The sequence below is a fragment of the Vidua chalybeata genome, chromosome 5, assembly GCF_026979565.1.
Source record: "Vidua chalybeata isolate OUT-0048 chromosome 5, bVidCha1 merged haplotype, whole genome shotgun sequence".
Taxonomy (NCBI): Eukaryota; Metazoa; Chordata; class Aves; order Passeriformes; family Viduidae; genus Vidua; species Vidua chalybeata.
In genome coordinates, this window is record NC_071534.1 from 38,629,330 (window position 1) to 38,690,277 (window position 60,948).

The 60,948-nt window shown below is 41.2% G+C and overlaps 1 protein-coding gene across 2 annotated transcripts; it reads right to left on the reverse strand.

The window, feature by feature from the left end:
- Positions 1-40,676: 40,676 nt before the first annotated feature.
- DYRK2 (dual specificity tyrosine phosphorylation regulated kinase 2) lies at positions 40,677-52,087 on the reverse strand. Of its 2 annotated transcripts, XM_053943186.1 has the most exons (4): positions 52,003-52,087; positions 51,510-51,569; positions 50,631-50,767; positions 40,677-42,393 (listed from the first exon to the last, which is right to left on the reverse strand). In XM_053943186.1, the coding sequence occupies exons 2-4, from the start codon at positions 51,562-51,564 to the stop codon at positions 40,792-40,794; spliced, it is 1,794 nt and encodes a 597-aa protein (XP_053799161.1). In that variant the 5' UTR covers positions 51,565-51,569; positions 52,003-52,087; the 3' UTR covers positions 40,677-40,791. The 2 variants fall into 2 exon arrangements, with proteins under 2 accessions (XP_053799161.1, XP_053799162.1); XM_053943187.1 differs by lacking the exons at positions 50,631-50,767; positions 52,003-52,087 and having other exon boundaries at positions 51,510-51,769.
- Positions 52,088-60,948: the final 8,861 nt, after the last annotated feature.

Below are 60,948 nucleotides of genomic sequence, written 5' to 3' on the forward strand. Positions count from 1 at the left end.
CAGGGAGATCCAGAATCCCCAGATTCCCTGTGTCAGGCAATGCTGTTTGTATCCCAGACAGAGACACACTGATTTGGCAACAGTGTGAAAAATTTCAGGACACTCTCTGGATGTATATTGCATATTTACAAACTGTACCAATCATTGTTTATCTGTACACACAATATGCATCCTGTTATTCACAGAGTGCTGTGTGATTTGGGGAAAAAAAACTAATTAATGGAAAAAAGCGTAATTTTCTGTGCTGTATTCCTCAGCAGCAGCTCAGACAGAAAGTGGATGACTTCTCATAAGGAAAATGAAACATTAATGAAACTCCTTAGATACTGACTTATGCCGAGTCAAAGGCCAGCAATTGAGGTAACTCCCTTTGAAGCTGTGGTGTCTCCTCATTGTTTTGCTGTATTTATGTTCTGGTTTTTAGAAAAACTCCATGCTGATATAGCAGTATGTACATGAAATGTCCGTCAAGTAGTGGAGGAAACCAGAGAAAGGAATTTACATTAGAACAAAACTAGTTTTCCATCATAAAGCCGGAGCATCTGTTATAAATAGATGGACAAAGAGAGTCCAATAAAAAAGCAGGAACTTCTCCTGTAGTGGTTCTGGACCCCGGAGTTAATCATTGCACTTCCAAGAGTGGATGGGAAGTACCATAATTTCCAGTCATTTCCAAATGACTGTAATTCTGTATGCCTCAGGAGGCAGGTTTTCATGCATTACCTAAGCTGTGCTGTACATTTCTGCCTGCAGGAGGCTGAGCTGGAATGCTTCTTGGCATTGCAGGTTTGGGTCACAGTGTCATCATGGAAATACCGCTCAGACAATACTGTTATCAAATCATATGCTCATTAAGAGGTGGGGTTTTTTAATGAAGAATGAACAAAACACAAAAATAGGCAAATCTTATCAAAGATCACTAGTGGCTATAAAGCAAGTACATATGTGGATGTGTGTGCATACCTTCAAAAGATAAAAACATATAAATCTCTATGGATTCATCAAGTATCTTGCACAGAGTAGCTCAATAGCACTAGATAATGCTAAACAAGGGCAGATAGGTTGTTTGTTTTTTTTTTTTGGAGAAAGAGTGTTCAGTCATATTCCTGTGTAGAGAGAAACTGACCAGCCCCAGAAGAAAAACAAGGAATAGTATCTGCCTTGAGCTGCATCAGGTTTTCCAGGCTCTGCCATGCTCACTGCCTACAGGGCTGGAGAGTGAAGGTGTGGCAAAGTGGGTGTAACACTACAGTGCTGCAGAGAGCCAGGGCAATTGGTTCAGCCATTCAAAACACACAGCTTGATCATAGAGCTCTGACACTCTCCTTTTTTCCTAGTTCAGACAAAAAAAACCAAAAAACCCCAACCAAACAAAAAAACTTACAAAACAAAACAAAACAAAAAACCCAAAACAAACAAACAAAAAAACAAACAAAAAACAACAAAAAAAAATCAACCCCTCCATGAGTCATTTAGTGCTAAATCTCTACCTTTCTCTGGATGCACTAAGGAAATAAATTTCTGCAAGGAGATTTAATGGAATTCCCTTCCTCAGCCTTCCTGATGGTGACTTGGCCCCACAAGCTCTTCCTGGAGATTATGTAGATGAGTGACTTGTAGATGAGTGGGAAGTAGGGGAATCCTGGTTCCATGTTTAGCTATTGACTCAGTATCTGACTGTAGAGGAGTCACTTGACCTTCACAAGACAGCACTCAGCCTATGTAGACACTGGAAAGAAAACCACAAAACATTGCTCTTTGCTGAAAACACAGAAACCTGCTTTTCTGGGTGAAGAATAGCTGTACATTTCTGTTAAAGTGTGGTTCATCAGATGCATCAGACTGCTACCACAGGAAATCCTTTATAAATTTAATAATTTAGGAGGGTATCTCTTTTTCTGTGGTCACTACATACAAGGTGGGGGTCATTTGTTTACAGCGAGGAAAGTGCACTAATTGCAAATGAAAATCTTCCTGCTCCTAACAGTACCATCTCACTTTCCTATTTGGGCATTTCAAACACAAGGTGCATCTTTTGCTCACCTTCATGGTTACATGAAAATAAGGAAAAAGAAAAAATAACCACCACAACTAAGTTGTTCACATTATAATGGCTGCCATAATTGCATTTAAATGCAATACACTTTTGCTGATTAGTTTGCGTGTGACTGAAACAAGAGGGTAAATAAACATTTAACAAGGGCTTTATTTTGCTCTGCTGTAATTGGTGTTCATCAGAACTATTGTGGTGGAGGTATACAGCAGCTAAATTGCTTTTCTTTTTACTGAAAAAAAATAGAGATATGTAATTTATTTCTGCGCAAGACCCTCTAAAGATAGCACAGTCTGAGAGTTTCCACCAAGAGTCAAGTGGATTCAAACACATTTGGGCATTCCAGCAGCCCCCTCCCACATTTAAGCTGCTATTCCCATGTGCCTGTTACTAAATATAGCAGCAGCTATTCAGATTGACAGGAGAGGTGCTGATCCAGGCTCTTGGGCCTTGCTCCATACACTCCTAATATGGTTGAGTGCTGCAGCCAAGCAAATGCTCAGGAAGGACTCCAGAGGGTAAACTGGGACCACAGGATCATCCCTCCCCATGCCATGGGAAACTGAACAGCAGCAGCAGGCACAGAGAAGCTGTGACTTAACCTTTTGGTGTCTTGGCTCCAGATCAGCTGTCAGCGAAGCCGACTGACTCCTCACAAAAGGGCACGGCTGTGCAATAACGAGTGACGCCAACCTCCAGTTGACACCAGCACTCAGAATTCCCACTTGGCCCCTCCATCTCTCACAGCAGCCAACCAGGTTACAGAAACATCTGGCTAGGGCAAGAAGGGACAAAATGCAGACAATGTGCGTTGTGAATATGTTCTAGGCTCATAAATGGACATGTAAAGCAACATGGGGGTAATTTTAGTCACGCTTCCCCCTCTAGTTTTATGAGCAAGATAAAGCTTGTATGCAGTGCTGGCATGTACATCTCTGCAGGGTATTGTGCTATGGAGGCCATGGGGATAGAACACAAGAGATTATTACAGAGAGCAATAGTTGATTTCATCTACAACTATTTGCCAATGTTTGTATTTCTAATTTAAAAACCTTTCCTGTGTGATTCTGTGAGTTTTGCAGGAGTCCCTGAAAACAGAGATCCTGTAAATCAACCAGCAGAGCAACATGGAAAAATGTGCCTCCCTGCAGAATGTCAACAGCTTTGCATGAAAAGAAGCTACAAATATGGCACACGCCTTTTTATGCCCCTCAACCTCACAATGACTATTTTTGTTCCAAAGTCTCAAGCATCTCTATTAAACACCTCTGCTCCTTTCACCATCATTCTGTAAACACCATGATACTTTAAGAATACATCATTTGGGACTTTGAGCGGCAGGCTGCGGTTTTCCAAACCATAAAAGCACCCTCTGGGCATGAAACAGAAGTGTTCATTTAGACACTTCCAGCTCTTTGGAGGTTTATAAGGACATATACATTATAAATCAGTGCTGCACAAGGGCCAGATGAAACAGAATTCATTATGGAAAAGGCATGGTGAAGGAAACTTGAAAGCAGCAACAAAGTGTAACCAGTGTAACCAGTACAAAAGTGCAGAAGAGAAGAAGGAAAATGTAAATGTACTGTTTAGAAGTGTATAATTTACAGTACATTGCATCCATTCTTAAATGGTCATGAAAACCACTCCTTGCTTTTTACTAGTGGGAGGAAGAGGAAACAATGCACAGAAAATCAAACTAATTTATTAAGATTGCAAGGTAGGAGACCAAACATCCCAAATTCTAAAATCTTAGGATAAAGGTCATCTCTAGAAGGATCTAATGCTCAGGGAAGCTTTTACATTTTGAAAACATTTCTTTGTGGCTGCTGTGGGTGGACAAGCTCCTGTAACCCCAGTAGGTAAAGGCAGATGGAAAATCCCTGCAGGAACTTCTTGCAATATGTTAAAGCTCCACTGAAGCTTATAGGAGAGGTTTCATATTTTTTTTTTTCTTTTGTCTGTGTTTCATTTCCATTTTCAGTGATGCATGAAGGAAGCTAAAACTGTAAATAAATTGAGGTTCCTGCTCCTCAGGTTCCCTCAGTACTGAAAGTGACAACCACATATTATTTATAGTCAGAACAAGCCAGTAGCTACTGTGTGTTTCTAGCACTATAAATTGAATAAACAGATTGTCCTACACCACCTTGTTAAGCCCCAATGCAGCAAACTCCTCTTTATACATTGATCTAACCTACCAGTTCATCTACAATAAATCAAAAGTGTAATCTAAAATACCTGTCTTCATAAGGCAAACAGTAGTGGGCCACCAGAAAAAAGGTACAGATTGGAGGTATTCCTCTGAAATACTGTACCAGTGGCTCTTGAAAATGCTCATTGAGGGAAGATAATAATCTCATCTTCTTCAACCTACTTTAGGTATGCATTTAGCAATTCAGAGCTCAAGAGTATGAACATCCCCTCACACCGGAGGTGTTTGTTAATCCCCATCTCAGCTGACTTGTGCTGTACATCATTAATCTTTTGATTCAAATGCCTATTTACTCAGGAAAACCTTAATTATGTGTATCTATCAAAACTGTACATATAATACATAATTTAATCTCAAAAAATCTTCATTCTGGTTTTTGAATGTTTGTCTTCTTCAGATAAGATCTCCACAAATACAAAAAATCAATTCAACCTTTTGGAATGTTTAAGCAGAAACTCTGAGTTTCCAAGAATTTCTCTTCATTCTTTCTTCCCCAAAACAAAAGTTAGGCAATTATACTACGAAAGAAAAAAATAAAAGAACAAAAAAAAAAAAAAAAAAAACAACAACAAAAAAAAAAAAAACCCAAAAAAAAAAGAAAAAAAAGAAAAGGTGGAAATCAGGGACAAAAAGTCCTCAAACCTAAACAAACAAAAATGAGGAAATAAAGTGGTGGTGCCAAATCCAAGCTTTCTCTAGAAAGGTAGAAAGGTAAAAAGTCTGCTATAAATGTTTCCATGTCCCAGACTTAGGTTGGTAAGTGCTTCAAATCGTAACTGGGACCTGCCTAAATGCCATAACAAAGTTAATGAGGTAGACTAGGTGGAATGGATTCCAGAAGCAGCTAGAAAAAAAAGAGATATTGATGATGCCCTCATCATGGCCAGGCAGCCCCTAGATTCTCTCCTAGAGGAAGCCTCACCCGGCTTGTCACAGGCAGCCACCAGGGCAGTACCTTGCAATACTCTAACCTGAAAATGAGACCAAGAAAAATCGGGGTCCCTCCTGTTGCTTGAGGTGTTGTGTAGGAAAATACTGCCTGGAATGTTCATTAGCTGGGAATCTGAAAGCCAGCAGGTTCTGGTAAATACTAAAACATGGCCAAACTCATTGGCAAAGGTGGTCGCAGTCGGGCTGTGACAGTGCACTCACAATTTGCAACTGCATCTGGGGTTGGCCCATCTCCTCACACCTTGCACCTCACACCTCCTCTTGCCAGGTTGTCTGCCAGCTGATTCTCATCCAGACATCTGTCTTGACCAGGTTCAGGGAAAAAAGGGAAATGATACCATCTGGATCTGCTTAAAAAAAGCCACAGAGCAGAATGTCACCAGCCTACTGATGGCACAGCAGCCAAACCACAGCTGCCATGTGAGCACTCAGCAGGAGCTGTGACAGAGTGGGTCTGCTGGGATGCACCTCCAAGTTTACTGACAAGGGAAAAACTGAGCTAATGATCAATTCTTGCCAGATCCTGTCAGTAGAGGAATCGTGACTCTCTGATCAGCCTCATTCAAAGTTGTTGGCAGATGAAGCAAAGTTAGCAATGCCATTTTGACTTAATCTATCACTTGTAGCAAGATGACCTGCTCAGAGAGCTGTAACACCTCTAAGTCCTTAATGTGATTGGGGGAGCACAGAAGCAGCAGCTGAGCCCTAAGCAGTGCTCTGGTTTCACAGCCTCTCTCAAGCAGGAAGCCTTGTGCTGAGGCAAGAGAGCAATTAGGGACTGATCAAGACATTTTAAGTAGATGTCAAGAGAGGGGTTGCTTAAGCATATTTCTGTAGACATCTGCAGTTCTCACCCACAGCAGACCAAGGTGTTCACAGTTATCTCTTTCTCCCTAAAGTACTCATGTACAGCCCCCAGCTCCCCTCACACCTCCATATCCAACATAAAGCAGATCTTGGCCCCAGCGTAGGCAGAGAAGCACACAGCTTGACACAACCTAAGCACCTGATGTTTCACCCACCTTCCCAAGCTCTTCAGCCTGCTACATCAGGGTCGGTTGGGTTGGGAACCTCTCCATGAGGCCATTGCAAGAAAGATGAGCACTGGGCTATTGTTAGTGAAATGGATGAATATTTTGACCTTTTAATTCCATTTCATCTCTACATCTGAGACATAAAAGGCATCCTGCAGAGGGGTTCCTGGTGGAGAGAAGACTACACAAACTCCTACATTCATACATTTGAATGTCCTGGATAGCTTTTTCCACACCAGAGACATGCTGTCCTTGAAAATTACAGTGATTTATCTCAATTCAATCTACACACAGACATTTTAAACCCACTCATTTGCCCTCCATCATACTTATACTTGCAATCACATTATAATTCTTCAAAACATAGAGTGCTCGGTTCTTTCTAGCCTCTTTGCTTACCTCCTAGAAATTTTATGTTCTCTGTATGTCCCTTTCCCTTTTAAATCTTGAAGTTCAATTACAGCAATATAATCTAAATTTAAAAAAAAAGGATTCGTATGGACTTTCTTACACTGACACAGTTTGTATGGACTTTCTTACACTGACAGACTTACACTGTCTTGATCAGTCTTGGATGTAAGCAAGGGTCCTGCCACACGGATGTGGAGCTTGGCAAATAACTTTTATACATCAGGGACTTACAGAGGGCAAATGAGCCACATTGGATATAAAGCCATCTGTTGTTCCAGACAAGAAGGATTTGACCATTATCAACCTGTGTAATCTCCCAGGGATATATGTTTAGGATGCCTTAGTCCCTCAGTTATCCTGAGTCTGGAAGATTTTTAGTTTAAAAAAAAAATGCTTCTCCTACCCCTTCATATTACCTGAGACTTCTTGCAACCATAAAAAAGCATATCAATACTGGGATAAAATTCCTCAGTTTATCCATGAGGCAGGATACTGTGATCTTCATCATCTCAGCTCTGTGCTGTCTGGAGGACCACGGAGCACAAGGAAGGCTGTGGAACTTGCCCAAGGTGATGGCCAAGCTCCTTCTGTGGCAGCCCTTGCAGGACACTTCCTCTCAGGGCATGTGGCACATCTGGACATACTCGATGAGACCCCACACCAGTGCTGGCAATGCGGTGAAGAGGGAAGGGTGCTTGGAGGGTCACTGGGAAGGTGGCACTAAGGCATTGCTGCTCTCACAAGGAAAACGTTTCTTATTAGGCAGAGATGACATCTTGTTCTCTCTAGAGCTGCCTCCCAAGATTTGCCTTCCTGAAATATATATATTAGGCATATTTTTTAACAAAGAGGAGAATTACACCAACTAAAGGAAATGCACACGCTGTCAGATGGCTCAAACATTGTGCAAACAAAGAGTGAAGCTTATCAATGCATTATTTATAATCTGCAGACTGTAATGAGGGGTTGCTCAGTCTGACCAGTGAAAGGCATGGAGAAATCCAGTTAGAGTCCTGAAAAGATGAGTTCAGGTGAAGATTCGTGAGGCAGCAAGAGAAGAGAAAGGAAATAGCATGGTGGCTAAGGAGGCTTTAGGCTGCAGGTTCAGTTATGTGATGGTTGAGAGAGGAAAGGAAGTGCTTTAACACAATAGTTCTCAGCACTATTCCAACACAGGTTTTAGTTCCTTCCCCAAGACTATGTGGACCAAAATTAACTTTCTATTAACTACAACATCTGTTGCTTCTTCCACTCTCAAATCCCTGAAGTTCATTGACAGCCATGAATGTCACTTTGATTATACCTGCATTTCTGAGCAATGCCTACCCTTGAATATGTGTGTTCTAGTGACTTTAGTTTCTCCACTATGTATCTGCCCTCCCTGTAGTATCTGGTTTCACATCCTGCACAAGCAGATCAGGTTCCTTTGTTTTGTTTCCAAGGTGCCTGGTGTTTATGTGTGCAAATATTTCCGTTGGTTCTTTGTGATCAGCACTGAATTTGGGCAACGAAAACTCAGTTGACATGGAAAACTGTTAATTTAATTTTCAAGTATGAGATGTGATTGATGAGGATAGATAATCCTACTTGAAAAAAAAGGTGCCAGTTTGTCTTGTTACCATCTTAGGGATAAGTAGTTTCCTACCCTTACACCTGGCAGTCTCGCTTCTGGAATTCACAAATGTACAGAAATCCAATGTATTTACTTCAAGGCTCAGCTGGGGGAGGCCAGGCTGAAAATTATATCAGATTACTCCAATTTCAGGCTTCAGGGTCCATGAAGAGAGTTGTTCAGGGAGTTGTATATAAAGTACATGTATGAGGAACTGACCTGTGAGTGCATGTCTGTGGGCAGTGCTGTATCTTCACTCTTCTAACAACTTGCAAGCCTTTCAGAGGTTGAAGTCTGCCAATTTACACCTAGCTAAACAGAAATGGAAGCCTAAGCAGGTCCATTCTGGTCTGTCTTTATAGATAGTGACAAAATGAAACCTTTCCCTCTTTTACTATCACTAGTAAAACACTACAATCATCAGGGTATTTTTTATGCATGTGCTCATTTTACAGCTGTATGACATTTTTATGAGGGGACTCAGGGACACCCACACGTTGATCCAGGGTAGGGAAAGCGTGGCACCAAGCAGTGCACATTTTCTTTCCCATGCCTGCCAACAGGCTTCATTTTTGTAATAGAAAAAACAGCCATGGAGATCAGGAAGCAACAACCTGACCTGCTCAGACTTTCACCCTCTGGACTCCAGCCCAAACTGTAAGACATTCATTACTGAGCTGGGGCAGGTCCCCTTCCCCCACACCCACAGTGCCATCCATTCAAAGCCTTCCTGCTGGTGAAGCTTATCACAGCAGCTGGCTGGACAAGGCACCTTCCACATTGGAGTGACTTATAATGTTATTTTTTGACAAAAAGCAGCAGATCAGGTTTGTCTCTCTCATGGATTTTGAAGCACATTGTCTTCTAACGGACCCTGCTTTTTTATTAAAAGTAGTGCAGAAGTGTATTCTTTTTGCTGTAAGAACTCCTTTCTGCATTCCTGTGGTTAGAGGGAACACAGGTAGCAGCTGTTATGTATGGCTGATATGATGCATGGTTATATGTATGAGGAGCTGAGACTCAGGGAATTTACTTACTGTTTGTTTGAGGATAGGAAAGGTGATTTAAAGTTGTTTCCCTTTTGTAATCAAGCCAGTCACCTTTGACATCCAAAATTATAACAGGAGCCTGCTGCAAAAGTTTGGATTTGCATACATACATTTCTTAAATCCAATACCAGTGAAAACCTGTCATCTTGGTACGTTTACACATTAACTTAAAGACTTAACCAGTTTGCCTCAGACCCACAAGCAAAAAGCTCCCCCCTCTCAGCAGGTTTAATACGTTCTTTACAACCAAGATAACAAAGGACTCCTCCAGCAAAGCCCACATGGGCTGGCCCTGGCAGGGGAGCAAGGATGCTCTTCCTGGCAGAGAGGCTGGAAAGGCAGCTCAGCACTGGGAGCTCTGCAATTGGCTCTCTGATTTCCTCTGAAAAGCTAAGGGCTGCTCCTCAAATCCAGTATCAAACATGTACAAAGCCTTGTGCAAACAGCGCTCGAAGGGCAGTTATGTGCATCACTGAGGGCTGGCTCCGAGGACAGCAAGGACAAGCTGGCCTGGCTCAGCTGCCGTCACGACTGTGAGCCCGGGTGACTCCACTCCCTCTTGGCACTGGCAAAGGCCCAGGAAACTAGCACCACACGTGCTCCTGCTGGGGCTGTCGGAAAAGCAAAGAAACCACTGTCCTTGGCAGTGCTGGGAAAACCTGGAAACGTGCACCCTGGGGACTCAGACCTGACACCAAAAACCCTCCAGTCATCTGTAGAGTATTGCTGCATTGCATTGGTAGTAGTGCAGCAGAGGGAAAAAAGAGTTGGAAGAGGAAAAAAGCTGGAAAGATTTTTCTGACAAAGAAAGACAAGGACAAATGTTTTTCTTACTTATGGCAAGCTTTTCTGTGTGAAATTTAATTTTCAGACTTTTTTAAGTCCCCATCAAAAGTAAACCTTATCATGGCTGTTGATATATATAAAAAAGATAAATATATAAAATTTTGGCTTATGCTCCCAGACCTATACAACTTTCATGACCGTCACAACAAACTTTTGCTTCAGAAGGAAAGGAAATAATACAACTGACATTTATTAGGGTGAGCTTGAAAGTGACTTTAATAAAAATGACTTTGAGATAAGCTTGAGGCGTTGGTATAAATGCCAGTGATGCAACTGAATGAAAAATAAAGCAGTTTGGGATTTTTGCTTATTTTATTCTTCTTCTTGATAAGAACTTGAATACAGAGCTCTTCAATACCAAGATAGAGACACGATATTTATCAGATGCAATAATTACCTCTTACCGTAAGTAAAAATATCAAGGCAACTAAGGCTATAAGAACATTATTTTTAACCTGTGTTTTAATAGATGAATTAGTATAAGTACATGGTAACCAGGGTGAATTATTTCTTTAAGCAGCAAAGGTTAATTGTTTCTTAAACCAGAAGTTTTAGCTTTCTTTTGTTCCATTTTAAATGTACATCCTTGTGTGCTTTTCACAAACCTATTAAAACTGTCCAGACTACAGTTTGTTAGATATAAACCTATTCAAATTGTTCTCCATAGACCACGTAACTTGTCCATTTTACATAAAAAAAGGCAAAAACAACTTATATTGCTACTACATCCACTAGCTGCCAGAACAAAAACAAAAAACAAAAAACAAAAAACAAAAAAACAAAAAAAAAAAACAAAAAAAAAAAAAAATTTGAGTTATTCAATGAAGATTGCCTCAGGAGGTGACAGGTGAAGTGGAAAAACTGTACTGCAGAAGGCATCTTCTAGATGGTAAAAGGTCAAACTTAAATTAAAACTTAGTTAAACATAAACCAGAGTCCAGGATCAAGTAGGAGAAGAAAAAGGAGAGCATTAGTCTAGAAGGTTTTAACTATATATTAGCCAGACCAAGATGACGTGAAGGTGAAAATGCAAGGGCTGATTGAAGAGATGGATAACTGTGATAACTGTGGATATGTGATGGTATAAAACTAGGAATAGTCAGTGAAGGATAACAATATTCAAATATCCTTGAGAATGTCCCACAGCCAGCTGGAACACATGTGTCATACCTTAGGCCAGGACATCTGATGGGTCCCCACCAATCACGCAGTCCCAGACTTCATGTGGACTCCAGGCTCCTCAAGCCAGTGAGTCACACAGGTCTTTGGGGAAGGAAGATATGGACTCACATGTGCAAACAGGATTTTTCTATAAGTACAATTACCTTCCACATTTCATAAAGAGCATTTAAGATGCTGATAAATATTGCTGAGACCCTAGCAAAGTGAGCGCATAGACACAGTGCTTTGAACCAGTCCTTTTTCTTGGATACCCAGTTTCCCTAAAATAATGCAGGGAAATAACCTTTCCTTTCCTATTTTGCAGGGTTGTCCTTTCAACAAACTGTTTTGGGACACAAGATTTCAGATACAGCAGCATGTATTGAAGATGTGCACACACACACCCACCCACCAGCACTTTAAACCCAAACTTTTAAGGTTTGGGTTTCCTTCTGATAGCAACAGCCCAGAAAAAAACCAGTGCTTTGTTTGGTAAGTAGCAAATACTAGCACAAGGGTAGAGAGCTCTAGGGAAAAACTCCCAAACAATCCCATTTTTTAATATTATTATAGAACATTTTGAACATGCAGTAATTTTGAAGCATGATTTTCCTCTTTGTGAGAACGAACTCTAACACATAGAGTCTTGTGCAGACAATCCTTGAAATTTTTTGGCTGTCTAGATGCTTTTGCATCAGAGTAAAGAGAAAACAGTGAAGAGAAGCTTCTGAATACCTAAGGACATACAGGCACTCAGAGACAGGTTCCTCCTACTTGGCTTCCTCCATGCAACAGGCATTGCCAGCATGGCTAACCTATTTTACCTACAGGGTTGTACATAGCAATTAAAATGATCTCTCCCTGCACACGATCTGGAAACCTGCTTGCCCTGCAGATATGTTATGTCCACAGCCATCTTCTCCCAGTGCCCCTCCACAATCCCCTGCCACAAGAAGGGCAGATAAATTTGGTGCATAAAGAGGGGCTCACTGAGCAGGAAGGCAAAAGGATGCTCCTGAGCACAGTGGCACAGCTGGCACTGCAGAGTGCCCATAAAGCAAAAGTCAGGTCACCTGCAGTGCTCAGGGCTTGGATTCTCATCATATTGGTTTTTAAATCTCAGGGCAAAACTTGTGACTCCTGTCCCTTGCTAATGGGTACATTACACTGGAACATGGTATTCTGTCTTCCTGCTTCTTTGCATCATGCTGCCATTCTCTGGGTGGAAAGAAAAGCTAGTCCTTTTTACACAAACAAAGCACATTTAAAACAATTTAAAAGGGAATCACAATTATAAAACAAGAAAGAACTTATCTGTTCCTCTATACATCCGGGGTTATGACTGAAAGAACATGGACACAGGTCTGGGAACCTTTTTAGCAGAAATACTTGGTAGGACGTCAAAAAAGAATAGCCCAAAATGGCAAGTGTTTGGTAGTTTTTGTTTTACTTCGTTTTATTTTTCCAAAGGGCTCCCCTTACAAAGAAAATTATTTGAAGAAAATCTCCACTTCTCCCACTCAACCTTTCAATTCTTGCCAGCTTTCTCACATACAACACAATTCTTTTTGTTGTTCATGTTCAGTAATTTTGGCTAACAAAGGTAGGCTCTAAAGTGAAGCAAGCTCAGATCAAGCTACCTGCAGACAGCACAATCCAGTCTTCAGCGATCTCAACCGTGACATGGATTTTCAGGCTTAAGTACTCACTTCAGCATTATTTCACTCAGCCTTTAGCAAGGTGCAGTTTTTAGCTGGTGTAGTACTTACTTTCCAAAGCATCCAAAGTTGTAAAAGACTGAGTATGACTGAGCTGGTAGTTTTTGCTCCCTAGAAACTGAACATCTCTTTTTGTGGCAGCATGCAAGTCACTTCAGTAATATTCAAAGCAGAAAAAAAATCAGCAGAAAATTCGAGCTTCTGTTTCTCTCATCATTGATTCTCAGCACCTAAACTGGCCCCCGACTCATTTTTTTTACCACCATTTCTACTCTGTTGCAGGCTAGTGCATTTGAGGACTTCTCATCATGGCCCACATATGTGCTTCCTTTCTTTCTCCTGTCTCCATAGTCTTTGGGTAATCCTGATGGCCTGTATCAGAAATGGTGATGTCCCCTTCACAATCCCATTTTCCCCTTCCCTTTGTTCTCTTTGATGCCCCTCTGAAGCATGTTGTACTCACAACTGACAGGACTGGGAGATGTTAAGACACATGATCTTTCGTAGAATCATTGACTCGTAGAGTGGCTTGGATTGAAAGTCTCCTTAAAGATTATTTAATTCCAGTTTCCCTGTCATGGAAACCCATGGTGGGGTGTCCTCCTGCAACATCCCAAAAAGAAAGGCTGCAGAGATAGGAATAATTCCCATTTCTTCCTCTCACACTTTCCTGCAAAGAAGCATCATGAAAGAATAGAGAACAAGCCACTAGCACTTCCATGCATGCACTGGTGTAGCTTGTTTGGTGGCTGGCTTCTATGCTAGTATCTGCACTTCACTGAGCTCACGTGCATTCAGTGATTTATGGCAAACCTCAAGTAAAGAATATAAACATGAGATGAGACAGCAATCACCCTTTTAATGGGTAGCAGATCACACAGTATTCATTTTTTGTGCCTTTATCCCTTAACCCAAGATTAGGAGTAAAACAACACTCAGAAAGGCATTTAATTGGGTGGCTTTATTTAACAGCTCACAGGAGATGAACAACCACTAAACAAAAAGTTTGTGGCACTGTTCAGTGACAGCTGTCAGAAAGAAGGGGAAAACCCTTGAGACTCTTCCCCTGCAAGTTGCTATTTGTAGCTCACTCTCTGTTTGGTCTTGCAAGCCTGTGATTAAATGTTGTGAAAGACAGGCAGTGCTAAGCAACAGAGAGGACAACACAGGGAGCCAGCCCCAGGTTGGGACAGACTTTGAGCTGTGAACTCAATATTTCCAGCTTTCGAGGAGCTTTGAATTTTCTCACACAAAGATTAGTAACCAAGCATGCTTCTTAAAATGGCTTAAAGCTAGCAAGGCTGAATCATGAAGATCTTTGATGCCTAAACAGAACCTTCCTTCCCATCCACAGCTGTGCACGTAAAAGTGATAAATTAAATTAGCTATTGTTTCTCCAACTGTTTGCCCTGACTAAGAGTATGGTTTTGGGAAAAAAACCAAACCAAAACAACTCTGGAATTTAACAATTCAACAAAACCAGTCCAATTTTTATATTTGTATACATAATCTGAAAAGAAGAATTCCCTTCCATTTGTTCATTGTTCCCTCCCTACTCCCATAACAATTAATGAATATAGCTGAATGATCAACTAGCTGAATTATCTGTTCTCCAAGATTTTTGATTTTTGGCTTAGTGCTGATATACTTGGCATGAATCTCACTAATTTAGAAGTTATTTGGATATTCTAGCTTGCCATTATTCCATTATTTTTTAAAGTGAAATCCTGAAAAATTATTACTGCTCCAAGGAGAGGCTCGGTTGCAAACAGTGAGACTGTCACATTCTGGAAAGAATAGCTCACAATGCTCTTGCCCAGAAAAAAACATGCAGATTGAAGCTGGATGGTTCATTCCTCCTTGCCAGATTCCTGGGCTGACACTGAAAGTACAAAGAAGGAAGCATCAGCTTTGCTATTTCAGAAGGAAGCATCAACTTTGCATTTCAGGGGCTCATAAGTAGCCCCTGAGTCCCAGTAAATTACTACTATAAGTCAAAGGGCTCTCCTGGGAAACAGAGGTAGAGCAGGAAAATCAAAATGCAAAGGTTCTTTAGTGAGCACAAACAGCAAGGCAGCTAAAGGCTGCAGAAGAAAGGTGCTGATGGGTTCAGTGTTCACCATTTCAGCAACAACCCTCTGCAGAAGAAGGGCTGCAAAGCAGATGACAGCTTCTCTGAATTGTGAGAGGGTGGAGGACAGTCCTTTCCCCACGGGGCTGGCCACAGAGCTACAATCCCCCACCCTTCTCCAGGAGGATTCCACACCTGTCACAAACCTTAGATACATCTCCCAGTTCAGTTTTCTTTTGCTGGGACACAAGCAGTCCTTCACTTATATTCTTGGCAGGAAGGCTTGCTTCATTAACAAGTGTTTAAAAAGAAGCAGCAGATGCTCTCCTCCTTCAGCATGTAACAACAGCAAATAGCATAATGAGGGGCTGATTACAAGACTGATTTCCACTGTCTAATTTAAGACATGGAGCAGGTAATGGCATGTACTGCAAAACATTTGCCATAGTTTGTGTGCTGATCATTCCATGCCATAAACTCCTGCAAGGCAATGCCTTTTCAACAGCATTTCTCATTTCTGAAAGGCTGTGAGAGCCAAAGTAATGTCCTTATTTTGCCTGCAACAAAATCCAAGTTCTGAACACATAATCCACAGTCCACAGGCTGAGAAGATCAGAAAAGCAAGAGGACTAGTCAAACTTGCAGGATCCATTGTGAAAATGGCAACACAACAAACAGGGTATTTAAACATAGCTCAAACAGGGTATTTAAACATAGTGATTTTATCACCCGAATGATAACCCTTATTATGCTGTGCAAACTGTGTCACAAGTTAAACTATGGCAGGAACAGAAAGGGTATCACAAAAGGAAGACAACCAAAGCTGTCCTTTAAACACTGTTCTGAGTGAAGAAATGTGAAAGACAAGGAGCAGTTTCAATGGGAAGCATCTGATGTTTCTGAATAGAAATGGACAATGAAATAATACACAAAATAAAACCTGAGCATAAGACATTTCTGGTGCAATGAATCAAACAGGGGCAAGGAGGCACATCATTTCTGAAGCTTGTCAAGCCACACTGAACAGCCATCTCATCCCTGGATTGCCACCAGCATGCCCAGCACCATCTAGCAGAGGGACCTGCAAGAAATGCATGTGATCTGCTGCAAGAAGCAGAAATTCGTTGCTTGCAACCTAGCATAGAAGCTGAGGGATGGTAACTTCACTGTGGAAGTTGAAAGGTATGGAAAAATAAATAAATGCTACTTAGAAAGAAAAGCTTTGAGGTCTTGTTATATTCTTAAACAATACAGAATTTCAATAGTTTGGGGTCCATTCCTCTGAACTTCAGCTTAATTTCACCTTCTACCACATCAAACATTTTGTCTTACCTCTCAAACCCCCTTGGGATACAATTCCTGTCTTGTTGTCATATTTAAAGGTTACTGTCACTCCATCACCAGGGGCATCCTCAGTCACCTGAATCTCCACTTCTCCCATGAGCCCATGGTTGTCCTCTCTACTTCTCTCCTTACCATCAGTAAAACCTGTTCCATCATTCATGAAAGAAACTTTCACTCACCCACCTCAAAGCGTGCTTTCCCCACGAGCCACCCAGAATGAACAATCTGAGGAAGGATGGTCATGCAGCAAGAATGTGCTTCCACTCCTACAAGAGGAAAAGAGGGCTCACACTGACCCTCTTCCTGTCTCCTTTTGTTTTGCACATCACATGTCCTGGAAGACCGAGATTATGACTTTCTACATGTGACACTGCATGGGACTCTGCCATGAGTGGCTTAACTAAGTGTCATTGAATGAAAACACTAGTAGCAGTACATTTCTAATAATGACACTTATGAAAAAACTCCCCTTGCCTTTTACAATCACTTTACTACTGGGATCTAAATTATATTAACAATTTATATTTTCTTTCACTAGAGTTTGTGAAAAACTTCAGAATTTGGAATCGCAATGAACTATGTGCCCATGACATGTGTGTATGCCCCTATACATACACACAAAGACCCTCAATGTTTAGGCTTGAAGATCCTCTTATTAAAAATTAAGATCAGTAATAAAGATTTCTCATCAGAATTCACCAATATCACGCATCAATTTTAATATTTATTTAGAACAACTGTGACCTTTCAGAGGCTCACTCAAGAGCTTATTATATTTTTCTAACCAAAATGAAATTGCTTTAATTTTAAGGCTTTATTGTTGTTACAAAGATGGGGAATGGCAGGGTACAGTCAACTATAATATGGCAGAATGCAATAAATATGGCTTAGTGTAGAGGCTGACTGAAGTGACCAACAATGCACAGCACTGAATGAAAGCAAGCATTTTCAAATGGAAAGAATAACTAGCAAAGGTCTTCCAGCAAGTGAAAGAACCAGGGAAGGTGCACTCTGAGTACTGAACTTGCCTCTATCACCTTCCAAAAGCTAAGAAAGGAGAGGAAGGGCAAAAGCTTTCATCTGAGGATCTAGTGTGGAAGCAGTACAAGAGGATGCACATGCAACCAGTTTGAGCAAGCTTTATGGTATCACCCTGGTATCAGCATGTCCCAGGTAGGTTTGTGTCAGCACTACCTAATTAGTGTATGCAATGAGGTGTTTCATTTGATGTTTTTTAAAAATTCAATTTGATTTCCTCTTTCTTTCAAAATGCAATATCCTAGGAGATCTGAGGCAGCCTGGCAGAAAGGCTGCCAGCTCTCTGGCTCTGTTTTGGCAGAGGTTTGCTGACACATTTATTCCAAACCTTTTCGTTTTCCTGCAACATTGCTGGGTGGGTCTAACAAAGAAATCCAGCTTCTTACTTTCCTTGCTACTATCCAGTGATATGCAGATCTCTATGGAAATACAGAGGGAACATACACTTATTTGAGAGAAGAGACTGAGATTATTTTTTCTGAATACTTTTTAAGGAATCTTTTCTGGAAAAAAGGCTTTTGTCCCTGGAGAAGTCTTTGTTGTTGTGGGAAGCAGGGTGGCCCTAAGCTATACCTTGACCTCACCTCTGGCTCATTTTGTCAGTGCAGCAGCTGGAGCCTCCTTCAGCCAGAGGGAACTGCTTCACTCCTGGCCTGGGGAACTGCAAGCATATTTATTTACTGAATACGAATAATCTCCATGTGTTATGCAGCTTGACTATCTAATGTCAGTACTCACTCAGCACAGAAGGTAATAACTTGAAGAGACCCATCCCTGCCAAATCTAACAATCAAAAATTCACTTCTTCTTCCATATTACAAACTAAATCCTGTATTTCAAAAAGCTCATTTGTCTATCAGGATATTTACCACATTCTGTATTCATCCTAATGGCCGCTGGGCAGTTACTTATCAAAGCATTTTTTTGTAAAGTGGTAAAGAAATATCCATTTAATTTTGACTTTTAAAGAAAGGGGGAAATGCTTAAGTGGCAGACTGGATTGCAAAAAGGACAGAGAGCCTTCCCCCTTTGGACTGCCTTCTAAAATGAGTAGCTTGTGGAGGTCTTGGGTGAGCTGAATCAAATCTGCAGCAGACAGCTGTCTGGACTGCACCAGGCAGATTGCTATGAGGGCTGTGAGAGGGTTGCAATCCATCTCTCCCTGGCTCCTTCCTGGGGATGGACTGCTCCAAACTGAGACGAGGCTGTTTGGCTTAGCTGGGCTGCACTTCTACTGCGAGGGGCAGTATCAGCCTCTGAAAAATGCAGAGTTGGGGCTACTGCACTTACTTTCCAGGGCTCAGCCTAGGGGTCAAGAAAGATCACAAAGAGAGCCTATGTGAAGGGACATAGTGAGAAGTTACTGTCAGAATTGTTATTGCTTTCTTTCATTTCAAAGCATGAGACTTAATTTCCTCCTTACACCTCTGATACAATTTTTCAGTGTTCAGCACTCTGTGGAGACTGTTGATATATAAATAACTAATTAGATAAGGTTCCATTTATCCAAGAAAGCCACAGCCTTCTGAAGGCAGGCTCACATCAGAGCAGAGACTGCAAGAGTTGTATAATGCACTCCTGGCTTTTGAAAGAAAGCCAGGCCAAGCCCTGCATCACTTTGTTGACCAAAGGCATACTTTTCCAAAAAAAAATCAAAGCTGAAGTTGGATTCCTGAGCCTGTGTTTGAGCTTCAGAAGTGCAGCTGGATTTTCAGCCTACTAATACCCTTGAAGTTAGCGTGTGTTCCAAGTACGCTGGAAATCAGAGGAGTTATGTAGGAGCCAAGGTCTGGCACCATGGCCAAGATGTCCAGAATGCTCTTCAGTGTTTCAGAGGTATGCAGGAAGCCTTAGCTAAAAATCCTAGCCAAGACATGAGCAAGCATGGTGTTTTTCTTGCCTCCCCTAATACATGAAGGATTTTGGTGAAAACAGTCCTCAGACTTTCTTGCGCCCTTGCTGCCCTGAGAATTGTCCACTGCTGGTGAATCTCATATAGGGATTGGTCTCTGTTTCAGGCTTGGTTATGTTTCAGACTCAGCCCTGGGACTTGAGGCACAGAGGGTGGGAAAGGAGAGAAATGGAAAGCATTAGCTAAAGTAAAGAATTAGAAGAAAACTCTGGCAGCTACCAAGCTAGATTTGCCTTATATTTCTCTGTCAGAGAAGGGATTAAAAAAATAAAAAACAACAAAAATCTACAAGATCAGACTTGAGAAAGCCTGTCTCCAATTATATGCCCTCTCTGTTGCCAGAAAACATTACAGTGAGTAAGAGGAGAAAATTCCCTACCCCTAAAAAGCTATTTCTTACTGAAAAAAAAAAAAAAGCTCTGATAATTTTTGAGGATTGAAGGTTGACAAGCAAGCAGCAGTCTCTTTCTTAGATCTTTGAGACAGGTCTATGACGCAGGAATGTCTGAAATCAAGGACAATTTCTGTCTCTGTCTCAGTCCTCAGCAACGAACACAAATCAAAGGGTATTAGTCTCAAACAATGTCTGCCCAGAGTGGTTTTTTAAAGGATCTGGAGGTGGGAGAGTGTCCCCAGACAACCTACAAAGACCACCTTTCAGAGAAGTTTTGAGAAAGAAGGGACATGCTTTGGTTTGCAGAAGGCCCAACAGCAAAGAGACATCCTGTGCCTTCAGTACAGAAAAGCCTGTGCTTACCTGAATCAGCTGCCCAGAATCAGGGCTTATGGGTGAGAACTTTATAGATGAGCAGATAAAGGTCCTTCTGCTGACTCTCAATTTATTCTGGTTAAGAAGGTTGTGTCTGTTAGATACACTCTTTTCTGTATAGGCACCGAACATTTACTCAGCTATGGTGACCCCCATGCCTAATGTACTGCAGTGGCTCTTGGCACACTGCTTCTCATATCCCTTGAATATCTTCTACACATTTTTTTAATTTACTTTATAATGGTATGCTACCATAATGAGGATGTTTCCTGTTTTGTATCACTTATCATTGAGAGAAAGAGTAAGGAAGTTAAAGGCCAAAGAAATGTAAACCAACACTGTCATAGCAAAATAAAAATAAAATGTGTCTAGAGCTGGACACAGCTGGACTGCAGACTCTGCACTGGTAGCTGTCACAGGGGAATCTGTAGGGATCCCATACCTCCACTTGGTCGAGGTAAAAATACTGAAATAAAGTCTGCACGAAGAAGGCAGGTCCACTCTCCAGCGATCTGCAAGATGAAGTGTGGGCAATAGTTAAAATGGGCCAAGATCTCACAGTATGTTCTTCCTGACACTCCTCAGAAGAGCAGATGAGAATATCCATTATTTGCTGCAGGTGGGCTGGTGGGCAGACAGGTTTCACACCAGCACTGCAACTGTTTTGTTCCCTTCCCCGCACAGAGGTGTGTGATGGGGTGGGGAGTGTATGGCCAACGTGGTGCTAGCTTAGGGCTAGCACCGGGCCTGATGCAAGAGACAGATGGGCTGGGAGAACGAGCCATGTCACAGAGCACCCGTTTGGCAGCAGTCACTGGAGCTTGATGAGTACAGAGAGTTATCTTCTGGTGCTCACAGGGAGTGCTGCAATGACTGCCCTGGCAAAAGGCAGCCCTCTCCTTAGCAAGACATGAAACTTGGGGCAGACTTGGATCAGCAAAGCACCAGTAGCTGCTGGCAAGTGTCCTTTAAGCCCTTCTGAAAAGAGCACATTGGGCACAAAAAGGATGGTTTTATCTGTCCTTTCAGCCCTTATCTTCTTCATTCAGTCTGCTAGAAAAGTTGACAAGTTGTTCAAATGGACTTGGCAGCTCTGTGACACAGGTGACATTACTGGACTGAGACCAACAGCTAATTTTCAAATAGTCCAAGTTACCCTGCTGTGTAAGAACTTCCAACTCCACCAGTACAGAAGCAGCTGATGGAGCCTAGTGTCACATTGCGTGGAAGTCTTACATCCAGCATGTTTGTCCAAACAGTGGATATGAGTTGCAACAAAAGAAATTCTAACTAGACATTAGGGGAAAAAAATCACTACAGGATGAACAAACACTAGACTGGGTATCCAGAGGGGCTGTAGAGCTTCCATCCTTGAAGATATTCAAAATCCAACAAAATAAATGAGCAATGTGATCTAAGTTAAACAAGGTCTGAGCAGGGGATTGGCACAGACAATCTCCCAAGGTCCATCCAACACAAATTACTGTCATTCTTCTATAATTTTTTGAAGACTCATGATAAAATTACCTAGGCCTAAAGTAAACAGCTTGGAGATATTGGGACTTCCCTACAAGAAAGCATCTCTTGAGAGTCACAGCACTGGAGAGCACTTATCCAGTCCAAAGGCACACAACAAGAAGGTCCTAGAAAGCTATTTTCTCCTGAAAGTCTGAAAGATTATGTCAGATAGAGTGCATTTTGGCACTTTTACATGAAACTTTTGCACAGACATGGCTGTTGTCAGAATCTATCCAGACAGGTTACCCCCTGTACAAAACAAGGACAAATCAGAGCCTGCAAGATGCACCACGAGTGATGCCAAACCAGTATGGCAAGTATAACAAAGCATGTAAAATTATATACAGGACTACTCACAGAATTACAGTTACTAAATGCCTTAATTACAAAACACAGCATGAACAGCCCCTAGATGATGAAATCCATTCCAGCAGATCTGTGCCAGGAGGCTGACTGGGACCTTGATCTGAGCTGTTAAAAGCAAATCACAACAGTGTTTTATTGCTCTCACCACCCTCAAAAGATCCAGCTCAGCTGCTGAAATGACTGCAGTGCTCAAAGGGTGAGAGAATTTTCTTTTCTTTTGCAATTAAGGAGTATAAAAACCAAAAGATGCTGTGTGCAATTGTCTCATTGCTACTGACACTGGATGTACTGGTCTACAGTGTATCCACCGATAAGAAGGCCTAAGTTAGGTGAAAAACAACTTTGTCAGATATATTCTGGCATAAAAATTCTGTACTTCTATACGTGTCAATAAATCAGAGAGGGTTATTGTTTTATTGGTGCTGGCTGTCTAATATTTTAAAGCACTCATGCAAAAATGTAAAGGCAGGTTGCAAGAGGGTAGTTATATAGACTGTACAAGTTATGGAAATAATTGTGCTGCATTTTACATTTGATAGCAATGAGCAACTAGATATCAGAATGATAGAAAGGTCTCTCTTGCCGTTAGACAATTATATTCCATATGATTTTTTGTACTAGCCTTACCGTCACGGTATCTTTAAAAAGTGGTTAACATCTTCCATAATGTTGCTTTCCCTTTCCTTATCCTCTCCTAAGTGAGGATTGTGTTCTCTGCCTACTGCTATGTCCAAAGGATCATTACTTCTGCTGTTGTTTTACATTTTACATTTATATTAGAGAAGCCAGTGACCTGCAACCAGGTCACCCAATTGGGTTTGGAAGGACTCAGGGAAGCTGAAGGGAAATGCTTGGGCTTGGAGAGGTGCAAGTGGAGCAAGTGGAGCCTGTGCAAGCTCCTGTGCTGTCACCCTGGGGCATTGAACACCACGACTCCAATGCTGGTGGCAGTAATACAGAGATGAAGAAGTAGGTAAGACTAATTGGATGTTACCCACTTAAAGCTTCACATGAAGCACTGTCTTTTGACATTGAAAAGGATCACATGCTGAGCATGATATCTGTGGAGGAGTCTGATTTAACAGATAAATGCTTAAAAACAGTTCAATATAAGACACAAGAGTAATGCTTTTATTACTCTGAAACATAATCCAAACCCTAAACCCTAATCAATTGCTTTGCAGAATGACATGCAAAGCCTCTCAAGTACATATCAAGCCAGCCTTGAAGAGAAGAAAAATGTAATGAAATGATGCTATTGAGGATGTGTGTGTGTATGCATGCCACAAAAGCCAGTGAGCTAGCACTCTTCATGGCACTTCAAGAACCCAGTTTCTTCAAGGCACTTCAAGAACACCATTCCAGATAAAATGTTGCACCACATTGCAATGTGGATTTTTATTGTAACAGCTTTCAGGAGCAGCAGAAAGTACTGAGAGAATCTGCAGTACAGTTAAAACTGCTCAGTATCTATTAGAGCACTTTATTAGAGCCTTTCTTAAAGGAGTATTCTGTTAAACATTTGGAATATAATGTATTGCCTTAGATAAATACGTAATACAAACTGGGAGTTACTAATGCATCATCAAAAATCTATTCCAGCAAGAGTGGTTACCTTATTAATTAGAACTAGCAATCCTGAAGACTCTGTCATTTATATGATTTTAATTTAACTCCGATTATAAACAAAAGTTTAAATATAGTTGCACCTAATTCATCCAGAGAATGAAAGGGCCCATTTAACAAAGGACATTCTGCCTTCATTAAATGATTACAAAGGGAACTAAGAATTGATGATATTTTATTATATTGTTCTAAATCACAGGGGACTTGCATCAGATATGCTCCGTAGCATTTAAGGAAACCAATTCTGGAACCCCAGTAAATGAATCCATAAATTACACTTTAATATCTCAAAGTGCTGCCTTCCTCAGATGGAATTTGTCACTCCCAGGATCAATATGGAGAGTACAAGGTTAGACAAGCTTTATGGAGAGCAATTCATGAAATTGCATCATTATACTTATCAGCATGTCACGTTGCCAATGTATTCATATCCAAGTGAGCAGACAACCCATTCTTGGAGCGAGGTCTAACTATAAAAATTTGCTACAGGTTACTCCTGTTTTTCAGCGGAAATAATGGAAATTATTTTTTTAAAAAACTTAACAAATGTGTGGAGAAAAGCCACACCCATAAAAATGATTGAAGCACTTAACACTGTAGATTGGCTGTTGTGGTCTCAGTGCAGAAAAATCAAAATGAACACCCCTATTTAGCACCAACTTAGTGAACAAATATCTGGAGAATTTGACTAGCAAAATTGCCCTCCAGTAATTTCCAGATAACATCAGCAAATGAACAGCTTATTTAAACCGCACAGAGGGAAAGGATTTGTGCCATCCCTTTGTTTTACTACCCCAGCAGCAGGAGCAGAGTGCCGTGAGGGATTTATTCATGGGGAGTATCAGGTTTGTGACAGGCGCTCTCAAACTGGGGCTCGGACACCTCAAAGGCATTCTGTGGGGGTAGTGCCATGGTAGCTTTGATGAGGACACTGGGACCTGCTGCACTGACACCGAAAGTCAGAGAGCTGAGAGCAAGGGAGACTTATATAGAAATATAAGTTAATCCTATGCTGCAGCTAGGAAGTGCCAGTATGTACCATGTGTCTGGCCCTGAAAAAGAAGAGCAGCATTTTATTTTCCCCCTACAAGTAAAGGAAAGGAGAGAGTATCAAGGTATGGAGAGGGGAAATGAGAAAAATCCTTGTTTCCCCTATTATCATTTTGTAGTGGAATTCTCCCCGTCAACAAGAGCTGTGGTCCAGCACTGAATCCTTTGCGGCTGCTGGGAATCCTTTGCTTGCATTGTAAGCATTTGGGAATTTTTACTGTGGAGTGGACATAGTCCATGTCCTCCAGGATTCCCAGCATGGGTTGGGAGATCCTGGTTGGAGGACACCTGCCTCACACTGATAATAAGGGGCATCTTTCTGCCTGCCATTTCTCACTTTAGAGGCTCTCACACTGAGGCCAGCCCATTTTCTCCTCCAACTCATGTTCCTGGCTTATTTCTGCTTGTTTTGGTTTGAGTTATTTGCAAGCAATGATTCAGTGCCTGCTTGCCTGAGGGCTCCCTGGCCAAGCTGAGGAGCAGGAGAGCAGTGTAGGTTGTGGTCAGTCTTATGGAATGGAGCTGCTAGGGGGGACCTTTACCCCTGCCCCCTCCAATGCAGGATCCTGCCACCACCCTGTGTTCCACCAGGACTGCGCTAAGCCTCATCCCTTGCTCTTCAAAGGGAGTGTGAATTAATGGGGCAGACAGCAACAGGCAGCACTGGGCGTCGCAGATGAGCAAAAGCTGGCACTGTGCTCCCCCATGGTATAAGGGCTGAAAGTTCCTATTCTTTGTCTGCATATACACCTGCAAAATTGTCAATCAGTGCTGGGTTTATTGCACAAAAAGCCTTGAGAAAAGCTCACAGGTAGGTTTCCCAGCAAGCAACTTTGTATACGCACTCTGCTACTTGCTCATCAGGAAAACATGCTCCTCTTCTTCAGCAGGTGACATTACACAGGCCTCAGCTGCTTCTTACTTTCTGAAGTAAAAAAATGGTGCAGCAGCTTTTCCTCCTTCTTTATTTTCTAGGCTATATTGCCAGGGAAGTGATGCTTACTTTACCTAGTGGATTGAATGGAGTGATCTTGAAGAATTCAGAGTAAAAATGGTGGCCTGGTTGCTCTCACTGTAGAAACAGCTTGGACACAGCTTTTAGCCATAGGCTGGTCCTATCATGTGCCACAGGCATTTATTTGTCACGTCATTGCTTCTCATCTGGCTCTGGAAATTGCATGTAACTGACAGGAGAGGCAGGATTTTTTGTCTTAAAGAGGAAAAAAAAAAAGCCTTAGAGAGTCCCTTGTGGTTTTTCAGCCTCTTTTAATGCTACCTGCACCCAGCATGAATCCAGTAATAAGAGCATTAATCCTGTGATCAGCACAATTCACCATAGTATTCTTCTGTTTATTTTTGGAAACTGGTACTTTACCACATGCACACCCTTTTCCTCTAAATCACAGCAAAATCTCTGCACACAAGAATCATATTTTAACTTGTTATCAGATCAGAAAAGAGAAATGCCTCCCTGTGAAAAGGTGCAAGCACACAAGGGGAAAAAGAGAAAGCAGCAAACTCCCTGCCTTTGACAAAGTTAGCATACAAAAAAGTAACATTTTAAGTGGTTTATTTTCTGATTCTCCTCCCCCATTTTGCTGAAAGGCAATTTTGTCTGAGTTACTCAGCTAAATAATTGAAGTAGTTAAAGCATTTCTTCTTTTACTCTCAAAGTTGCAATTTACATGTGATTATGAAGGAAAAGAAAAGTTTTTTGGTTTTTTTTCTGGGTCTGCATAGGAAGGAAACCTCTGATCTAAGACAATATTAAAGTTTACAGAAAGTAAAGTTTCACAGATTTAGACAACACAAAACTTACAGTGTGGATAACATTTTATATGTTGCAGACAGCAGTTCTCAGACAACAAAAAAATATGAATCCAGAATAGCACAAAACATGGGCTGCAATGAAGCAGATTCGCCTGGAGAAGCTATTCTGGGGACTGTGAAGTATACACACTCAAACTTGGGGGCAGGCAAGACCTCTGAAAGCCAGCCTCTGGGAGACTAAATTTGGATACACGAAATTAGAGACCATTTTTGAAAATGTAAGACTGGGTGGAAAATTCTGTACTGTACATAACAACATGCCATTTTCACAGTCTTATAACAACTCATTTCTAAGCCTGTGTTTATTCAAATATCAAGTTTGGTCTGGATGAAGTTATTTGACTAGTCAGAGTTCACAAAGTAAGGCAAACATAAAACCCAAACACATATAGTTGCAGAATTATAACCTGGTATGTGGAAAAACAGTCACCTTGTGCTAGGCAAGCTCAAAAAGAGCTTCACCAAGAAATGCTTTTAAAAGCAGTCGCAGAGAAACAGACATTACATTTGCTTAGATGAAGCACCACTGTTTTTCCTTTGGGAACTCTGAGCTGCATGGGCCATGATGGCTTTCCTCCTCCTGGAACACCAGCCTCCGAGATGCAGCTGCAGAGAGGCACCAGGTGATGCAGGGTGACTTAGCCCAGTCAGCAGGGAATGGTTTTAGCCACCCTATGGGTTAGTCCCTGGCACCTGTGGGAGCCAGAATGATGTCCCGTATCAGCACTTCTGTCCTTCCCTCACAGACAGACGTGTCCTGACTCAGACACATGGAATATTTTGGGGAGATGAATCAACTCCTAACTGTGGGCAAGTGACTGAGCTGATTACTAAGAAGATATTCTTCTACTGTGATTATATGATACATTGTACAACCATATGGACCTGTGATAACTCACTCTCCTTTGCTGTTACCCAGCACCTCTCTGGCACTGTTATCCACCACCTGTTTCAGTTATTGACTTCCTTAATATGAGACTTTTTTTACTTTCTTGTATCTCTCTTACTTTGGTTACAGGTAGTAGGAACAATGTTGTATTCTCCATTTACATTTAATTTGCCTGTATTTCCCCCCTGCATAGTTTGTCCAAAAACAATCTGTCAGTTTCTCCCTCAGAGAGTTAATACTCAGGCTGTCTTCAATTTCTTTTGACCCCTGCTATAAAATTCATTTTGATGAATTATTTATCTGTGGAGCTCCCCAAAGAATTATCATTTGTATCTTCTATAGTTTCTGCCTGTCACTGGCTATTACTGAATGACATCAGCTGGACAGCAGCTGTCAGTAACCAAACCATGTTCCTTCTCCACCCTGACTTTTTGCATCACCCAATGTACACAAACCAGCCCGCTCCTAGAAGCAGGTTGCTTTACGAGCCTGGTCCTTGCCCATTTTGAAGGCTAAAGTCAAGCTGATTTTTTTCCGATTAATCTTGGTATGAAAGGCAGCGAAAAAGAAAAAAATATATATTAAGTGGACAAATAATGTGAAAAACAAAATCTATTCTAACCTTGGACCAGAATTTAGTTGCACCTAGCTCCTAGCTATGCTCATTGTCAAGTAGAAACACATTTATTCTCCTAAACTGATTTAATCTAAACACTATCTTTGGGAAGCAAATGCACCTGCAAGCTCCCTAAGCCCTCCGTGAAAAATAAAGCAAACTCTTGGGTGTGAATATTGACTTATTCAGCAGTGGGCCTTGGTTGCCATCTCCTCTGTAATTTATGAAGCCAGACCAAATATTATCATGTTTTCCTGTCACCACACAAAGGGAATTCTTTTGGGCTTAAGGTCCTTATTGTGACATCTCAAAGCAATTAGAAACTTTAAAGAAGCCCTTTGAATGTGATTTCCAATCTATCCTGGCAATAAGAAATGTTTATGTGTATTAAGCTAAACAGACAATAAAAACCTAGTAGTATTTCAGTTTTAGTCAGATAAAACCTCTCTGTACAGAAAATCCAAATGTAGATATGCTTCATTTGTTTAACTGATTTCTTCTAGCAAATTTTCACTTTTAATCTGTTTTCTTCATTCTCCAGGTTCCTGTGGCAAAAAAAAAAAAAAAAAAAAAAAAAAAAGCAGCAAGTGCTGAAAAGGAATGAGAAAAATTGTGAAGTTGTAAAGTGCAGGAATAAAACCAAAAGAAAACTTACGATTTAAAAATTCCTGCTTTTGATAATATTTCAAAATAAATATCTAAAATGTGCTTGAAATTATTTTCCAACTTTAATTCAGTCATCCATATACTGTCTTATGCTTGCATTCACTGCATTCTCTTAGCTTGTCCAGGAAAGTTTGTATTAAAGGAAAGAGCAGAAAAAATCCCAAGCAGAAGCCTTTCTTTGCAAGAAAACTCCATTCCTAGTTCACTGTTAAACAGTATAAAGAGGACAGGCAGTGAACACCTACACTGAAGCTTCCTCCTGGTCATCAATGCGTCTTTGCTTTTTTTAGAGAAATCCCTACATTTGATGAGATGAGATGAACATAGTACAGCACAGACAGCAGTAAGGGTCAACACCATCTAAACATACCACCTGTGAAGACAAGCCTTCAAATCCTGTCTTAAACTCATTTATGAATCCTACTCAAGCCTGAAACTTGGCACAGCCAACCCATGTCACCAGCTGCAACCCTTTCTTGAATGCCATAGGAGTGGGAATTGGCAGAGGCAGGGGCCAGCCCATATGTGGCTTTCTCATGACCCATGATAGGAGCATGCATTGCAAAATTCAGCCTCATTATCAGTTCCTCACAGGCACTAAACTCACCCCAGCAACCTTAAATATTTCCTGCTTTCCATGGCTGCTTTCTTCTTCCTTCCCTGTGTCTTTCCATGGCATCTTCCTTCCCTGTGTCTTTTTAGAGTAGAAGAGTGTACCTGTGCCCTCAGCCTAAGATAATTTAATGCAAGACAGCCAGGTATGGCTCAGCAAGTCCCACCACTTCTGACTCGATGTCTCTCCATGAAGCAACTTTCAATTAGATGTGTAGAAAAACAGGATTTTTAGGTCAAATCGTACTATTTCAGATCTTCAGGTACAGCACTGAAGATTCTAAATGCTCCGAAAACCTTAGCACTATTGCTACATGCCCTGCAAATTCAGTAATCTTGGAGTTAAACCTGCTTTCTTTTTGCAATCTGTCCCTTTTAAGTTCATAGGAATTGTTCTCTGGATTTGGCATTTACAACATTCTTCTTTCTGAAACTACAAACATATCTCAGTAAAAGTTAGAAAATATAACTTGTAATAACAATTCTAGGACAGAACATTTGAGGAAAAACACCAATTGAAGTCATGAGACTTGGCAACATAATTTTTTTTTTCTGGTGTAATGACAACACCTTGATGTACCAATGTTGCTTAAAGCCAACTGCATCACATCTGAAACATATCTCTGAAAAATGAATGCTGAATATGATTATTTTTTCTTTACAGTCACATAATTTCCAATGTTTTCCTAAAAGTTCCGCTGCTCAAATTACATATACTCATGAGAATCATGAGGTTTCATTTCTCACAATAAGGCAATGAAAATCTAATTGAACAAAGCCAAGTAGATACCAGCCAAGAGAAATTTTACTGTAACTTGCATCTCATAATCTGTGTGCAGCATAAGAAAGGAGAGGCAGGGGAGCAGCCAAATAACTGAAGAATGGCCTGAATGGAGCTGCTGGCACGACACAGAGAAGAAAAATCCTGGGATGCTCTGGGTGAAGTACGGCAGTGGGCAGGGAGGGGTGTTTTTCATACTGTGCATATCCCTGGTGGGACTACCAGCAGGATGCCAACCACGGCTCTAAGAAAGCTGAACTGAAGCTAGAACAGGTGCAGACATCTAGTAAGACAAGCATGGGGAGTTAGTTTTACTGATGAGACAAATATAGCTTAATAGCACTAGCCTAGCAAAGGAAAGGCTGAGGGGGATACAATTACACTTTATAAATATATGTCCAAATACCAGCATGGTAGAAGAATCACTCAAGCCCTAAGACAATGTTGGCACAAAAACAAATAGCATGAAAAAAAATCATCAACTATTTTAAGCCAAAAGCACATTTCTAAACATCAGAGAAACAGTCTCTCAACAGAAGCAGTAGGTGCTAGTAAGCTATTACTTTTGTAGTAAACAGTACATTTAGATAAAGGATTTTATCAAATTATATCTGCTGTGACAGCAGATGCCCTTTAGGCCCTATGCTCCCAGAAAAGTTCTGCTTATCTTGGTTGGAAGATAGAAAAGAAATATACAAATGTAAAACTTTGAAAGCTGAGATCCATGAGGGAAATGAAATAGTATTCCACAGGTAATTGTGTGGAGTACTATTTTTAATCTCCTGAGTTTATGTGGCTTGTATCAGATTTTTTTTATACATAGGGCACTCATGGCTCAAGCAGGTGATTATGTTCTGGTACCAAAGTCCAATGCAATAGAGAGTTGGATGAAATCACCAAGAGGAAGAAAAGTGATCCCTTGTTTATTACTTACTGTAAATTTTTTGCAACCACCATGCTCCCTGTCTCTCCAATTTGCCCATCTACAGACAAGGTAGCTCACAAGAATTTCCTCAGCTTTGTCCAAAAGAGGGATTTGTCTGCCCAGCAGATACCTCACAGATCCACCTCAGCCAGGGGAAAACCAAACCACAAGCAACAAGGAGTTCCTGCTGCAGCTGAGGTGTGCCCAACACCTTCCTGGCTAGAATATTCCAGGTACCTGTTATGCCATAATTTCATCAGAGGAGGGGAAAAAAAACCCAACCAACCAAACAAACAAACAAACAAAAAACCCAAAACAAAACAAAACAAAAAAAAAAAAAAACCAAAACCAAAAAACAAACAAAACATTTGTATCTCCTCAAAGGAGATACAGCCATTTTTTTTCTGTTTCTAATCTTGCCCACTCCAGAACTAGATGATTTTTGGCAACCAGATCAAGTGTCTTCTACCAGGTGAGGAAAGGCTTCTGCTTTGCATCTTTCAAAGGTTGAGGCACACTTGCCTTCAGCTTCTTTTCACACAGAGTTTATTCAGGGGATCTAGCAGGTCTGCCTGCACCACTATTCCCACATCATAGACCATTAATAACTGCATAGGTAAGTAAGTATTCTGCTAATGGCCTTTGGAACAAAAACCTATAACTCCTGTAGTCATTGGCCATAAAGATAATTTGTCTGAGTCACTGTGAAGAAGGAGGAAAATTGGGGTGGCAAGGTATTTGCTTCAAGAAGGCATCAGTGCACTTTTCTGTCAGCTCTGCTGGCATTGATTTGCTGCAGGCAATTCTCATTCAACATACAAAGAGCGCTGACAGGAGCTACCTCCTAATTATAAATTGTTTAGTCAATCAAAATATAGCTCCCAAGCTACATAAAGATCTTAATTCTTCTCAGGAGCTTTATATGGACAAAACATGGAAATGCTGTAGCAGGAGGAGGGAAAAAGCTTTATTTAAAAGTGTCAAAAATGAAAGCTTCAGGATCTTGTTGTGGTGTAACTTAAAGTAACTTAGGTACTTGTCAAAGCTAATTAAGACAGGCCATCTGCAAATGCTTGTGATTTGAAGCATTCCCCCCCTGTGCCAATGGAACAGTGTGTTACAGCTTCTTCACATCCCACCCTGACAGGCGCTAAGCTGCTCTGCCTGATGCTATCAGTCCCAGGGTAGGGAGAACTTTCCTCCTCCTCCTGCAGCATGAGAGCACTCACCTAAGCATCACACTTTGGCTCTGCTATGCACCAAAGGACAGGGAAAATGCCCCTGCCTCCACACACTATTAGGGACAGGAGCACCCTAGAGGGAGCAGGGCCAGTGCCACCTCTTTACAGGTGCACAGCTGGGCCCACACTGGTGGGCTGCAGCACCCTGCCAAGTACCCTATGGCAGCAACTTCACCTTGGAAGCACCAGACCAGCTGTTCACTGCCTTTGGCAAGAAAGTTGCACACAGAGCTGTAGACAGTGATGGGCTAACTCAGGAGGAATGAGACCTGCTCATTCCCACTCCAACAGGGCACAGAGATGGGTGCTAGCAGGACTGGGAGGTATCTGTGGAGGAGCAGGTCCAGTGGGAAAGAGCAGCTCACAGGACTGAAACCCAGGCAAGGAGAGTGAGGTCTCTTGTGCAGTGTGCACGGCCCTTGAGACACAAATGTTTAGTTTCTCCTTAGCAACACTGCTCAGTGGTTTTGTCTGTGAAGTTTTCTTCGTACCTTGAGGAAGCCAGAAGTGCTGGAGGAGTGCCAGCCTCCCAGGGTAGCCAAAAGCAAAGCCATCTGTGAGTAATGTAGACAGGGCCATCAGTCAAGGGTTGTCTTGGGCAAAGCACTCTCTGCACAGACCTTCAGAAATGTCTTTTATATCTTAAAGGCCACTTTATAAGTGTCACAGTTGGATGAGAGAAGTACTAGGATGCTTAGAAACCCATTTTTAATTCCAGCTGTGGACTTTACAAAATCAGGATTTCTTTCTCAACTGAAGTTTACGAACTCAAGTCTAAGCACATGGACTCCAGCTTTAACCACAAAGGAATTATTTCAGTTGCCAAGCAGGGTAAGCTACAAACCAGCTCTCTAATTGATGAAGGTCCACTTCAGAAAATGTGACAGGACCACCTGTCATGGGGGTGACACCTGACTGCTGCTCACTGAGCACCCTCTGCTTCCAGCAGGAAAGCTGAGGTTCACTGTGTGCACCCCCATGGTGAAACAAGAACAGCAGTGAGAAATGGCTTTGATGTGTGTGTAATGCAAAAATGTTTGGCTTACACTGAAACTTCAAAGAGGCAAAGGGAAAACAAAGCTACATCTTCTTTTTTTTTTTTTGTAAAGCACTACAAAGAATGCCTGCAGAATTTTGGGGTTTGTTTTTCAAAGAGTCATATATGTGTACACACATGCATACCTATACATATACTTTGTATATACACACACATTCCTTAATTTTGGGTCCTGCTTATCCATCAGGAGCTGATATTAGAGTAGATGTCTGTACCTAGATGGTTTGAGGAAAGCATATTTGTAGTCTCTGCAAGAACCCACAGTTGGGGGAAAAATAATTAAATGTGAAATTTTTACTGCCGCATTGAAGCTGAAATAAAAAATATTATTATTAAGTCTTTATTCAGACCACTTATATTAAATTAAAGAGGTAGTCTTACATTAACCAGTAGGATGCTTGAAACCTGGTCAAAAGTCTTTATAAAACAATTGTCAATTGCTTTTCTGCTTTGTGGACATTTCTCTCCCATTCTGTGTTGAATCACGGTTTAACAGTTCACAGCAATGCTTTGCATTTAGACAAACGGATTTTGCATTTAGTCTTAAATGGACTTTGAATACTACAACGTCAGGTCAGACAATCTCGTCTCTGAATGAGAATCTTTGGATTTCCTAGTGTCCATGTTAGTGATAATATAATATTTCACTGTTCACAGCTGCTCCAGACAATATATTTAGGTACCTAAGGTATGCATAGCTACATGCAGCTTGCAGATAACCAAACCACAGTAAAGAAAACAGTCTGCAAAACAGAGGAAACAGTTTCCACTCTTTTAGCAGGAACACTGTATTGCCACTTCCCATGGTGTTATGCAGAGCTTCCAGTACAAGAATTTCTTAACAAAACCTTCCCTAGCTCCATCCCTATCCTGAATATTCTCAAAAAAGATGTCATGACCTTCCATTGTAGTCTCATTTTCCCCCTTAAAGTGATGGACACAAGCCATTTCATTCTGCAGCACCTGGCATTTTCACCAAACTTCATGTAGAAACTAAACAAGAAGATTAACAGTCAGTGTGGATCCAGCAGCTGGAGGTGAACGTGCTTTCCCTGTCTTAAGAGTTTGGTACTGAGCTAGACTTTCTGTTTATTGTTGGGAAATAGCTAAAGAACTGTTATTTTTGCAGTATTCCCTAACCTAATGCGTTTGATAATTGGCAAGACTCTCCACAGCCAGAGGCTGGAAAGCACTTCTTAAGAACAAACAAATGAACAAGCAAGTAAACAGCAGACAAAATCAAAGAGGGAAAACGACACAGTGAAACTCCAGTTCCAGGAGTGGCAGATTTCTGCCAAGGAACAGAAACCAGTTCTACCAATGCCACTTTTGCTCTGATACAGCGTATCTGATGGCTGAGAGATTTCTAGTATCATGCACTCAAGAAAAAGACAAGGAATCTTCTTCCTCTCAAGAACAATAAAATACAAAACATAAGATTATGCTAGCAGCATAACAGGACTATAAATTACATTTCGAAAATAAATTTATAATAATGTTTATAAAGTTCTAGCTACAGAAAAGATTATTTAATGCTATCCTTTAATTATTAGCATAGAGTTTAAATAACAGGCTTTCAAAATAATGTTTTTCCACTGAATTAATAGTTTATCAATTGTTTAAGATATTGAGAAGCATTTAAGACTTCCCCATTCTCAGCCTGATACTGCTCATATTCTTAAACTTCCACGGAACCCCGGAAGGATCATGCTTACCCAAAACTTGGCTTATTTGTCTTACCAGTGCCTTTTTTCCCTCTCCATACCAACTCCTGAACACAGGCAGACCTATACAGACACATTCCATAGTACCTTTTTCATTTCTTAAGTTTTGAGCAAGAGTAAAATTCCTGCTGGATCTTTCAATAAGCAGATTTTTAAAAACTGTCACAAGATAGCATTTTGAAGAGAAGCAACAGCATCTGTAAGTGAACAACACAGTACCTGATGATTATTATGCTTCTTGCATTCTTTACTGAGTTTTCTGTAAAAACAAGAGATGCACAGCTGATATCCAAAGGGAAACAGGTTTTTCATAAAAGGAAGCACTGTGGAGATAATAGCAACTACAGACTGTCATTCAGGGTGGTATTCCAAGGGTTCCATTTTAGGGAGAGATCTGAGCTCTTAAAGACTAGAAAGGAAGTGCTGGCAGAGGGCAACACAAATTCCCCACCAGCTATTGGGAGCCTCAGCAAATGGCACAGGCCAAAAGCCAACCTCCAGACAACTGAAAAGAAGCAAGATGGCCCTGACCCTTCTTCAAAGGAAAAAACAAAGGTGATAAAAGAGTGCAAAAGCTAGCAAGAGGATTAGATAGCTGGAGTTAGTTAAACTTTTTTCAACAAAACAGTTTAACTAAAACCAAAGAAAGGCCTTTGTCCTCAGAAGAACATAATTACAAACAAATAGGCCACAAAGATGTAATTTCTGGCTCACTGCTTTTTGGGGCTGTAAACTGTATTTATCTATATTTAATATTGATGGGGTTTGTGCTCTAAAATCTCCCTACGATGCTGAATAGGAAACACTAAAAAAGTCCAATTAAAATCCTTTGATTTCAGCCTGGGCTCACCTGAACCAGAAAGCTTTTCAGAGAAACTGCTCTGGGTGCAGGTGCACATGGACATTACCAAGCAGAGAATGTGGCCAATCACCTACGAGGCAGCTCTGCGCTAAATGGTGAAATTACTCTGAATGTATTCATGGACAGATCTTAGCTCAGTCTACCCTGTTTAATATGTTTTCATTATCCTGGGACTTTACAAAGTCTGACAAGCTCTGAAAACTCAGTCTGACACGAACATTAGTGCAGAAATCTGGGTCTTTTTAAAGCAGATTTAAGAAAAAGAATACACACTGTACTTGTCTCAATCAAGTATTTCTTATAAAATCAGACCTCCTGTTATCTAAAAAAATCTTTCAAAAGCAGCTATAAAAACTTAGAACAGCCATGTCCACAAAATTCTTGCCAAAGATCTTTTCTCTAGAATAGGGGGCAAATAAAAATACAAAACATATTGCTTTCTAAGTCCTGACAAGAACTTTAGAAACCACAGGGCAAAAGCAGCCTTTGGGCAATATCCAAGGCTGCCAAGACACATAAAGGCAGTAGAAGAGTCATCCTCCAGCAAAGGGTGAATGCTATATACAGATACCAGCAAGCAAGCTTGGGGACAAAGGGACTGCTGCCACTGACTGAGCAGGCTAGGAGAAGGCCTTTCCACATTTAAGAAATGTCAGCATTCCAAGGGCTCTCTTTACAACTACAAAAAAACCCAAAGTACAGTGGACAGAATCAAAGTAGGACATAAAATTTTATTCTGAAATGATCTCTGGCCACAACAATAAAATGTAACAAATATTCACTAGAACAGTCTTAACTCCTGTCATCAGCTGTACAATACATACAGTATCATAAAACTGGCCACTAGGATTAAAACCCACTACAACATCTTTAATGTTAAGTGGCAACAGCAGCATCTCACAGAAAATTATACATAAATATATACACAGTCCACATTCAATCATTTTTCACATGTTTTCAGTACACACAGTTGCAGCATATTACAGTCACGTGTCTAAGTCATTGCCCAATAAAAACCCAAGCTACTGCTTAGATGCAATTGTAGCAGTTGAACTGAGTAATTACAATTTGTAGCAGAGATGTACAAGCCCCTAGAAACAATAATTCACAAATGTTATTTTATTCAAATGCTACCATAGCATTACACTGGGCAATATTCTAATCTTTGCTGACTGTAAAAAGAGTTCTTTTCATATTTATCACAAATATTACTGATGGAAAAAAAATTAACAAATGGAGAGCATTACATAATGCACACCCTTGCTTAAAGATTTTAATATTGCCCGATGCTACTTTTGTTTTTTAAGTGTTTTCAACATTCCCATGAAGTCATTTATAACTCCAAACCACCCACCAAGTTAAAAGTGGCTTAAGTGCCTTGCACCCAAATTGTAAAAATCCCTGGTCACTTTTATAAGAGCCAGGCACATATAAAAGGAATGCACTTTGGTTCATACCAAATGCCCTGGGATTAAATCACACTATAAAACTAAAGAGTTTGAGGTAAATTTTTACAAATACAGTTGATTTCTGTCTAGTGTCACTATAACAAAAAATTACTTAAAAAGAAAATCAATTTGATGTTAAAGTACAACCAATGAGGAAGGGCCATCTTTAACCCCTTAATGAGACGGTACTACAAGAACAGAGTGTCCTCTCCACCCTAGCAGTGTGATTGCCTTATTGTTTCTATTAAGGCCTCGATCATCTACAGGATGTTTTAAGACAGGTATAGCACTTAAAAACAGATTTCATCCCTACTAAGCAGTATTCCAAGGGTTAAAGAGGCCAAGATGCATTTGTAACAAAAGGCACATTGTTAACACCAAGGGCACAATCCATCCTCTATCCTTAATCTACACATCTTACATCACTCTCTTGTTCCAACATTTAAGTGGTAATGAACACACCAGTGGTGCAAGAAACTGAGCCAAGTGAGACTGCAACCAAAGACAACACTGTGCTGTTACTAAATCTGAAAATATCTCAGACATCCCCAGACAATGGTAACATGTGAGACTAAGCACTGTTTCCAAGCCAACTTCTATCAGCCTAATTATCAGAGCCCTTAGAATAAAATCACATCAAAGCAAGAGGCAACGTCCTTCCCCCCCACCCCCCCTTTTTTTTTACAGGTATAAATAAGCTACAATAAAATGCAGCTACATCACTTAAAAACCTTGATGTAGCTGCTCCTTTAGTATAGAGGAAGTTCCACTGTATCTGGGTTAAAAAAATAGCTCTTCACACTATAGTTTGGCCTTTTAAGTTTCCGGTAGCATTTATGAAGAAGGTGGATCATAAATGCATTATTGGCATTAAGAACTGGTTACATGAAAAAGAAAATTTAGTGGTTGTAGCCCATTAATGACCCATGAACATCATTAATGTTTTCACCTTAAGTTGCCACAAAAGGCAGGAACATGTATCAATGTCTGCTTTAAAAAATATCAAGGGAGATGATTCTTCTTTCACCCTTAACATCAGCATCCCTATTTCCCAACTTTTGCAGGAAGTTAAGGTAGAAAGGAGTGGTAAAGCCAAGCAGGTGGTGGAGGAAGTAAAGAGTCCCTGTTACTGTAGAAAAATACACAGTATTGTATTCCCACAGTCACGAGTTAGTTAATTTTACATTAAAATTAATATATCTCTTTTCCAGACTTAGAATTTACTGACCATAATTTACTGGATATTAATATTCTAAACCCCACTTTTCTTAGAAGTATTATATTTAATTTTTAACATGATTTCATACATGTTTACATATTGCACTTACACATATTGTATAAAGTTGTGAACAATTAACATGAAATAATTTGACTAGAGGCAAGAAATTATCTTTTTATTTTAAAAAGTAAGAAAAATGGTTGATTGACAGTCTAATTTTTACATTTATCAATCAACAAATAACATCCTCTACTCAGAAATTATTTTGGAGCTTCTTTAGATGTTGACTTTTTGGCAAGAAGTTCAGCGATATGTTTCCTGAGAATTCGGTCATTTTTTTCTTTATATCCCTCCCCCAGTCTTACATTAAATTAAAAAATAAAACAAACCAACAAACAAAACTTAGGCTGTAAGTGGTAAATTAACCAATATGAAGGAGAACTTAACCGGAAACTTTCTTGGCCTCTCAGGGGACCATGCTTTAAGTAATTTTCATAATTTGTACAAGTAACTCAGTAAAATCTGTGCATATAAATGTTGTTTATAAGTAAAGTTACTGAGGTTTAATGCAATCCATTCTAGTATGTCTTGTTCTAACATCCATAAACCTTACGGATTGTTCTACTTTGTTTAAAATTCCCTTTTCATATGTTTTATACATCCAATGTAGACCACAGCCATTGTAAGCATTAAAATACTGATCTCAGATTTCAGACTGTTCCTGTTGAAAACATGCTACAACATGTGAATACCTCTCTCGTAGAGCTAGATACTATTCTTTAGTAGACCATCTTTCTTCCATGAATGCAGTTAAAAGTAAAAAAGAAAAACCAAGCATTAGCACACACACACGTGAACAAATCTACATATATCTCATATAATTGTTCTTTCAGAGTTAATTTTCATCTACAAATGCCAAAGATTAAATCAAATTCCAAGCGCTTAGCTTTCCTTTGATAATCTTCCCTTATTAGAAACTATCTAGGATGGTGTCTTCTAACTGAAAACCTTTCCACTGAGGCTCTTTCCTTCTACAGTTAAGCTGTCTAAGGTGAAGTACTCCTCTACAGGAAGCAATATAGTAACATCATGTTTGCCCCTACATGCAGATTTGATCTGAAGTGTAAATGTACCACAGAAGTCACAGTCGCTCAAACATTGTCAGAGGAAATAAAAGCAACCTTGAAATCCATGTAGTTTAACAGTCTGGAAGTTACAGTATAAAACTGACAGAATGAGCACTTCTGCCTATGTGATTTTGGGAGATCAAGCTGCACATTAGAAAAAAAACAGAAGAGATGGTGGAAAAAAAGAAAAAAGGAGAACTTGTGTGAATGCTCAATGTTACAGATGTGAAATGAAGTTCAGAACAATTTTGCTTTACCAACTAATCAGCCACTTTCAAATTCAGAGAAACAGACAAATTGCCATTTTCATGCTTTCCAAGACTACCCGTTCCTCTCACTCTACCACATGGCATGCAACATAAGAGTCATTTTAGCCCTGGTGTTATTTTTTGCGTTATGTTTAAATGATCATTTTAATCAAAGCCCATAACTTTTAAATAGAGAAACTATTCTATAGGAGGTGACAGTACATTTAGTGATATCATGACTTTCTCTGGGCTGCCACATAAAAAATGACAATAGAACGTGCTATGGCTCCACTTCAAACTACAAGTTTACAAGTGCTTAACTGTATTCTTTGAGTATTCTCTCGGGAGTCCAGTCAGTCATAGATGCGAGTGTGCACAGAATCCAGACCAAACCCATAAAATCCAAAAGGTAGTCTTTCAAATTTACCCCAGGTTAAAACTAATATGAACCATGGAAGAGAAAGGTTAATACCTTTGATACCACGCTGTAATGCATGACAGTCATGTTGTAACCAGTGGCCTGCCACTGATGTTTATTACTATGTCACACTAGTTACAGTAAGGCTAATTGTACTGTAGAAGACAAACATTTTAAAAAATAAGTATAAAAACTTAAAGCATTGTCCCCGTATTTTTATAAAAACAAAATTAACATTTAAAATTACATTTAAAATGAGTGCTGAAAGATACAAATTAATAGATTTATTGAGCAAATAAAAATGCATATCTGAGCTAATTTTTCATACAAATAAGGCTCAGCCACATTGTATCTCTCATATTAACAGCATTGGGTTTTTCAAACTCAGCTAACGAGTTTTGGCAACACTGTTCTTTGCTGAATATTCCCATTGGCATCTGTCATCTGTGCCAAATTAGTCCTCAGTTTTGAAGCTGAGCTTGAAGTCGGAGGTAATTTGGAAATTGAAGTTATAGCACCAGTACTCTCTGAAATTCTCTTTGCTGAGGCCTTTTCCCCAGTCGGAGGTTTTGGCAACCGTCTCCTTAGCCAGGGATGCCGCAAAGCCTGGCTGGGTGTCATACGGACAGCGGGATCCCATTCTAAACACTGTTTTAAGAAGTCAAGGAAGAGGGGATCATCACACCCCTTTAATGCATTACCCCACTCTCTGCTCTCTGGTGGGCCACGCAGTTTTCCCCTCCGAGAGCGTCCACCATTAAGTACTACAGAGCCATCAGACAAGGTTGTGATGCTGCAATAGCGGGGATAACCCTTAGAGCTCACAAAGTTTTTCGCTCGCTTGGATGTATCTAAGAGTTTTGGAGAAGGCATGCCCAATAGTTCAATCATACAAGCCAGCTGATCTCCTTCATCTTCTCCGGGTAAAAGTGGATAACCGGTCAGAAGCTCTGCCAGGATACAGCCCAAGCTCCACATATCTATGGGCATCCCATAACGAGCACCAAGGATGACTTCAGGTGCACGATAAAACCGTGACTGAATGTAAGTGTAGACACGCTGATGCTCGTAACAACTTGAGCCAAAATCAATCACTTTAATACCACTTCTACCCTGTTGTTTCAACAGAATGTTCTCAGGTTTAAGGTCACAGTGAATTATTCTGTTTTTGTGCAAAGCATCCAAGCACTGTAAAATGGAGTGGGCAAACTTCCGAACCAAAGGTAGGCTGAAGCCCTGAAACTTGTTTTTCTTTATTAATTCATACAGGTTCATGCTCAGCAACTCAAATGTCATGCAGATATGGCTGCGGAATGTGAAGTTTTCCAACATGTGAATAACATTCATGTTGTTATCCTTATCTTGTTTCCGAAGGTGTTCCAGGATCTTAATTTCTTCCGCAGCTTGGCGGTGGAAACGTTTCTCATTTCTCACCATTTTTAGTGCCACATGCTGATGCATCTTGTGATCGTAGGCCTTCACCACCTGCCCAAAGCTTCCCTTCCCTATAACTTTCAGGACTTCATATCTGTATGCAATATGATCATGGGGCACTTGAATGTAAGACCCTTGGTCATCATCATACCCACAGTTGTTTGAACCACCAATCACACCTTGCCGCTTCTTTGCATTTGGACCCAAGAAGTATATTTCAGGGTAGCTAAAAATCTCATGATGCTCAAAAGCTGTTAATTTTTGCATGTATTGCTTCATTGCTTGCTCTGGTGTGATAACAGAGGCTTTCACCTTTCCTGTTCCATCTGTAGATTTTAAAGAGCTAGAGCTCCCTTGTCGCCTGTGGGCACTCTCTGTCTGTCTGTCCTGAACCACTGGCAATCCAGATTTGCCTAGTGTTGCAAGTCCATTTGGCTGCGTTGTCAGAACTGTTCTCTTGTTACTATTATCTTCAAAGAGCTGCTGAACCTGGATTTGTCCATGGCTACCAACATGTAGGTGCTCATTCATTGTGTGCTTACTGCTTCCAACCTAAAATTGAAAATAAATACATACCCAGTTAACAAGACAGACATGAACACCATGCTTCAACATTCACTCTGCAACCCTCCATTCTGCTTAAATCACCTCAAAATTAAGCGTCTTCTTGGATGTCAATTGTTTACAGAGAATCTAAAAAATACAGCACGTATACTGTGATACTGCTGGATGCTATTAAATTTACTGATTCTTGTTTCTCAAATGCTATTTTCATGACTCTCCAAAATGTCTACAACACGGCAATCACAAGTGTGCTACCATGAGAAGCTAACAATATTTCCAAGGAATATTCAAGGCAGCAGACCTGTAACATCAAGATGCATGCTTGAGGGACATCAGACTTCATGAAAAATAGTAACAGTTTTACAGATGCTGAATATAACATACAATGCCTGTAAGAACTTACATGGTTTATGCTCTCATCACCTGTTCTCAGAAATCCAGATTTTAACTTGTTCATAAATTTGCTGTGTATTAAAGGTTACAGATACATTTTTAAGCAATAAGAAATGTGCTGTGACATGCACAAAGAGGAAAAGAACCCACACATTTCTGAAGTACAAGAATGTAACTTACTGCTTGCAATTGAGACAGTCACAAGTCAGCAAAACATTCCGATCAATGAAGAATAAGCATATCCTACAGCACTTTCCCAAACCAGTCTAACAATAACTTTTAACCAAAATGAGATTTGGGGCCTTATGCAGACTTGAGTAGAGAGCAAATCTTTGCCTTAAGGAACATACAGTAACTTTATTCTATAGAAATGAAAAAAAAAAAACCATTAATAGATTTTAGAAATTAGATTTGTTCTTGACAGTATATACATGGGAATAAACAACAACATTCAGCATTTTCAAGCAAACAAACAGCAAAGTACTGGGATGTGAAAACAGCTATTGCTCCAAACCTGTTATTTTTAAGAAGAAACAAGAAACTTACAAGCACACCTGCCACTAAAATAGCTGTCTTTAGAATTTCTCATTTGCTCTCAAGTAGAGGATAATTAGTTTGTCTTCCGCCTGGTCTTACACAAATGTGGGAAGAACTCCCCTGCTGTCTCTCCAGCTGATTCACCAGTCTTAATATTTATGTCAAATTACTAACGAAAAGTTCACCGATACTGTCAGACAGATGATCAAGCCAGGGCTGAGAACACTTTTCATCTGAACTGTATTTTTTCTAGGCAGCTAAGGATAACACATCCCTTGTTCACTTAAGGTTGCTGAAATGAAATCAGAAAATGACAGTTGTGTGCTGTGATATGAGGCAATGAAATCTGTGCTGCAACAGCAGAAGTGCTTCCTAATGAGAAAACCCAGACATGCAAGCAGACTCGAGCATATTTTGTGCTTCTGTTAAGGCATCAGTCTGATATGGCAGAAGCATATTTTTTGTAAATTCAGTAACTTGTTCCCAAAGACTTGCCAGCTGGACACTAGCTTCACCTTTGAACAGTATATTGAAATTTGTAGCTCTGAAACTCACATAATGTAAGAACAACAGCTCGCGGGGACTGCTTCTGCCAAGTTGACTGCTCTTCTGATTCCATTTTGACTGATGTTCATTCATCATTGCTGTTTCATGTGTATGTTTGTTTGCAGAGAAATTTAGGCTCACACTACCAAATCTGATCAATCTCGTAGAAAGCATTACCACAAAATCACAATTCAGAGCAAAGACATTTTTAACATTTAAGCACAATGAAGATATACAGGAAATCAACAAAAACTCCCTTCCTTGTTTGATGTCTCAAAAGCACCAGAAATTAAATCATTAAGACGACTTCTCATGCCTACAGGCAATTCCTTCAGGTCAAGTTTGAGGCACACTGCAGTAGCAGTTTCCTGAAGTTGCACTGATCCTGTATATAAACAGCAGTTACTGCAAAGAAAAAAAATTGCCCCAAGAGCTGCTAAATAATCTATTTCAGAAGAACCAGATCTAGTTAGTAAGATGTGTCATAGGTTCAGCACATACAGCACTGGAGAGCTGTGCAAGAAAAGGCATAATGAAGCGTCAGAGTAAACATACAATTCCAAAGACTCAAGTTTGGAAACTATAGGTACAAAAACTTATTCTCTGACACTAACTGAAGAAAAGCAGAACATATCTACACAAACCCCGAGTAGGCAATACTAATGTAAACAATGATGAAGAAAGAGTAATGCTGCAAAAGTAAATCTTTAAGAACTTTTTAACCCAAGCACTCATTGCCACAGCTCACATCTTGAGTTTTTTTCCCCCTCAAGTAACCTGTTTTCACAGTTAACTATTTTCCACTCTTCCTAAGCACTGCTTGCTTCAATATATGTACTGAGAAGTTCTTCAGGGCTTGGAAAAAATCCCATATATTTATTCCACCTCAACATGGACTAAAATGTTTTTTTTTCTAAAACTGTGTTTGTGAACACATTTTAAAGTGCAAACCATGCAGCTCTGCTTCCTGCATCTTCAGGTATCTTCATCGTTTTTCTTCTGGTTTTTCAAGCAGCAGAATGAAATCACCAGCATTATTCTAACTTCAACCCAAATCCTAAGTGACTGGTTTTGCCAGTTTCAGTCAGCTGTTTGGGAATGCAAATGCAGATGCAGACAGTAGCACTCGTTTTCTTTGTAGAAAATATCATATTATCACAGGCTCTATTCCAAAAGCTGCGCAGGAGAAGAGAGCCCACTTTTCTTTCAAAAAAGCCCAACAGGAGTTTTAGCGCAGACACAACGCATCACAAAGTCCATATCAAAAATGGACTTTCCTCATCCATTCCCAACCTGGATGAGGACTGGATTTGCACCAGTCCCTTTGCTCTGCCTATCTACTTCTGGCTACTTGGGTGTCTGAGATTGCACTGCTCACAAGCTCCACAGGCTTCACCTGTAACACTGTAAGTTCCTGAATCACAACAAATGGACTTGGCAAGCTACAAAAGACCACAGCCTTCTTAGTCCAGTACCAAACTCTTCTGAGTACGCAAAAGCTCCATCAGCCTTTCAACCGAAACCACAAGCCTGAGAGGTTTATAACATCTCCATTTTGCTTCTGCAGATGGACCCGTAAATTCCAGAACCAACAACCTACATAACTGATCACCTGCATGCACTTATGAAGCTTACTGATTATATATTGTGATGTCTGTGCTCAAACCCATCCACACCTTCTAAGTTTTACATAGTTTTGTAGCACACATAATCAAAAACCTACTGTTGTAAGTCTATAAAATATATTGAAATAACTGGTGAGCTTGAACCCATCTTCCTGAATCTTCTGAAACTATAAATTACATAACAGCAAATGTTACAATGCGGTGTTCCTTCTCTTTCTTAGTAGTTTCTCACACCTTCAAAATCACCATTAAGATCTTATTTTTACTTTGGTATGTTCATTTTATGGAAGTTGATGACTATGCCGAAAACACTCACCTAATCTTTGAAGTAGAAACACCACAAAAACAAAACAAAACTACAGCCTAAACTATGATCAATAAATAAATTAAAAAGCAACAAAACTTTAATTTGAGGGTGGTATTATTTGGGTTTCTTTTGCCTTCACAAATGGATTTAGGAACAGAAGTAGAACCGTAACTTACTAAGGTTACAGACCCGTAACAACAGGGAAGTAGCATAAAAATAAATCCAGCCTGCTAACAAGGTGGCAAACCCATTTGCAATTCCTTTGCAGTAGTCTCACCCCTTGATCTGTTTCAAGACCTTTTACAAGACTACTTATAGGACTGAACCCCACAGAAGCATATACCTCTTCTCAACTTTATCCTCCAAATGCATCAAGATATTATGTAATTGCATCATATTTCATCTTTGTAACAGTCACTTCTTGTGATTATTAGCACCCTGTAAAACTATCCAAGACAGACACATGATTCAGCTATATCTTATTATTTTATTTGGAGCAAAATCACAGAAAAAAGATTTTGCTGTCAATCAAAATCTAAAAAGGTTTGTAAAATTAATCTTAATAATAGAGCAATCATGATGGCCCGCTGAAATACTGCACAGGAATAAGATGCCATTATCTGCTATTACTTCGCACAAAGGAGGACAAAGGGAGAAACAGTGTTCTAAAGTAGAAACTTAATTAAAGAATAATTGTTACACTATATAGCCCTTTCTTCACAGTATTTCAGGGCGTGCCAGTTTCAGCCCTACTGTGTCAAACACACAAGAGGCATATGGTATCTGGTGCAGCATGCTTCACTGCCTATTTTGTTGACTACAAAACAAAAGTCTGAGCAAATGTACAAAAGGTCATCTTTTTCCTTGATAAACTAATTCAGCAACATTCCTCCGTTCAGAACTAAAAATACTTGCTAATTAGTACACTGATAATAATACAGGATTATCCCTAATGGTTTTATCATGAGTATAGGTTTTATACACCAAAAAAGACTAAGTCTTTGTTGAGCTTGTGGCTCAATAAGTGTGGTAGAAGGAACACACCATTCAGATTTCTACTGTTGTTGTATCTGGTCCATATAAGCTTTTTTTTTGAAAAGTTAAACATAACTTCATATAGCAAATATTTTCACAGACTGTACTATGCCTCAAGAGTGATACTGATTCTTAAATTTTTTAATTCTGTTATGGGTGCAGTGAGTTTGAATACTTCTGGGACATGCTGCATTTATTACACATGATGAAACTCAGAAGGATAGCCAATGTACACTAAATTTAGCCCCTTGGGTTAGGTGAGCTATACAAATATGAGAGATGTGCTCAAAAGTACTGCAGTCCCTACAGCACCACCGTCACCGTCAGCTGGAACCCAAATTTCACAGCCGACCCCCATAGCCCTTGAAAGCTAAGATAGCCTCATATTCCCCCCAGATACAAATTTTAAATAGAGGAAGAAACACCTGAAGAAAACAAGATGTAGCAAAATCCAGGTCATGACTGCATAGCTATTTCCACTCAAATGTGACAGCATTTCTGTGGCAATTTAATACATGAAAGCACCACAATAAGAAGGTATTTGCTTTGGTTTTACCTGCTTTAAAGCAGATGACAACAGCAAAAACTGGCAGCATGTGATCTACCAGGTCTTTGTATTAACAGAGTCCAGGAATCTCTGTTCCATTATAATATAAGTCAATTTAAAAAAATTAAATTTAAAGAAATCAAGACTAATACAGTGACTGATGCAAAAGTATATGGATAACCATTCAATGCTGGTGGCAAAAGAAAATAGGCTTGCTGTACAGAAGTCTTAGAAAGGGCTTGAGGAGGGAGGGCACTGAATCATGCATTGTAAATGGCTTGTTTCACAGTACTAGATAGGAGGATGAAAACATTAATACTGGTATACTGCAAGAGAAACAGAAACAGTGCAGAATGAAGGAATACATGCCAAGTAAGAAAGAACAGAGATAGAGCTAGGCAGAAGACAGAGATGAGTCTGGAAGAGGAACTCACAGACAGGTTGGGATTTATACAAGCAGAGCAGCAGGCAAGCAAGATAATCTCTACTGCAGCATGTCAAATGGATGTTACAACACCATAATAAAATAGGAGAGAGTGAATGGAAAAAGGTTCCAATCATCACAGCAAGAACTTAAGGCTTCCAAAGAGAAAGCACTGACTTTGGAAAGGAAAATGAAGAGGACAAGAGGTTGGAAATAGGTTCATGTTTTCCACCACGATGCAAAAAAGACAGCCAGGGATGGAAGCATGCACAAATAAGCCTAGGATGAAGGCACATTAAAAAAAAAAAAAAAACACCTTTCCCTAGTAGAACACACAACCCCGCCTGCTTAGCAACAAAGGCTGCTGTGCTTGCAAAGACTGCCACCAAAACCTCTGTCCCATTTTATGAAGCTTGTGTAAAACATCATCTTCTCCCCTTCTACCCATGCTATTTATAATCAACCAAACAAATTTCACTTGACAGTAGGAGACCACAGTTTCAGTAGAGGCTGGATCACACAAGCAAGAAAATGACAGGTAGTTGACTTCTTCCCTGTCTGCATTAAAAGAAAAACCCTTCAGCTTAAACAAAACGTAACTTCTACTTCAGTTTCTCTCACAATTAGTATACATACTACGCACACTTATATATAAACACCAGCAGTTCACCCACTTAAGCACACCATACCTTCTGAAAGTCTGAAACACAAAAACAGAAATACACTGTTTTTAGCTATTACAGAAGCTACATAGATACAACAGAGATGAAAACAGGATAAGCAAATGGACAGAAGAAGGAAAATAATTTAAGAAAACTGAAAGGACCCATTTTAAACAGGTCTGATTGGAGGAAGTGGTGGGATACAAAACCAGTGGTTTCAATCTGTCAGTGTCAGCTGAGGTCAGTAGGCCTAAGTTTACAGAACAGATGCTGCCACTATTTTTTTTTTTTTCAGGTTAAAATCGAGCATTCTGGTGTCATATCTGATCCTTACCACAAAAAGTTATGTTAGTGAACCACAAAATAACCACCTACAAAGGCAGTATGAGGCATTTCTGTAATAGCACTGACAGCTAAAAAAAACACTGTAGAGTAGGCTCTTTCTCACAAAGGAAAGACAGACTTCAAAACAGTCAGAATCTAGAGGGACATGATCCATACCCATAAAATGCTTGATCATTCCTGAGTGCTTCCGTAAGTACACATATAAACATAAGCACACATACACAATCACATACTTGTAAAGATACTTGGAACACAGAAATGTAACACCTGAACACCCCTTGAATGATGCAGTCTTTTATAAAGACTGCATCTTCATGTATATACATATATATATACACACACACACAGACACTATATACAATACATATACACAAAATCTTTGTGTAAGAATTCCACAATTCTGTACTTCCAAAATAAGTAAGTAGTCACAGAAAAACAGCTGGACCACCATGCTTTCACAAATCCTAAATTAAGTCTGGGCTCTGTTACATGTAAGCTCTACCCTAAGTGCACTTGCATGATTGGTGCCCAGGCTGTTTGTACTATGTTCCTTCTTCTATGATTTTATTTAAACAAACCCCTAAGCTGTTGCCCCAACTCTAAAATCAAGCAGCACTTAACTGGTATACAAATGTGAAAAAAACTGGCCTTTTATACTAACAAAAAATTCAGACATGTACTCTAGCTACATAAATATACAATGAAGTTGATCTCAAGTATGCAGCTCCATCCTGAATTTGCGGAATATTCCTCACTCCTTTTGAGAATACCCTATATATATATACACACACACACTGATTTTTTATTTAATTTAAGACAATTCTTGCCATAAATGGATTTGAATAATATGTTTTACCCTTGAAGTTACATAGAAAGTCACTGAAACACTAATATCTAAATGCACAGTTTCACCTTCCACTAGCTCATAATCACATCACTATTTAAAGCTCTGCCATGTTTACAAAGATAGTATGTAAGCCTCCACGAAGAGCTCATTAATTCTATGAAAAGTATGCCATCAATGCCTTTCAGGTCAGTATGAAATCTTTCAGAATTTAAAAGGAAATGTATGCAATAAAAAATTCAGATACTTAGTGTTAACATGACAGTGTATAGATCCCTCTCTCTACTCTGCCATGCCTTCAGGACAGAAGGCACTCTTACCCATATATAGTGGCATACTTGGGAAGTTTCATTCCTAGTGGATTAACTAGGAGTGGGAGATAATGTGCGATATCACAGAACCAGAAAATAACACTCTTTTCATGCCGTCAGCGGTTATTTCTTTATAGGTAAACTACTGCAGCAATAAAGGCAGATTCATCCAATCATCGTCCCTGAGCACAGCGATAGCTATCTCTAGGGAAGACTGCAATCGGCCTGAGCTGATCAAACATATGAATGGGAGAGCAGCCTTCATTTTTCACCGCAGTTCATACGACATTTTAATCATAGTGACTAACCTCATCTCAAAAAATGTGTTCACCAGAACATCTCCTCTATGTGAATGTGAAGTATCGAATTTGTCTCTAAAAATGAGACACAAACCCAGTCTGAAGTGGGGGGGAAGGGGGAGGGAGAAAGCAATGTGTGCAGTTACAGTGTCTCAGCCTCACAACAAGCATGCACATTTCATCGGAGCCCGCAGAAATCAACCAGACGTTGCTCCAGCACCACACGCCTCGGGGGGCTCATGCGCGCTCGGTCCTGCCACTGGGGACACCCGGCGAGCAGCGCCGCGACACCCCGGGGTCAGATGCCCCTTCCCCGAACCCCGTCCACACCCTCCCCTACCCCGGCTCACCGTGTGGGAAGCGTTGCTGGCCCTGAGCGGCGGCAATGCGAGGGGCGACGGCGGGCCGGTCCCAGCTCCTGCCCGGGAGACCCCGGCTCCGGTGCCCGGGGAAGACGGCAGCGGGCGGCCGCTGTCCCCTGCCCTGCCTGCGGAGAGCAGAGGGGTGAGCGCGGCGGGCAGCTGCGGCCCCTCGGGCAGCGAGCCCTTCGGGGCGGCGGCGGCCCCAGCGCTCGGCCGGCACCGCCGCCCGTCTTGCTTCAGGCAGAAGCCATTAAAAGCTAATCGCCGCCGCGGCGCACACACGCACCGATCCGGCTAATAGCGCGGGCGGGCCGTCCTCGCCCGGCTAAACCCTTCATCTGAGATTAACTCGCCACCGGCAGGCGCCTAACCGGGCGAACGAGCCGGCTGTGCTCCGCAAATGCCTCGGGGCTGGACGGCTGCCCGCGCCTCCCGCCTCCCCCCGAGCCGTCTGGCCCGGCGAAATCCCGGCGCCGCCGGGGACCCGCCAGGAGTTCACAAGTCTGCCGTAGGAAGCGGCGGCGAGCACCGCTGCCCCTTGTCAAACATAGCCGCTCCGGCACTCGCGGCGATCCCCAGTTCTCCTTGGGTCGTTTCCTTACGTGACTTCTCTCGGCCCCCCGCTCACCCCGCCCCGCTCCCCCGAGGCGAACTCGCCATCCCGCACAACAGCGGCTCGCCGGAGCCCAGCGCGCAGCCCACGACGGCCCCCCGGACTCGGCTGCCGCGGGGGGAGGGCAGATCATTGTTCGACACACACGGCACCTCTGCGGCTGCGGCCGCTGGGCCCCTGAGCCCCCCCGCCTCCGTCCCCCGCAGCCCGGCCCAGCGGCGGCGGTCGCGGCGGCCCTCGCTCGCTCTCCTTACCGGCTGGGTAGGCAGCACCAGCGGCGGCGCTAGCCGAGGGTTTTCTGGTTAACATGGCCGCTGGAGAGGAGGGAGAGGAAAAGGCATGTCAGGGTGGCTCTCCTCCGCTGCTCCTCGGCCTCTCCGGGCGGCGTCTGCCTCTCTTCTCCGATCAGCTACACCCAGACCCAGACACGTCCTGCGCTGCATCCCCCTGGCCCCGGGCCGGCCGGACAGACTCTCCAACGGCCCGCCGTCGCCTCCCGCCGCAGCCGCAGCAGCCGCAGCCGCGCCGCCGCCGCAGCCCCCGGCCCAAGCTCATCACCTTCCCCGCCCCCGCCCCGGTCGCCCCGGTCCCCTCGCACGGAGGAGGAGGCAACAGCAGGCGGCCGGACAGGACCCTCCTCCTCGCGCGGCGGAGCGGGGACAAACAGCGCACAGGCTTGGCAGTCCCCGCCCCGTCGACCGCGTGCCCTCCTTCCGTCCCTCCCCGCCGCTCCCTCCTTTTCCCTACCGCTCCGCCGCCGCGCAGGCGGCGCGGCCCGGCCCGCGGCTCCCCCTGAGTGCCGCACGTCCGCCCTCCCGCCCGCCCGCACAACGGCCGCTCCGGCCGCACAACGGCCCCGCCGCGCGGGCCGCGGGGCCGGGGCGCGCCCGGCCGTTGGGCACCGCGGCCGCACAGCCATGTTGGCCCCGGGCAGGGCGGCGCGGGCGCGGCGACGGGCACGGGCACCGGCTCCGGCCGCCCGGCAGCCCCCGGCCTGGCAGCGCCCGTGTGCGCGAAGGGAAATCGGGGTGTGTGGGGGCAGAGAGCCGGGGGATAGCCAGCTCGTCAGGGCGGTGGGGACATCTCTGTCAGACCGGAAAGACAAAGGTGGCCCCGTGGGACGAGGAATAAATAACTTGAAACGCATAGTGTTTAAGTGAAAACTTTAAAAAAGGGGGAAAAAAGCTTTTGGGACTGTCCTGGAGGCGTGTCTCAGCCTAGAATGAGAGTGCGAGGAGCGTTATTGGCCTTGTTTTCCAAACTGCACGATGTGCTTTGTGGAGTACAATGCTTTTGAATTCGTGGTTTGTCAGCTCGAACGTCATGACTGCCAAAAATAGAAGACTAAACATTTGCCCCGCTTGGAACAGCGTTGAAGCGAACTGTCCTACCTATGCTCAGCCCTTTTTGAAGTCCATGCAGACCTCGCAGGTTTTTCTTTTTGAAACAGCTGGTAGATGTATAGACAGACCTCCCTTCATCCCTGTTCACAGAAAAGACAGAAAAATTAATCTACCCTTTCCCTACGTCTAAGCAAAAAAAACAAAAAAAAAAAAAAAAACAAAAAAAAAAAAAAAAAACACAACAACAAAAAACCCTAAATAAATCCATGCCTTTGCCTCTTCTAGTGCCATAGATACATGCGTAAGCAAAGACGTTTCCTGTACTGATACAAAGAAATAAACAATTTCCCTAACCCCTCCTGTCACATAGAGAAAACAATCATACCTTCTCTGTCCACACCCACCTAATCTTTTCCCTCCACTGTAGCTGAAAGAAAGCTTTGTCTTCCTCAATATCCCCCCCAGATGTCCACAGGCACTCCCAATGTCCCTTCCCATCGGCTGCCAGGTGTATAAATGGTGTTTTTTGATCACTTTCTGTATTTTCTCATCATTTTCACAAGCAGTGCATGCACATCAAAGGTATCTGCATATCAAATACTCTGATAACATTAGTCTTCTGAGATACTTTAAATGTTTCAGGAATGGCAGACAAAAAAAAAAAAAAAAAAAAAAAACCACCAAAAAAAGATACCTTCCTAGTTAGTCCAGGGAGGGGTTCAGGAGAAGCTTGTTCATGCTCAGGCTAGATAAAAAAACTGGAATTGATACCAATTATCTTTTTGTAGGGCTTGCGGGAGTTCTTTATCTTCAATGATGTGTCTGTTCTGACTGTCAGTGTCGCAGATGGTTTCATGCATGTTCAGAGGTTACTTGCACTTACACACTGAGATAGGACAAAGCCCTCTCAATTGTCCTGTTTCAACTCTTTTCCAGTCGAGTACACCATCCACAGTATGCTTTCCACAGTTTATTCAATCACTCTTGGACTGCTATGAAGACTATGTAAAAAATGGAGCTAGTCTATCACATAGCAAATAGTATTTGAATTAACTCAGTGGGAGCATGTTACAGTGGTGCCTGTCCATCTATTCTGTTTCTAAGACTGTGTGCACTGTAAACATTAGTCTTGAATCCTGTCAGTGGCCTTGGGCCTGCTTGGATGCCTTTCTTTCTCTGTCTCTTTCTCCATCTGCAGCCCATCCTGACATTTGCTGTCAAGGATAGTACCTGATGGAGTCTGAATTGCAGCTCAAGGGCAAGCCCATCTTGATTTTTTCTGAATGCAGTGCAATAAACTTCAGTTTAAAAGCCCCTTTCATGCAGAATTTAGATTGATAAAGAGGAGGAACCTGGTAATATAATTGCAAAATACCATGGCTGCAAATAGCAATGCCTTAACAGCTCTCTTTAAAATCATGGAGGCAGATACACAAAGAAAAGAAGAAAGCAAACCCTAAATACTCAAAGCAAAGGTTAATTATTTCATGGCCAAGCCTTACACTCAGAAATCTGAACTATTTCCTGTTGAGTGTCCACAAGACTTTCTTCTTTGTGATACTGGCATACAGAGCATATCAGCACTTTCCAGACCAGTGCTGCATAGGATGAGATCAACAGGCTTCAGTCCCCAGGACAGAAATAAGTGTTAGGCACCTGACAGTAGAAAGGGTACAGTGCTCAGAAATTAGAGAGTAAAATGAGTCAGGATTTTATTGATCCTTTTTCCTGCTCACTCAGCTTTTATTACCCAAAGGTTTGAACTAACTGTAATGATAGAAGATTAGTCTTCCCTTTCTTGCAAACAAATCCACTGAGTATTCATGAGTGACAGACTACTTAGAATCATAGAGTAGTGTAGGTTGGAAGGGACTTTTAAAGGCATCTAGTCCAACCCCCTGCAATGAGCAGGGACAGTTTCAACTAGATCAGGTTGCTCAGAGCCCTATCCAACCTGACCTTGAATGTTTTCAGGGATGGAGCATCCTCACATCTTTAGTGGTACCAACTGTGCCAGTGTTTCATCACCCTTGTAAAAGATTTCTTCCTCATATCTAGTCTAAATCTATCCCTGTTGAGTATAAAAATTGTACCCCTTGTCCTGTTACAACAGGTCCTACCAAAAAGGTCATCCCCATCATTCTTATAAGTCCCCTTTAAGTGTCAAAAGGCCACAATAAGGTTTCCCTGGAGCCTTTTCTTCTCCAGGCTGAACAGCCCTGCCTGTATCAGCCTGTCTTCACAGTGGAGGTGCTCCAATCCTCTGGTCATCTTTGTGGCCTTCCTCTGGACCCACTCTGACAGGTTCAACTGGTACTTGCAAGGGACTTGTAAGGTAGCGTCATCAAAGCAGTTGTTTTTAAGAGAAATATCTGATAATTTTATTTCCAGACAGGTATCCAAAGAGGCCTGTTGACTGGAAAGTGCTAGCTCATTCGGACAAAGGCAGTAACTGGTTCTGTACCACAGTGGGCACCTAAGGAAGAAGGTGAAGGGGCAGTTGGAAGTGCTGGGGACAATCAGAAGGCTGCTTGCCACAGCTGTCTTGGAGAGGTTTAGGTTGGTCTGTTACAGACATCATCCTCCCATGATAAACTGCACCAAGTTCCAGTACAAAAACTAACAACTATTTGGTAAAAATAAAAAGTGGCAAAATCACAACCACTAAATGACAAAATTAAAATTCATTAAAAAAAAAAAAAAAAACCAACGGGACCAGGTAATTCTAGAATAAAACCTGCTAACTGTAATTCCTTGTCTTAAAGTGTTCCTGCCCACACAGAACATTAAAATGCATTATTAAAGATATTATTCTAGTAGTGTGGAGAGACACAGAGTATGCTGTGTTTCTTGAGCCATTCAGTCAGGCCCTTGTGAGCAAGACACATATTAATTCTAAGCAGACTGTGAGGGGTTGCTGCGGTCTGTTTGTCAGACTGCCTGGGGACCCAGTTCATATCTAGTTGCCTTGTTGGAGCACTGAACCTCCTTAGCAGCCCTGTGAGATCTCCCATGCCAGTCCACTTGCCTCTTCAGTGTAGATGGGTTAGGGTTTAATTAAATGGGCCTTTGGTATGTAGTTGTAGGGCAAGCAAGGCTGGCTGGTCAGTCACAAAGAATCTCTGCCACTGTGGTATTAGCAAATGCTTATGTGGTCAGGCATCAGGGAATTCCTGAGAAGCCATGCATGTCCAAAGCTGCGGTGATGACACTGTGGGGCTCCCACAGTGGCAGCTGCAATGATTGCTCAGCACCTTCCTATGCTTTGTCCTTTCTCACCAGGCACAGCAAACTATTTTGGCGGTAGATAAATTACACTAGGTAAAGCAAACATGAGGCTGCTCAAGCATCAGGGGGTTGAAGGACATGGCACTTAGTGACATGGCTTAGTGATAGACTTGAAAGTGTTAGGTTAGCTTTTGGATTTGATTAACTTAAGGGTCTTTTGCAACCTAAATGATTCTGTGATTCTATGAAAAGTAGAGGTCAGACAAGCCTAGAACACAGAAAGTAAAAATGTGGTTTTCTGCCACCTTTTAATCATCCCCTCCTACTAATCATATTTGCATGAAGGGGGATCTTTACTAATTCTCAACATCTTTTAAAAGGTTCTTGTGAAGCAGACCTTAAATGCTGAGCTGGAGACATTAAAACACTTAGAATATGTCTCACCATTAATTAAACATGGGAACAAGCCTGTTGTCTCAGCCAGTAATATGTATTTTAAAAGTAAACCCTTAAGCCCAGTAAATGGTTGCTTCAGGATGGCCTGAACACAATCAGCACCAGGTTTTTGTTAATTTGTTGTGGATAATTTAGGCATGAGCAGGATTGTGTATACTACTGTGTTGTCTTTCAGCAGATCATTCTGAGAGCAGTGTAGGCACTTTAAAATACAGCAGCCTACAAATACTAGCACTGCAAATGGAAAGCACACCAGTCAGGACTCGACTAGCTCTCAAACACGCACTTCACTATGTGGTACACATGTAAGATTTGCAACTACATCCTCTCTCTGCTGTTCCCAGAAACAAAAAATTCCCAGCAGAACATCTTCAACTTAGAATAAAATTGTATTTCAATGCAGTTATAAAAGGCAAACTTATGTATTCAGAGCAAGAGTGCAGAGAGTTACTGCCACAAGTCAACTTGCTAGTACATATTCATACTGACATGAGAGTATATGAAGCTAAACTGGCTTGCCAGGTTCAGATATTTGTTGGCCTTCATTCCAGTGTGTGTCCTGTTGAGGTTAAACTTCATTCTGTGTTCAAGGGTTTAAGAACTGCTGTTTAAGAACACATAATTCACAATTTCTATTACAGTACAAAGACACAACAAAGGATGTTTTAGTGGTCAGTGAGTACACTCTGAAAAGAAACTCTGAGAGTCTGTAAATCTGCAAGCATACAAATAATTTTTACTCTTCTGCTATTACAGCTATTTTGTGGGAGATTATCTCACAATATATTTGTATTTTAGTACTGTCAAATTGCATATTAAGTAAAATGCTTTTCCTTTTCACCAGACTATGCCAATGTTTCTAAATTTCTGTATTATATATTTCCTATATAACTTCTGGATTCTTATAGTATTAATATCATTAGAACATTAGAGTTACTCCTTTGTGTATACTCCCAGCATGTCTAATGGGAGGAGAAAGATTCCTGTTTTCCTGTCTCATCCAGCAGAAGCAATTCTGATGGAATCATTTGAGTACCATTAATATATAATCTCAGGGAAAAAGCCTAATGCTGGTTGAATCTTTTCAGCTGATGCACACCCTTCTTTATGTACTTAGTAGAAAAGTGAATCTCTGGGAGAAGAAAAGAAAAATTATGTGTCTTTGGCTCTTCTGTGGACCCTTCCCACCATGTTGTGAAGCTTCTATGTTCCCCCAGCTACACAAATAAAGAAGATAATTGCAGACATAAATTAAAACTACTGTCTCTCCTGTCATTTGAATGTTAGTCTTTGCTAAGAAGGTCCTATAAAACAACTGTTACTGCAAGTTTAGTTTGCAGATGATACCTAGGATTTCTACCAAACTTTTTCAGAGAGAAACCACAAACTTGTTAAATGTAATTTCTGAATTCAGTTTCCTATTTTAACCACCTTGAAAATCAATACAGAAGCTCTGTGTAATCTTTCCTGCACTCATTGTGTGGGCTACTCTGTTTCAAAACCAGCTGTTCACACATGGGGTTAGTCCCAGCTGTTGAAACACTGGTAACCTTTGCTCATCCAATTCCACACGTGAAATGAAACAGACTTAACTTTAAAGGGTTTGTGGGACTCAGCTACTCTTCACAGTAATGTTTCATAGAAGCTGGGATTTAATTCTGTCAGGTGCTGAGAAGTTTCAGCTCCCCTGAGTCAGGGAGCCTAATATCTCATAGGGGGTACTGAAATTGAGAAATTACATATCTCACTCACTTGTACTGACACTCATTAAAATTATTAAAATCACTGCCCTATGAAAGCACAAAACTGAGGCATAATTAAAAGATAATGGGTCGGAGAAACTCAGAATCCAGAAGGAACTCTGACAAGTTATTTTCTTCATCCAGGCTTTCTCTGGGCAGAATTTATTTATAATAAAAGGAAAATTAATCATTAAGTCCCAGGGTCTGAGCATTATATTATTAACTAGTATAATCTACTGTCAGGATTTACATGGTGACTTTTGAGCTAGACCATGAGCCACCTGCTGAAAAGCAAAATTAAGGCTACATGCTGGGAAAGCACTTTCTCATTAAAATATAATCAAGGCTTGTTAGGGCAACAAAAAAAAAAAGTACCAGCCTGATGTGCTGAATTAAACTGAGTGAGAACTGAAGGTATCAGACAACTGTGAAGGGTTCTTCAGCTCCCTCTTTTGCAGGATGTAAGCCCTACATGGGCTAACCATGGGAAACACAGACTGAATCTCTTGAATGTATGTAAAAGAAGCCCTTGGCTATGTTTCCTAAGAACAGTATGTGTTACACATGTGGTACTTTGTCTTCTGTAATGAGCCTCCTTACCTTTCTCCACTGATCGCAGAGGTGTACAGAAGAATTTCAAGTGAGCATGGTCAGGCTGATACTTGAGTAACAAGAGGGGATATGCAGCTATATATTTATAGTGTGGAGGGAAAGTTAAGAGGGATCTTCTCTGTTTTCCCTCAGTACCTTACTGCTGTTTCTTTGGTGTGGAAGTACCCTAAGCTGTCCAGCCTCTCATTTACACTGCTGTGTGAATGCTTGGAGGATGTGTGTATTCAGGTGTGAAGGGTGGGAAAAAAAGAATAAAAAATACATGATGTGAAAATGAAACAGAGGCTTTAATTTATTATCATCATTTCTAATCTCCTTCAAAACGAATAAATGTGCATATTAACACACAAATAGTTCACAATAAATTGAGAAAATTGAAACTTAAAATAATTGTATAATTTGGAAAATTAAGTAAACAAAGGAAAATTCCTGCAGGCATTCTACAGATAAAGAGAAAAGAGGCCCAAGGGGACACTTCAGTAGGTGTGCTATTTTATTAGTAAAATGAATCCCAGTGATTTCAAAAAGACCATTCACAGAGTTCCACCTTTAATTAGGATTCCAGCTTTAAATTATAGAACATTTTTTTTTTTTTTTTGCTTAGCTGAGATATTAATTCTAATTTGCAGAAAAGCAGAGGTTGCGACCTACAGGTAACTCCCTATAAATAGATTTAGTTGTGTATGAAACGGGTAACATTAACATGAGAGGCTAGGACTAATAAGTGGGCAGCTCATAGAAGGAAATCATGTATGGCAGAAATGATAGGTGCCAATGCCCATTCTAGTGCCTGGCAAAGTGCGCTGGGGTGTCAAAGCAGAGACAGAAACACAAATACACGGGAGATTTCCCCCTGTATGAGCTGGCCAATTCAAGAACATCTGAAAGTTCTTTAGAGAAAAAGAGTCACTGTCATCACAGAGTCCTCTTCTGTACAGTAAAATAATGGCAAAAGCACTCATTTGGCAAAGTTCAGTGCATTGGACCTTCAGCCTCTGAAGGTGTGCAAACAAACTACAAGCTGCTGAATCTGGAAACAGGAATTCATGACTCATTGGGTCAGAGAGAGAAAATGCTTCAAAGAGAAATTAAAGACGAGAAAGACTACTGCTGTGAGGTTAGCCTTTAGAAGTATGTTTTTAATGTTGCATAAAGGACAGTAATATTCTGTCTCCCCAGTCCAGTCATGCAATATGCAAAGTTTTGGTGAGTTTTTGAATCAGGTGGATATTTTCAAATAGTATTTAACTTCAGTTGTAAAGGCTAATGATCTGTTTCTGTAAACACAAAACACACTGAAAAACAGGCAGTAAAAAGCCAAGAGGCAAGAAAGGAAGAAAACGAGGGTAAGAAAGGTAACATGGAAAAGATTATGAAAAGCCACATATAAAAAGAAAAGAGGGTGAAGTAAAGCAGCAAAACACAATCATCTTTTATTTTCTGACATTAGCTTCCTGGTAGTGTGACCTTTGCCTTTTTCTGTCTCTCCATTCAGTGCTGTTTCCATTTGTGCTCTCCTCTTTTAATTCAACGTTTCATCTCCTTCTGGTCTTTGTTTGCTCTCCTAGCATTGTCTTTCTGTCAGTGAGGAGGCTGCAGATGGGCCACAGCTGTCTCTCAAGAAGTGATGCCATTACAGGGCTGGGTGAAGACTGGAGTCCTGCTGTTTGCAGGGCATCAGCTAAGGAAAAGGAGAGCTGAAAGTGCGAGAGAATGACTAGACAGTGTTTGTGGTCTTAAGAGTGCTGAGCAAAGTTTCAGGGGGTTTTTCCTGAATGAAAATAACCTGCCTCTTCAGTTTCTTTCCTGAGGACTCTGTGCTAGTCCTACCCCTGGAACTGAAGAATTTGTGTGTGGGGCATTTACCATGAGAGTTGCTGCAGCACAAGGGAGCACAGGGGAATGGGAACAGTGACAGCCTGTTGGCAAGGGAGTTGGGGCTCTGATAGGTAAATTAAAAAAAAAAAAAAAAAGTAAATTTAAATTTTCTAATTAATTGATTTACTGAAAGCTCTTCAGGTCAGTCAATTTTTGCTGAATCTGTATTTTGTTTTACTCTATTGTCCATTTTTCTCTGGGTGCTTCCTTCCCTTGCACCCAACTTAATAAATTTATCCAGTCTGCAATTGTAGGGTTGAGTTCTTCCCACATGCTCAAGTCCTCTGCTTCCACTGCTATGCTTTTTGTTGGCATGAAGGACTATAAAATGAATGTAACCCTGACAGCTGGGTGTCCATTGTTGCAATGACATCTTCCCAGTTAGCCTTCTGGATAAGATTTTCACCTTGCACTTCAATTGCTCTGCTCAGTAA

Excerpts from the sequence above, each read along its gene's own strand:
- DYRK2 (XM_053943186.1), bottom strand. The coding sequence starts at position 51,564 with ATGTTAACCAGAAAACCCTCGGCTAGCGCCGCCGCTGGTGCTGCCTAC. Across the intron at positions 50,768-51,509 it reads TGGTGCTGCCTACCCAGCCG|GCAGGGCAGGGGACAGCGGC; the intron begins GTAAGGAGAGCG and ends TGCTCTCCGCAG. Across the intron at positions 42,394-50,630 it reads CCAGCAACGCTTCCCACACG|GTTGGAAGCAGTAAGCACAC; the intron begins GTGAGCCGGGGT and ends TTTCAATTTTAG.